General features: G+C 40.6%; 3 protein-coding genes across 5 annotated transcripts; all 3 read right to left on the bottom strand.

The window, feature by feature from the left end:
• Nucleotides 1–19,269: 19,269 nt before the first annotated feature.
• ak7b (adenylate kinase 7b) lies at nucleotides 19,270–44,917 on the bottom strand. 2 transcript variants are annotated; one of them, XM_084014034.1, is made up of 18 exons: nucleotides 44,783–44,917; nucleotides 44,431–44,574; nucleotides 35,897–36,002; nucleotides 35,044–35,138; nucleotides 31,443–31,544; nucleotides 31,274–31,357; nucleotides 30,055–30,143; nucleotides 29,803–29,893; nucleotides 29,556–29,633; nucleotides 28,811–28,960; nucleotides 28,509–28,637; nucleotides 27,794–27,899; nucleotides 23,790–23,918; nucleotides 23,622–23,687; nucleotides 23,253–23,450; nucleotides 22,557–22,777; nucleotides 19,459–19,617; nucleotides 19,270–19,374 (listed from the first exon to the last, which is right to left on the bottom strand). In XM_084014034.1, the coding sequence occupies exons 1-18, from the start codon at nucleotides 44,879–44,881 to the stop codon at nucleotides 19,336–19,338; spliced, it is 2,085 nt and encodes a 694-aa protein (XP_083870160.1). In that variant the 5' UTR covers nucleotides 44,882–44,917; the 3' UTR covers nucleotides 19,270–19,335. The 2 variants fall into 2 exon arrangements, with proteins under 2 accessions (XP_083870160.1, XP_083870159.1); XM_084014033.1 differs by lacking the exon at nucleotides 19,270–19,374 and having other exon boundaries at nucleotides 19,381–19,617.
• Nucleotides 44,918–45,781: 864 nt separating this feature from the next.
• galcb (galactosylceramidase b) lies at nucleotides 45,782–61,317 on the bottom strand. 2 transcript variants are annotated; one of them, XM_084014039.1, is made up of 17 exons: nucleotides 61,130–61,317; nucleotides 60,908–60,976; nucleotides 60,763–60,826; nucleotides 60,065–60,178; nucleotides 58,559–58,698; nucleotides 57,898–57,936; nucleotides 57,569–57,696; nucleotides 53,895–54,050; nucleotides 52,228–52,352; nucleotides 51,388–51,515; nucleotides 51,176–51,265; nucleotides 51,001–51,090; nucleotides 50,776–50,920; nucleotides 49,735–49,915; nucleotides 49,110–49,273; nucleotides 47,290–47,366; nucleotides 45,782–46,311 (listed from the first exon to the last, which is right to left on the bottom strand). In XM_084014039.1, exons 1-17 carry the CDS (start codon nucleotides 61,271–61,273, stop codon nucleotides 46,165–46,167), a joined length of 2,001 nt encoding a protein of 666 aa, XP_083870165.1. In that variant the 5' UTR covers nucleotides 61,274–61,317; the 3' UTR covers nucleotides 45,782–46,164. The 2 variants fall into 2 exon arrangements, with proteins under 2 accessions (XP_083870165.1, XP_083870164.1); XM_084014038.1 differs by lacking the exon at nucleotides 57,569–57,696 and adding an exon at nucleotides 56,452–56,582.
• Nucleotides 61,318–62,751: 1,434 nt separating this feature from the next.
• Nucleotides 62,752–65,426, bottom strand: LOC311015834 (GTPase IMAP family member 9-like; the record flags this gene model as incomplete). Its single annotated transcript, XM_084013275.1, has 1 exon — nucleotides 62,752–65,426. One exon carries the CDS (start codon nucleotides 65,424–65,426, stop codon nucleotides 64,650–64,652), a length of 777 nt encoding a protein of 258 aa, XP_083869401.1. The 3' UTR covers nucleotides 62,752–64,649.
• Nucleotides 65,427–69,452: the final 4,026 nt, after the last annotated feature.

Below are 69,452 nucleotides of genomic sequence, written 5' to 3'. Positions count from 1 at the left end.
CAGTAAACAGAGGCGTCCGTCTGTCAGGAGGCCTGCATGGTTGTACAAACTGCTGGAAATGTTGGAGGCCAGGTTGGCCATGCTGCGTTATGGGCTGTTTTCAGTTATTTTCAGTGGTTTGCTCCTTAAAGTGGTCCATCTAGTAAAATGTTATGCCTTTCTCAGTACAGACACAATTTTGGGAGTTCGAGCAGATATGAAGAAAGACACAGCATTCACACAGTCTCACTCCAATGCAGCATGGTCAGTGCTAAAAAGCTTCAAACTATGATGCTCTACGTTCCCCTCTAGCGTCACCTTTGCTCGTGTCAGTCATGTTGTCAATGTCAGGCGGCAACCTCTGGTTCTGAAAAGTGAAGCCAACCCTGAAGTGCCTTAAACTTGCATTTTCTCCACTGGCCCTCAAGGGGGCGACTATGTGTGCAAATGTCAGATTGCATGACAGTCTGGGAAAATTAGCACTTGATTTATTATCTCAGTAAACATAGTAAACACAAGTTTCTCATTTAAATTACTTGATTCAAGTCTTCTTCTGTACAACATGATATTCAGTTAGTAAATAATGCTCCCATTTAGAGTCAAATAGACCATAATGCGAGTATGCTTTAGGGCCTGGCTACCTTGACGACCGTGATTGACAGGACACTAGCGTGTCGCTACTGCAGCTACTGAGGGTGACCGATTTGATGCTCCTGGATGTCCCCAGAACTAGACACAAAAACAGAGGCGACGGACTCTTTGGGATGGCAGTCTCCACCATTCTCTGGAATAGCGAACAGATTCATATAAAAAGCCCAGAATATAGACTCATTTCATTCACATTCAATTTGGTGTTTTATTCTTTACTATTGTTTGCATTGTATTTGTCTTTTTATGCTTGTTCAGCAATTTGATCAAGTGTGGTTGTTTTGAAATGTGCTACACAAATAAAGTTTGACCTGACTTATGTGACTTTGGGGTGTGTCTTCTTATACTACAAAATGTGATTTGCTTGACTTGAAAAATCATATTTTAAATTGACAAAAATCACATGCGTAATTTATGGTACAATTCGGATGGGATCTAAACAATATTTGTGTCACGCAGTTGACTACCGTACATATTTTTTCCAACAAGGGAGACAAACAGGGTTTCGCCTATGAGCTGGTTGTACAGCTCCTATATATCTGTACTTCCTGCTTTGGCCTGGTGACTGTATCAAACTAAGTAGTGAGCTGATAAAAGAGGCCTATGTACTGTGACAATATCAGCTGCATCCCTCTCATGACTAACATATCCACAGTAGCCTCTCCAGCAACACCTCAACTTGTGAAAGATCCAGTGATTGACAGATGAGATCAGACGAGTGGATTTGGGAGGGGATTTCTGCCGTGCCTCTGTGGGATCTGAGACTCACATCCTCCAGTGCACCGTACACCACCCTACCCTCAGATCTGATTTCCTGTGTGCGTCTGGAAGCAGACTGACAACAGCATGTGGCCGCCAATGTGACTCAACCCCCTCACCCGCACCTTCACCTGATGTCTCAGCTCCTCGCCTTCATTCCCCTCCTCCTCGAACCTCCTCCATCATAACACATAAACGCATGGCGGCTTCCCAACCTCCCTCACCTCCAGCCAATGTGGCCCCAGGATGGGTTTCAGTCCCAAACATGAGCCCACTCATTGGATCGAACCCTCCCAGAAGCCTGGGCGATCTGAACTTGATCCAGTCCTGATGGCAGAGGCAGAGGAGGCAGATGCCTGGGCAGTGGGAGGAGAGCAGCATCCATGGCAGGACTGGGCCTACTTTATCATAGTTAGGAAGGAGTGAGGGCAAGGCATGAATATCAGCAAACACACACACACACATATGCAAAATGCAGAATAAAACAACCTGCCTCCTCTGATATTTTACTGTCCTGTGCCTACTTTCATTTTAACTTCCAAAGCAGTTTTCAGTGAGTGACAGTCATGATACATCCTCTGTGTAAGGAACAAATGTGGTATAATCCTGATTAAATGAATGCTGACATCACAGCCAATGATAACACTATTGGGTTGTCGTACAGTACGCAATATGGTAAAAGTATTGTGTGAGTTCTCACAAAATGTCATTTTACTGCACGTGAAATGTAGAAAGAATTAAGTCCAACAAATGTGTATTCTGTAACGTAGCACACCGGCAGGAATCTCAGGAACCTCTGAGGCCATATTGACAACAACTCACTCAAGTTTGACCACAGGATCATTTGAGACTAACCTTACCTTCATGTAGACACCAACAAGGTTTCATCAATCATAACTGAAATAACCACTATTGCTCCTTTGTTTGTGTTTCTCATGCGAATGAGGCAAATTCATGTATTCCAATTTTTCTTGAAACTGTTCCACCAGGGGAGCTGATAATTCACCTTTATCATCGTTTAGAAGGTTGCCGTTTGTTTTACTGTTGAACCGTACTGTTATACAGACAGTTGTTTCTGATATTTTATCCACCAAAATTACAGAAAAACCAGGGAACTAAACATTAGAGACACTTCTTACCTCTCCTAGAAAAAAGCATAATAAAAGAAAATGCAAGTTGGCTACAATGTTAAGAATTTGAATCACCTTTATTGTATGCGCACTACACACTTTAGAACTAAATAGAAGACTATATAGAGGACTATGTAGAGGACTGTATAGAGGACTGTATAGTGACTATGTAGAGTGTATAGAGGACTATGTAGAGGACTGTAGAGGACTATGTAGAGTGTATAGAGGACTATGTAGAGGACTGTATAGAGGACTGTATAGAGGACTATGTAGAGGACTATGTAGAGGACTTTATAGAGGACTATGTAGACGACTATGTAGAGGACTGTAGAGAGGACTATGTAGAGTGTATAGAGGACTATGTAGAGGACTGTATAGAGGACTATGTAGAGGACTGTATAGAGGACTGTATAGAGGACTATGTAGAGGACTGTATAGAGGACTATGTAGAGGACTGTATAGAGGACTATTTAGAGGACTATGTAGAGGACTGTATAGAGGACTATGTAGAGGACTGTATAGAGGACTATTTAGAGGACTTTATAGAGGACTGTATAGAGGACTATGTAGAGGACTGTATAGAGGGTTTTGGAGAGCACTATAGACAACTATATAGAGGATTACATGTTGAGCTCATCTGTAAAATGTAAAAACACTACTCAGGTCATTTTTTCTTCCGTTAATTACGATAGTATCGTGAGTCGTGAGTGATTTGGGACACAGCCACACTATGCTGTTGAAGTATGCACACAGTATGGTTTCCCTCTGGGGGATGATAAGGTGAATTTTTGCTCAGCACTGATGGAAGGAATAGGTCAGCTCTGGTTGTAATCATTCATCACAGTCTGACATGATGGCTGAGCAATTAGGCAGGACAGTTGTGTACTTTACTAATGAACAATGGTTGAACGAAGCCTCCCTCAACATTCCCATCCATCACCCAAAAACATCCTCAGCTTCACCAATCTCCCACACACACACACACACACACACACACCGCTGGCTCCCTAACATGAACATCCACCTCATGCACATACACATAGAGTCCTGCTGTTGTTGGGCTTTCCAACACTTTGATGAGTTTCTGGCCGGTGCTCTCAGCCTCCCTGCTGAATGTGTGGCTTCCTCTCCTCCTCCTCCTCCTCTTCGTCTTTCCCCCTTGTCAACACAATCCCTCCATCCATCCGTCCTGAGGCCCAGGCCCGGCGGGGGCCGAACCGCCCCTCACAGTGTCCTCTGGGTGCTTTCTGCTTCTCCTCTGGTCCCACTGCAAACACATATATTTGGTGTTGAACTCCTGTGAGGACCTTTGATTTATTACATTAGTTCTCTCCCTGTTCTACAGTACTGCTTTACTCTTATTAGTGTCACATCTTAGCATTATAATCAACTAAATTAACCCTTTTGTTTGTTATTTCCTCTTTGTTTGTTTTTTTAGAAATAGTCCCCCATCACTTTACTACAATATCCATTTGGAGTGCACAAAAAGCAACCACATTGCATTTTTCTCAAAGAACCAGATATTTACTAACATAGAAGCTAAGTCACTCTTACCTATGTAATCTTAATTCAGAAAAAATGGTGAGAGACAAATAATTTTGATCCTGTATGAATCGTGCCAAAAATGACAGGTGCAGTGATGGGAATAACGGCATTACTTTTTTCAGTAATGAGTAATCAAATTGATTACTCTTCCTATCATTATAACGCCGTTACCGATACTGCCAAAAATGCGTAGAGTTACGATAATTATTAGCTCATTGAAGCTATTTTCATCAGACCAACTAGATCTCTAAGCCGAGCGGCAAAGTTTTTTTTTTAAGTTTTTCCTTTATGAGAAAATGAGTCTGATTTCATGGAAGTCTAAAAGAAAATGACCCTACTTCTCACTTGATTTATTATCCCAGTAAAGATTGTAAACATGAGTTTATGGTCTCAATCAATAGTTTCATGTTTTCTTTAATACAACATAATGTTCATTTAGTAAATGATGGCCCCATTTAGAGTCAAATAGACAACAAAGCTCTAATTCTTCACAAGCTACCTTGTGATTGATAGGTCACTTCTGCCGCCTTGCTCCTGTTACTTTACCTTGAATGGTGGAAGCTACATTTGTTAACAGCATCAGAGAGTAGATGGAGCCAGATCAAGTAAGGTTGCTGCTCCGGGGATGCCGCTCCGCAGCTTCTGTTCATCAGATCCAACCGTCACAGTTCAAATATGGTCACTTCCATTCACTGGTTGCAAAAATGGCAACGGCCAAAATCCAAGATGGCGATGGGTGAATTGCTGAAGTCTGGGGTTCAAAATCAAGTCCATAAACTAGTGGGTCACATCATCATGGCTTCGTCCACTTCTTATTTACAGTCTATGTGTTTCCCCAATGTACAGGTCTCTGCGTTCCTTACTGCATTGGACTGCATAAACCACATTATCCAGATGGTGCCAGGGTGTTTTGTCCTTTGGGTGGACAAGCTTTTGCCTCAGGGTGTTTCTGCGCTTCAAGATCACAGCGATGTGGTGTTTGTGTTGTGTGTAACCACACTGATTGGGTATTTGGCTGTGAGCTGTAAAATGATGCTGAGTTCACGGCAGTACTGTGAATGGACTGTTGACACTGACATAGGACTGCAAATGCTGCTGTTGCCACGCTGGTGTGCTGTTTTCACTATGCAGCCAGGTTACACAAGGTCTTACAGCTTTAAAAGCAGGGTTAAAAACATGTTGATACAGGAAAGGGGTCGGGGGAAATCAAATTGTGTATAACATTCTGACCTGAGGGTGGCATGAGAGCAATCCTCAAAGTCACAAAAATAAAAAGAGTCACAGTCTTTAGGTCCTTTACCCTCATGGTTTAATATATAAAGTAATTAGCACGAAACACTAAGTAGAGCTGAGGTAAAATGTAACCTGATGATGGCACTAAATGAAACATCAGAGGATCACCAAAAGTTATTACAGCTGTGGCTTGGAGATGGAGAGAGTCGTCCTACAATCAGAAGATCGTCCTTTGATTGGCCCCAAAGGCTGTGTCATCAGTGTGTGTATGTGTGTGAATGTTAGATCCCGATGGACAGGTGGCACCTTGCATGGCGGCCTCTGCCTCTGCTGTGCATGGGCAAACCGAGGGAGTAAGATGATACATTAGTGAATTTCAGTTCTGGTTCCTGGTCACACTGACTTTTTCCAAATTAACCAAGGGGAGTAAACATGAAGTTATACAGACTGACAGTTTTTTTTGTTTTTTTTTGGCAAAAGTCAACATTCATAATCAGGACCCACTTGAAGAAATCAAATTCCAGAAGTTTATGCAGCACTTAAAAGCTTCTGATATATATTTATGGTCTTCAGTGTCACCGAACCTCATAAAGAAATAAATGATGGTAAGCATTATTAGTATTAGACTTCACGTCAACCTCATGATGTGCATAATGACTTATAGGTAGAGACAGGACTGTACAAAGGCCCCTTCAGAGATGACTGATGTGAAAGTATGACACACATGGGGCATCGTGTACAGTGATGATTAAGGGCTTGTTACTGTGGCTTTGCTGTCAAATACTTTTTAATGGACTTAATTAACTGATAAACTACAGAGGCTGATACAAGCACAGCAGTTTTCATCACTTTTGGCCTGTTAATCAGAGAAAATAACCGTGCCGAATTGAGGATTTGCATACATGGCCTGACACAGATCGATAACAAGATGACTTGCAGAACAGATTTCATGATCAGCAGATGGATTTATTAATAGTTTAGCCTTTTGACATTGTACTTAATTCACTTATCTACTATCATAAAATGCTTTGGTTGTTTTGTTTGCTTTGACACCACAAACTGCAAAACTTGGAGGCGGACCGAGACCCACCTTTTTAAGCGGTCTTGGTTTGCATGTTTGATCGGCACCAGGGTTTGATTGACAGCTTTCACACCAGAATAAAGTAACTGTAGTAACCGAGCAAAGGGAGTTTGTTTTAACTGATCCAAATGGGTAAGTTGTGATAGGGGCCCATGGATGCAGAAGATCCAGGTAATTTTATACTTGGACGTCAAACTGCTAAGAATAAACAGGGCTATAATAATGGTATTTGTCAGACAATCATATTTGCAATTCGCAAATATTTCTGGTGTTGAAGAAAAATTCAGAAATCTCACTTGGAGTAAGACAAAACAACTTTGACAGTGTGATCATTAGGATTTTAGCCCTAAAATGTAACTGTCATCTTCTAAACTGGCTCTGACACCACCACTGTTAATTGACAGAATATACTGTATTTCTTTAAAGCCGTATGTACCAACACCAACTCATCAATTACCAATGTCCGCATGTTCGCACAGGGCTTTCAACTAACTCCACTGCAACGTTATTAGCTGAAGGTCTGACTTTTTTTGCTTCATTCGCCACTGAGTAACAATCATTGGAATAAATGGGGCCAGGCTTACAACGCTGTATCCAGATCTCTTCATACCTCCAAAGCCGATTGCCTCTAGTTATTGGCTAGGTTGTATTTTGCACGCTTCCAGCATTCCGTGTATTTGCCACCGGCATCAAACCAGGAAAGACGTGGCTTAGTAGTTTTCGGATGCAAACCCTGGGCTGCTGCGGTGAGGACTCAGCCTCGATACGGGGCACCGACTCTACCACTGAGCCATCCTGGCACCCCATGGTGCTGCATTTCTAGAAGCGCATCTTGGTATCATCGACCCCTTACCGTGCAGATCAAAGGCAGTCCGAATCATTTGGAAACATCCTATGGGGAGCATAAGTATACACACATACATTTCCACAAGAATGACTAACTTTTATATGTCTGTATAAACATCATGTTGAATAGACAAAGATGAACATAACGCAGCTCTGCTCTGCAAATGGTTGCGGAAGACTCTTCTCCTTTGATAAAAGCCAAGAAGCTGCTGGTACTCATTACTGGAGAAAAGGAAGCAGACTGCTCCTCTTCCTCTCTCAAGTTGGCCTGCTTGTTGGGATGACACATGTCCATTCATTAGTTGGGAAATAGGGAGTGAAGAGGAGGAGGAAGGGATCGCTTCTGCAGGGCTCTTGTGGCTGTGCCAACTTTTGGGAAACAGATGAGAGGAGTGGAAGTGGGGAGCAGGCCAGTCGAGGCTCCATGTATACTCCCAATGAAATCCAAGTTTGGCTTGTTCACAAAGGCTGTTGGACTGCTGCTGAACGTGGAGATGTGAGGAAATGTCAGCGCCCTCAATGAGACTCCAGGGGCCAGATGTACGAATGATTTTCCCACACATAAACTGGTATTTATGCACCTCACACATAGTTCAGACCAGACGTACACTTTTGATGAGATAGCTGCAGGTGATATGATATGGAGGAAATTGAATATAATGCTGTGTTCACACCATCGGTTGTCACATGATTGACAACCGATGTGACAAAACTCCAATGTTTACTGCACAGGGACAAGAACAGCAGTCTCCTGGGCAAAAGTCCTGTGTTTGCTTGACCCGTCCACCATATTTCCTAACTAGACTCACAGGCACTTTATAATACTTACATGCTTTTCCCATCCACAAATAATGCAGGAGGGTTTACATTGGAGTTTGTTGAAAGCCCTGTGCGTCGCATCATAGGGACGTCAAAGGGGGCCTCTGTGTGCTGATTTCCGATGCCAAGGGGCCCTGAACAAACATCAGGAATCAATGAGTACATACAGCTTTATAAATGTGTGTGTGTGTGTGTGTGTGTGTGTGTGTATATATATATATATATATAAATCACTCTGATCTCATAGTCAAAGTAAATCAGCAGAAAACAACGTTCCACTGTGTTTTAACACCAACTATTTGTTGACAAACTGTAGTTTGTCAAAAATTCAACAGATGTTTCTCCAATGAGTGAGATTTGTGAAGTTTTTATCAGCACTATAGAAATGAGGACGTCACAGTGATGTATGAAGCAAAAAAGGTTTGACTTGCAAGTATAGAATTAGTCATCTCTCTGTTGACCATAGATCAAGTGCGCTAGCATTTCCTCGAACCCCGTCTCCCAGCTCTCAGCCAAGCCTTGGTCTCTTTCACATGAACAGAGGAAGGAGAATAACGGGATACCTGGATTTCAGTGCGTTATACAACTTTTAGGACGTAATGATTTAAAGTTAAGCTGAATGTGACATGTCCGTATGGTGACATATTTCTGAGTAAAACAGGATAGGAGGCGGGACATAACGTTGGGAGGAATGTGATATTGAAAAGATTAATTCACAACCTTCTCTAGTTCTCTGGCATATATAAACATTGCAGATTGATATAGGTGGCTGTCATGTTATTATTGGTTCAAATTGGGTGGTTCTAGCTGATGCAAGCACGTCATATTTTGTTTTTCAGGAAGACAAAAATATTGGATTATGATATAAAATACAGAGAAATGGATTGTTTTAATACATTGTTTTGGCATATATTGTAAAGTAGGTGCACAATATGGCCAGTACAACTGTACAAGGTGATTTACCTAAAAAAAAAAAAAAATGTTTTGCTGATTTACAAACGTGTCTTTCCCAATGCAAGTCAATGAGGAAAAGTCTTTTTGGGCCCAATGGCCATCACATGACAGACCTGGAAGTTGAAATTCCATGGTTTTGTCAAATTTGCTTTAAAGCATGCTAGACTACGTAGGCTACACAACCCACAAAGAACTATGGGACCAGGGCAAGTTTATCTGACCATGGTCAACAAAAGAATAATGTATGACTAGCTATGAATAGTTTTTTGATTATAGCAGCAGCTTTAAGGTGAGGGCTATCAAACAACCCTACCTTCATTTATCCTAATAACCATTCTTTACCTCCTCAGGCTTCTACCCAAATGCGTCCGATCCTAACCTTGACACCTGCCACGGCGCCATGCAGCCGTTTTGATAAATTTACATTAAAAGAGGTGAGACGTCTGGTGGTGGAATCTGCTTTCCACCGCCTTTAATCAATGAAAACGTTTTTGTGGGCCTCCGGAGAGTGAGTGGAGCCGAAGATAAATATTGGCAGAAAAGAAAAATGTGTCGTCCTCTCCAATCGAGGGGGACATAATGATATTCAAAAGGAGACCCCCTGCTGAGATGCAAGGCAAACTGTTCCTAAGCAACAAAACACATTTTCCGTCTCCGAGTGCTTGGAACGAGGCTGGTGGCAGGGTTTTTGGGAAGGAGGGTGTGTGTGTGTTGGTGTGTCTTTTGGGCCATTGACAACATAAACTGGCAGTTTAATGTGTTGGTCATTCTGTCTGTCTCTAAAAAGTATGTCTTTGTCTATTTGCGTATAAGTTTGTAGTTCTAAGTCTGTGTGATAGTCCATCAGCCAAGTTGTCAGTCAGTTCTGGGCAGTATGTGAGCATGCACGCGTGTGTGTGCGTGTGTGTGTTATCCCTCCATGGATTAAGGGGTGTTAGGGAACAGTGACCAGCATCAGTGACGGTGGATTCAGTCCAGATGCTGCCACACACTCACAGACATACATCGGCTTACTGCAGCTGATGGCTCGTATTAGTTATGATTTACATTTACATTTAGGTCATTTAGCAGACGCTTTTGTCCAAAGCGACTTACAATAAGTACATTTGTCAAAAGAAGGAAACAAAGAAACCACAACATATCATTGCAGATAAAGTAAGAGCTAAAAATAGAACAAGTGTTAGATCCTAGTCTGAGTAAAGTAGTAGCTGTTCAGCAAAACATACCTTAAGAGCAACAGCGCTATGATCAGATTCCTATAGGAAAGGGGGGGTGTTTTTTCGGAAGATGGCAAATGACTCTGCTGTCCTGACATTGGTCGGGAGTTCGTTCCACCATTGAGGCGCCAGAACAGAGAAGAGTCTGAACTTTGCTAAGCGACATTTGTTTGATTTCAGCGATGGTGGTACCAGCCGGCCAGCTGAAGTAGAGGAGCGAAGTGCTCGCTTCGGGGCGTGTGGTTTCACCAGTGTTTGAAGGTAGATGGGTGACGTTCCATTGATGGTCTTGAAGGCCAGTGTCATCATCTTGAATTGGATGCGTGCTGCAACAGGGAGCCAGTGGAGGTCACGGAGGAGGGGGGTCACATGGGAGAATTTGGGTAGATTGAAAACAAGGCGTGCTGCAGCGTTCTGGATACGCTGCAATGGTTTAGTCACAAAGGCCGGGAGTCCGGCCAGGAGAGAGTTGCAGTAGTCAAGGCAGGAGATGACCAGTGCTTGGACCAGGAGTTGTGTTGCATCCTTTGTGAGGAAGGTCCGAATCCTGTGGATATTGTAGAGATTGTAGAGAGGTCATCGAGGATTACACCCAGGTTCCTCACAGTTGAGGAAGGCCATACTGTGATGCCCTCGACAGTGACTGACAGGTCCATGCGAGGGCAGTCTTTCCCTGGGATGAAGAGGAGTTTGGTTTTATTCAGGTTAAGCTTGAGGTGATGTGCAGTTGTCCAGACAGAGATGTTAGCCAGACAGTCCGAGATGCGAGTTGCAATGTGAGTGTCAGAGGTTGGGGGAAAAGAGAGGAACAGCTGGGTGTCATCTGTGTAACAATGGTAGGAGAATCCATGCGATGTAATAACACTACCTAGTGATCTGGTGTAGAGTGAGAACAGAAGCGGTCCTAATACTGAGCCTTGAGGGACACAAGGCTCAGTCCAGAGAACAGGGTTTGGACATAGAGCCATTCCATGTGACCTGAAAGGTGCGATTTGTCAGGTATGATGTGAACCAGCAAAGTTATGATAAGGGGACCTATATGTTAAAAGGTTGTCTCTGTCCAACTTGTTCTCAATGCCAAGGCGTCACATGATGCAGGTTGTCCCTGTCCAACTTGTTCTCAATGCCAAGGCATCACATGATGCAGCTTGGTCAGCAACACCAACGGCCATTTAGCCTGCGAGCATGTCTTTGCATGCAGAGCAACGTTTGTAGTATGAAGGGAAAGATAGTCCACACTAGACTACAGACAGGACTTTAGTCCAGGAGACTGCTGTTAGTGTCCCGTGTGAAACTAAGGCAAGGCAAGGCATATTATTTGTAGAGCACCTTTCAACAACAGTGCAATTCAAAGTGTTTTACATAAAACATTAAAAGCATTGGAGAAAAATAAAATTTAAAAACAAAAATATCAAGGAATACAAATTATAAATTGTATTGTTTACTGAAAGGCAGCAGAACTGCAGTTTTCTAGAAGTTTGTTCCAGATATGTGGTGCGTAAAAATGAGACGCTCCATGTTTGGTTCTAACTTGGACACAGAGCAGACCTCTCCCAGACCATCTGAGAGGTCTGGATGGTTCAGAGCTAAGCAGAATATTAGAAATGTATTTTGGTCCTAAACCATTCAGTGCTTTGTAAACCAACAATAATGTTTTGAAATCAATTCTTTGACAGACATTAAGCCAGTGTAAAGATCTGACAACCGGAGTAACATGATTTACTTTTTTGGTCTTAGTGAGGACTCGAGCAGCAGCGTTCTGAATTAAATGCAGCCGTCTGATTGACTATTAGGGAGACCTGTAAAGACACCGTTAAACTAAAAGTAAATATTGTCACGTTAGTATCATTCAGGGGGGGAAGAGGGAACGCCTGCACAAGTTGTCCTTGAATGAATTTTGGCATGGAGAAGTGTGCAGGCATTTTTTTCTGAATGGTGCAGTACTGATAGCCTAGCGCCATCGTTAAGGTCAGTCAACATGAATCATTAGTGTCTATAGTCACGTGATTCATTAGTCATTGAAGTAAACATCAACCATGCTCTTTTCCTTAACCTAACTTCCTGTGAATGTATTTTGAAAATACAGCATGCATGTGTTTAGGGAGCAACCTCCAGTTCTGAAAAGATGATGCCTTAAACTTTCTTTCTCTCTTCTGGCCATCAGGGGGAAACTCTTCTGTTTGAGAAAGTCTTTCTGATTGCTTGGAAGTCTATGAAAAAAAAACAACCCTACTTCTCACTTGATTTATTATCACAGTAAACATTGTAAGGACGAGTTTATGGTCTCAATCACTAGTTTCCAGTCTTCTTCAATAGAGCATGATGTTCATTTAGTAAATGACGGTCCCATTTACTAAATGAAATGCCATTGAGTTGCATGGTGTAAAGCCCTCTGAAATGCACAACACATGAAAGTTTCACACAAAAAACTAAACGAGGGAGTTATTAGCGAGTTAACCGCCATATTTTAAATTAGACACGTTAGACAACGTTACATTAGCTTACCTCTTTGAAGAGCACGGACATTTCTTTTCTTTTTCTTCAGTTGACTAAATTCTTGGTGTGCAGCCGGAGAGTCTTACTCGTAGTTCAACAACACCTTCGCCTAAATGTTCATGTTGGTGTTTTGAGGATCCATGTGCTTATTATTCAAGCTGCAAATTGATGTCTTCTATGACGATGTGTGTGTTCACCCGCTGCTACTTTAACTGCTGGCTAAGTGCTGGCTAGCAAACAACAGCACAGCCTCCCACAAGTGTTATAACAGTATTGGCTTGATGGATGCATAGGGACTGTTAAGGAGGCAAGTCGGTCGCCTGACTATGCTCGTCCGTACATTGAGACACTGTCAATGATATGTGCAAAATTGACAGAAGAGGGGAATGTGTCTTTGTAGATCTGACCAAGCTATGTTGTTTAGTTGAAGCATTGGAGTGGGACCGTGTTGCCCTGCCGTGTGATTTGATGCTGTGTACTGGCAACAAGTCAGTTCATTAATGAATAACAAGTGCAGACAATCCAATGTTCCACTAAAGTTCTTCAGGTCACCAATATAATTGAGTACCTACAGTAAGTAGTAAAACTACTGACAGTGGAGGAAAGTAATTAAGTACATTTGTCAAGTACTCAAATCCTTTTCTAACAACTAAATGAAAACAACACCTCAAGTAGTACCCAATAGCGATGTGGGTTTATTACAAATTGTAGATGGAGGGGAGCCACTATGATGTAGGAGAGAGGGATTATGGGACCAGAAAGAGGTGGAGGAAGGGATGGGGATCGTGGGGTGAAGGGATGAAGAGGTGAGGGAGGAAGGGTTGTGGTTAGATAGGTGGAGGGAATGGGGATTGGATGACCGGTGGAGGGAACCAGGCTGTTAGAGAGTGGGGGGAAGATCTCCCTCACTCAGGCCTCAAAACCAGAGGTGACTAAAGGTGGTTAAGCTTCTGTTTCTGTTGCTGCTCCCAGACTCTGGACCAGCCTCCCATCCCACACTAGAGTCCAACACTGAAATGTTTCATGAAATGCTATAGCAACCACGTTCAACCAATAATATCATGACATGAATCGATCTGCAACTTTTAGTAGCTAGAGAAGGTTGTGAGCTAATCTTTCCAACCACCAAATGAAATTCCCCCAAACATCATGTCCCGCCTCCTATCCTGTTTCTCTGGGAAATATGTTCATAAAATAGATACTCTGCAAATGTCAAGTGTTGTTCACCATTGACCATTATAAATGCATTCGATTTCCGTTCAGTCTGAGGCGCACCCATAGCTTTTGTCAAATCTTGAATTATTCCTCACATCCTCTAACTGTTTTTTAATCTATTGTTGGTTTTACTTAATTTCATCAAATGTATTGTTTCATTGTTTACTTGTCTCTTATTGTTTTATTGTATTGCATTGCGTTGTACTGTCTTTTATACACCTTTAAATGTGTATAGCTGTATTGAGGCAGATCGCCATCAAGCCTCTTTGAGTCAACTCCTGTTGTTTTTAAATGGGCTGTATAAATAAACTGACTTGAATTGAGTGTTTTCATTTTCTGCTATTTTAAACTTCTACAGATTCATTAAAACACAATATTGCCAAACAAAAAAAAATGTTCTGCAAAAAAGATTTATCCATATCACTGCTGGACCAAAATCTGTAAAAAAACAAAACAAAACATTTAGTATTAAGTAAGCCAGTCTCCACACTTCAAGTCACTACTCTACATGATTCAATGTACAACTTCTGGAGGGAAGTCACTCCCTCACTTTGGACTGCAGGGTTCCACTCTCCCCATCCGTTTATATATACTCTGTATTAATGTAACTGCATGTACCAATACCCACAACACCAATAGACTATATATAAGAAGTGGACTTTGTGACATCACCAATGGCTTAGTGTACCAGAGTTTATGTCAACCTAACAAAGTGGTTGTGTTGCTATTTGGTTATAATCCCAAAAAGTACAAGAATCATGCAAGTCCATCAGCCTCATCAACTATACTCACGTTCTTTCTCGTTGCCTCTATTGATATTTGACTCATTTGTCCACCACACTGAACCTTTCCTTTCTCCTTAACTCTCCCTCCTTCGTCTCCCATTCTCCTCCTCTCACTCATCACTCCTCTGGGTCAGACGGGATGTGTCCTTGTACACGATGAAAGAATGACTGAACGAATGACGGGGTAATTATAACATTGATCGTGATTACGATGATTGTTGTCATTGTAGTTACATATTATTAGAGGTTCATAACAGGCAGACAGTCTGTAGCTAGTGATCCATAGGCTCAGGTAAAACAATAAACAATAAAACAATTGGGACCAGGTTCCAACCTGCTTAAGTCTAGTTCATAGTTTATGAGCTGCTGGTAGGAATTCTTGGTCAGAGGAGGAACCGGGATCAGGATGAGGCTGTGGTCCGTTATCGTTGGCGTTAGATATGGATGTGGGGTCCTGTTGGCTCGGCACTGTCAAGGCTGTCAAACATTTTTATGTATATGGTTGTTATTTCTATTCATCTGATCTAATATATTTTATTGTGCCCATGCTCAGGTCTTTTACTCTTATTCTAATTGTATCTGTTTGTTTGTTTTTTTTCTTTTGTGAAGCACTTTGTAACATTGTTAAGAAAAGTGCCATATAAATAAAGTGTATCATTATTGTTATTATTATTAGTAGTATTATTATTTTAATAATAATATTAATACAATTATTATGGAGCCCCTCGGGGGAAGCCTCCTGAGATACAAGTCACCACACAGAGTGCCCTCCACTGGACAAATATAAATAGGCAAGAAGACTAAAAGATATGTAAATAAATACAATTTAGATATCAAGTAAAATAATATGATTTTTTAAAAATTATTAATAAATTATTATTTAATAATAATAGAATATAATATTTAACATGTTAATAGAACTCAAAACTCAGAAAGGTGTGGTTAATAATATGTTATTAAAACATGCAAAGTGTTAAGGTTAGGGGTTGTGCATATGTATATGAATATAGTATACATTTATGTATGCATATACACATTTTCTGTTGTATTTTTCAAATGCGTCTATCATTCCATATCTTTTTATCAATAATTTGTTTTGGATTTTTGTTCCCTCACATACATTACGTTACCTGATGTGTTTAATCCAAGTAACGTTACATACCGAACACACATCACTTACCACACTTTTGGCTGTAAAGTCTTCTAAATTATATATTTCAACAGTTACATGACAAACTGATACGTTCTTGATGCCTTTTAAATTGACAAATATCATGTGTGTAATTCATGGTACAATTCAAACACGATCAAAAGAGGATGTGTCACTCACCGCTGACTATCGCACTTATGTTTTCCAGTATACGGTTCCATGGTGGCCCACAGGAAGGGGCGGGCTTTTCGGTTAGAAATGTATGTGCAGCCATACGCTGATAACAGTAACAGTGTTGTAGTCAGGTCATGAAAGCTTTTACACTTTTTGTTCAACACTTTCTGGTAAGATGTGAAGTCATTACCGCTCATGTTATGTTTCTACGGAGTAATTGATGGAAAAATCTTGATAGCCATCATGACTTCAGAGAGAGCAGAACCGACACAAACTTACAAACATTCACATTACCCAAAGTTTCATTTGTCTTCTGTACATTCACAGCTGGTCCAAATTTCAGTGTGGATGGTTGCTGTTGTATATCCTACATTGTAAATGTATTAAAATTCTATAAAAACATCTCATCACAGAGAACGAGAACAGAGAAGTCCCATAATCATCACATATTTCCAGCGAGTGACTTGCTCCTCACAGCTAATAGATGATTTAACACTGCCACCTAGTGGCACAACACTGGTGGTGAAACACCTGGGTGACAGGCTTGCCTCAGCTCTATAGATGAAATCAAACCAGACCCATACTAACATGCAACCCAGACACAGCGTTGTTGAAGCCTAAAGTTCAAAGGTCATCTTTGCCTTGAGGTATCATGCATTCAAAGTTTAATTCTCCTAAACCTTAAAAACAGAGATGGCTTCTGTGGCTCCAGCCCTGGACGTTTTTCCTAAAAGCCCCCAATCTTTAATGTTTTTTTAAATACCTTCAACTCTGTATCCTTCTCTCTGACTGAATGGGAATAATAGCTGGAGCACACGTTCTATTAGTGAGGAAATATTGCCATCTATGTCCACCCTAACATTGTCATGGTAGGTTGATTGATCCTGCTACTTTAACTATGCTATTCCCTAAAGAAATCAACTATAATTGAGTAAATGAGTTAAATGATAAAATGAGTATTGAAGGCTACATTTACTTGGCCTCGATTTACAATTAGACCAGCCTGGATTATTATGGCATGGATTCAAATGGAGCAGATTCGTCAGTTTAACATTAATTCGGTGAACTGTGAATGGATTATTACTGCTGTTTACACCACAGACTACCTACCTATGTATGTTATGCAACTTACAAATAGTAACATCATATGAATTTTGCCTCCTTTTAGGTGTAAGGAGAACGATTCATCCTCAACATTAGTTGTGTTTTGGCTTCAGACTGATGAAGACAGTTCCCCCCATGGCAACTATCATGTTTTTCCCAAATGATGTACACATTTGAATAATTTCATTAAATCTATTTTATTTTTATTTTGGCTTGGAAAGTAGTGTATATATACAATAGCTGCTGTAAATAGGGGAAAGAATCTGATGTCTTTAATTTCAGGGCCCATTTGATTTTGATTTCAGTAACCACCTTGAATTAAAATATTTTTTCTTATTCATCATGTTTCAGTCTTTATGTGTTAATCACGCATGTTTTTTATAACATACGATATGATTTATTGATCAGCACTATTGTGCAGGCCCATGAACAACATCAGGAGGAAAGAAAAATATTTCACTAAGGATTAGTGATAGTTTAAGAAATAAATGTATTTAAATATCGAAAATCATTGCAGTTAAATGGTTAATGTGTGTGTGTGTGTGTGTGAATGTGTGTGTGTCACTAATGGATGTCGTCACACGAACTATGAGTGGCTTGAGAAGGCTACAAAATGGGACAGCTTTGTTGCAGCCGCTGGATTGAGATGCAGCCGATGGTTTACCAGGTTGGATGTCTTGTCTAATCAAAAAGTTACAAGTTAGGATCTTTATTGTGCTTGATGTGGAAATTGACTTCACCATTGAGCTTCAAAATTGGGAGAGTTTGGCGTTCAATCGGCAACCTGGATGTTCCACAAACCTGGATGATTCTCATTTGATGCTATGTGTTAAGATGTTGGCTCGATGGGTCCTTGGCCTCTCGTTATTGATTCATTGGTGACGAATCAACATGGTATTTACAAGCAGATCAGCAGCAGGAGCTGCTGCAGAAATACACTCTCTCAACCTCACATTTATCATGATGCATGTCCTCCATTATAATATAAAATAAAAAGAATAAAATATGATCTCTGGCTCCATTTTAATCAGATAACGATAAGGAGGCAAACAGGAAATTCTCTGGCCTTCAAAGGACCCGGCCGACGTAGACTGTGAAGGCCGCGTCCTCTGAAGGATGCGGCTGCTCAACTGGGACGCAGCTTTAGAATCATCCCTGGTGTGGCCTGCACTTTAACAACCCCATGATTGTGACTATACATTAGTCATGGTGGCCTGAGCTACATGACATCTGCCATTAATCTGAACGCCATCTTCCGCTAATGTTTCCCTGAATGCCATTTTTGTAGCTCCAGTGTTTTGGTAGTAATCTACAGCTTCACGTTTTACAACCAGAGGTTGCCGCCAGTGTGTGACACGTCTGCTAGTGTAGAACTTCTTTGCAGGCGCTGCGTCACTAATTCTCTTGCAATCAAATCAGATCTGACAGTTCACTAAGATAGAAAATAAAATATTTGCTCCAGGCTTCAGATCACATGAGACTATGAGAATATTTTATTTGCGTATTTACTGCCAAAATCTGTGTCTCACTTTCAGAAAACTCTCCATGTTGTATTTGTACCTGGGACTCACAGACGAACAGTCAAATTGTCTTGCCGCGGCTTGAGTCACAATGTTTCCCAAACAAACTCAACTAATTTCCCCATGTGGTGATTAAGTATGTACAATGAAATAATTTGGTCTTCCGTCGCAACCAATTATGTACACTATGGAGTCGCGAATGGCAACATGAGAGAGACACAAATTAGCTGCCATTTGTAACATTTATCCTTCCTCGATATTGGAAGCCAAATCAAAGCAATTATGACCGGAGCACGTCTACTTTGGAGTTTACCAAGTTAATTACGCAAATTAACTTCCTAATTAGCTTTTGGCTTCATACACACTTTCATCTGCTTTTTTAGGGTGCTTTTAAGTAATGGCCAGCACACAAGAGCCCAAGCAAAGCTGTGTGTAAATACAACAGGGGCAGGAGAATTGGCCACTTACAAATCAGATCTAATCAAAATCCCAGCATGAACCAACGGACACTTGGCATGTGACGGCTGAAATACTGTGTCAAGACGCCAGGAGGTTTTCCTCCAACAAAAAAGCTGCATGTAATTGACTTCAGACTACTAAAGAGCTTGGTAAAATTAGGAGGAAAAAGTATTTTATTTCATGTTTTTGTGTGTTTTGTATTTGCGTAGGTGGACCTCCACTCAGTAGTTAAAGGGATTGTTCTTCATCAAAAACTCAGCCTGGAACGAGACAAACGTAAGAGGATGAAATCAAATGAAGGCATATGATAAGATTGAGGTCATTAACAGTGCTGAAGGTAATACCAGGAACTCCACAGGGTTCTGTGGGTTGAGTCTGCAGCATTCAATCAGGCCCTCGGTCAGAGTGGGCATGACATGCTCCATCAGGTACATCCTCATAGGGACTGACTGGGTCTCCAGCAGCTCCTCCTCCTGCTGCCTCACCTCCTCCAAACTCTTAGTCTGACACATATAGAAGGCCTCATTAATGGCACGTATATCAAACATGGTCACTGCTTTAGTACAGCTTGAGTCTTTTTGTCTGGTATTAACAATGTACTCACCAAAGTACCAGCTGAGATCTTAGGTACTTGTGATTTGTTCTAAGAACAGAATTTAAACACTCAAGAGACATTGTTTGTGCAAAACAAATGGCTACTGTGTTTTATTCAATTCTACAGTCGTAATAAAAATGTATGTAATATGTTTATGTATTATCATTATCATTTATCATTTTATAGCATTAAATCAACATGATCACGGTTACATGTTTATATGGATTAAAACGCTTGGGACATCCTATTAAATGCTGTTCAAAGGCTGAAAGTAATCAAAACAGTGTTCATTTTTCATCCATATCAAAATTATGATTTTATATTTTGTTTTAACATTAGGCAATGATCACCAAAGTTTATTTTCAGTCCTGTTAATATGTTAATAAATGCACTGAGACCACCACCAAGCTGTATCTACCACCACCAAGCTGTATCTATTATTATTATTATTATTATTATTATTATTATTATTATTATTATTTATGTTACTGTATCTGTAAACATCACAATACTGTTTTAGGCTGCAGCCTCATTGTAATCTGAACGACAGACATACATTTTATATACAGTGCTATACTGTATTAGAGTGTATTTTAATTATATAGACTACAGGCACTTGAAAAGCGCTTAAAACAGCCAATAAAATTCAATAAATAATGAAGCTGAACTATATATTGTTACAAAAACTATACAAAGGTCAGTTAGATGGTAGACTGCATGAGAAATTAAGAAAATGTAATAATTAGCATCCACTTATAAAAATGAGTTTGAGAAAAATGAGAGAAACGTGCTCGCTAAAAGAAGTTTCCACTGTATTTTACAACACTTGCTGTCCTATGCAACTTGTTTTGTTATTTTAGATCCACTACTGATGATACAAAATGTGTAGAATTGACTTCCTGCAGGAGTATCTCCACTTCAGAACTGATTTTTATTTTTACATTTCGAGTACTGGTCTCTGCCATCTTTTTACTGGGTGCTGGGTGTCACACGGCCTTGCAGTCTCATGGCCTTTTAAGGGGATTGGAAGAATGTTTACCTGCTAATTAGGATCGAATGGCACACACCTTCATTTTATGAGGAAAATGGGATTCATCATCATGATAAGAACACATGTATGAACAATTCTGGGATTTAAGCAAAACAAATTAACTTCTTGAGAAGAAATTGAAGAAAAAGCGTAGGGCGATATTGGTGAATGAGGCCTCATATCTCTCCTCATTGTAGTACCTGCTGTATGTGTGTGTATAGTATAGTATAGTATTGAACAGGTCAAGACAAGAGGTTGGACCATAGAAAAAGAATGATAGCAGTTGAACGCTTTGGTAAAAGTTGATTTAAAATGATTTTTATACAAAACGTGGACTGACCTGCAGCTAATGCTTGCATATGTTAGTTAGTTAGTTAGTTAGTTAGTTAGTTAGTTAGTTAGTTAGTTAGTTAGTTAGTTTCATTTATTGTCCACGGTGTGGAAATTTGTTTTTGGTCTCATAAAAACAACAAGCATGACAACAACAACAACAACAACACTTACACACAGACATCTTCAGGGCAAAAAGCAGGACAGCAGTGGCAGTTATACAACACATCAACGGGGCATGGTGTTCAGTGCCCCAATTGCATTAGGAATAAAGGAATTTTAAAAAATGTTACGATTTGCCCTTGGCACTTTGTAACGTCTACCAGAGGGAAGAAGTTCAAACTCCCTATTGAGGGGATGAGAGGGATCGTTTGCTATTTTGACAGCTTTTTTCCTAAGCACTTCCTCATACATACAACTTAATTGTTTCTGTCTTGTCCCTATGATTTTTGAGGCAAGGTTTACTATTCTCTGCAGCTTGCTTCTTCCTTTAATGTTTAGATTACCATACCACATTGCCATGTTAAAAGTTAGAATGCCCTCTATCAGGTTCTTATACACTGTTTCCATAATGTGCTTACTCACTCTAAAGGAGTTGAGCTTGCGCAATAGATGTAGACGTTGGTTACAGGTTTTAAAAATATAGTCTGTGTTTTCACTGAAATTTAGGTTACAATCAATATATGTACCTAGATATTTCAACTTGTCTACTACCTCTACAATTTGTCCCCTAATTATAAGGGGCTGCACAGGGTCCTTTTCATGAAAAACAAGTTCCTGTGTTTTTGTTACATTGATCTCTAAGGAACTTTCGTCGCACCACTTCTGGAGAGATGACACATGTGCTCTATATACTTCCTCTCCGACTATATCCCCCTTCTTTAATAAGGCAACCAGGGCCATATCGTCCGCATACTTAAACAAACGAAACTTTTCCAGATCTAATTGGAATTCGTTTGTGTATATGGAAAAAAGTAATGGGGATAAAATAGTCCCCTGCGGGGCGCCAGTATTAAGCACAATGATGTCGGACCAATATTATTAACCAGGACCTGTTGAGGACGGTCAGAGAGGAAGTCCCTAACAAGGTGGATAATACCACCGTTTACTCCTATATCGATAAGTATATGTGTTGTTGTAATGTTGTCATTCATGTGAGAAATAGGTAATTTTCTCATAGATCATAGTCCATGCAATCTGACTATTTTTTTTCTGATGGCCAGTGGCGAGAATGCAACTTTAAGACACTTAAGAACAGAGGTCCATGGTGCAGTAAAACAGCTTCTATGCTATCAAAGGTGATATGAAATGTCCAGTTCACACTTCAGTTGACTGTGAACGCTGTTCTAAGGGTAGACATACCAAAACATTACTGGAACACGGTCTCATCTTTAATAAAACCTCTATGAGGACAGTAGATGTGTTTGATATTCCTTACCCAAACAACATCCCATCAACCAAACCCCAGCTCTTCTCCTAGTACCTACCCACTCCTCCCAGCGTGCAGTCCTGTCTTTGGCCTCCTCTGCCTCCCCCCTCTCCTCCTCAGCTTTCTCCTGTGCCTCTCTCCTCTTCCCCTCCTCAGCCTTCCTCCTCTCCTCTTCCTCTACATCCGGGCTACTCAGCCTGTAGTTTCTGGGCTGGCCCACCGTGTCGAAGATCTTCTGCATCAGCACCAGGCAGTCAGATTCATCGCTAATGGTGATCTCTGGAGAGGACAACAAGGAACACAGTTAGGTTTGGCGATGTAATGAAATTGAGTGAATCTATGACAGATTCTCTTTTGGCTGACTTAATACATTTTTGGCTCTCAGCAGCTTTCATGGTACGGCTGGGAAATTTGGCTTATCATCCATTGTCTTCCGCTTGTCGGAGCCGGATCGTTGGGGCAGCAGGCTTAGAATACAGAAGTCCATCTCCCCTGCAAGCTTTCCAGCTTGGGCTCAGGCTACATGGGTATGATATTACAGCATGTAAAGTGTTTTCTTTCTCTTTACTACATCCCAGATAGAATGTACCACAATACATTCATTATATGCAGTATATTCAATATATGGCCTTTTTTTTTAACTCAAGGCGTCAAAAATGAACAAGAATAATAAAAAGCCCAATTTGTGGTTAATGCTGAAGACCCAGCTGAACCAATGAACCCTTCCCAACTTTGTATCACCCACATGGATTACCCAGGTGCAGAATGGCGATGTCCAGCTCATCAAAGTAGTTTCTAACAGTTTCATCTTCCACGTTGTTCCCTCTGTATCTGGCCAGCCGTTGCAGGAAGTGCTCTTGCCCGTAGTTGTGCTTCTGTACTAGCCGCTCAGGCAGGTTCATCACCCGATCCTTCAGGAAGGCATCTGACGCATCCAGACACAACACAATCTCTGTGGCACACATGAGGAAACCATTACAAACACTACAATGCTGGACACCTTTATCAGAATACACACCGATATTCTTGTGGTTGTTTAGCTTGTTGCTACTTGCTGAAAGGTCTACACGCATGCTAAAACCTCACTGCCGTGGGGCAATGTGAAAAATACCACAACAGAAACCTGGCATAATCTTCTTGCTGTATGAAGGGATCTGGGATGTGTCATTTTCTGATTCATGTTCTTCAGCTGAAAATGAAATCAAAAGAAAACATGCAGATGCTTATGTATGCACAGTATATCACTGTTAGACTGCGGTGGTGGAGTCAGAGCTATGTGTTGGTGACTCACCATCAAAGAGCTCTTTAGCTTGTTCATATGTCTTGGGAAAACCATCAAGAACAAACCCCTGGTTCCTGCATGGGTTGGACATCAGCTTTTTCTTCATCACCTTCACCAACAGCTGGTCATCCAAAAGACCTAATGGAAACAGAACTTTCATGAAGTTGGGGGGCTTGTGAAAGACAGACTAAAAAAGGGATTATCTTGACCTTTATGGGTCAAGCTCCATGGCTCCAGGCTTCTTTATTATTGTAAGTCAAAATAGATCCTGTTTTCGCCAGAAGAGGGCTGCTACATGTTTTAGTAATTCAGTCACTGTAAATGTATACACACAGGGATCGTAAATAATCGGCCTGTTCCCAACCGCAATTAACCTTTCCTCCATGTTTTGTTTACATCTGCTTTTTACATGTGCTTTCCCCGGTCTTACCAAAACGGCAATTTTATTGGCCAGAGTCAGAGTAGTTTATTTTTATTATTATTGAACTTTTTTCAACTTTTTTTTTTTCACGCAAGCGATGCAGCGGAGCGAACCCACAATTCATTTCGGCATAATGTGACGCAAGCCCATGCAAAGTCAATGAGATCCGTCAACGGAGGTGCACAGTGTGAATGCGACCTGAGTCTTTCAAACTCCATGCCCCCAGTAACACAGGCTACGGCTATCAGCAAATGATGAAAATATATTTTAAAATATCAAGCTCAAGAAGGCGTCAGGCTTGAAAAACCTCCTCCGGAGCCCCAGAAGACATTATTCAACTTTTCACAAGTTTTCACAGGCTGAACAAAAAAGACTAATATGAAATATGAAATATGAAATCAAATGAGTTCCCCCTCAACACAAAAGTCCACTTACCAGAGCTGTCAAACCAAATGTAAAATTCATCCAATGAATCCAGAGAGGGGTAACAATCCTATTCATCAGTCTGCTGTTTACTGCTGAGCAGTGTATGGTTAATTTTTAGAGCTTTTTCACTGAAAAGGTTGCAGCCAAACAGCTCATCAATGAGCTGGAAATTTCATGAGCTTAGGTTTATGTTGGTTATTTCCTTTTTTATTTTGAAGCTCTCTGCCTCTCATGTCCTGTGTTTTGCTTGACCTCCTGTCTTTGTGGTTTCCCTCCTTTTTGCTAATTCAAATTTGGGTAGGTGAAATGACACACCGGAAACAGTATGTCGACACAGTATGCTTTGACTCAGGAGAGGAGATTTTCTGTGCCTCTCACATAAATGTCTCACAGAAAGAAAAAAATGTAGCTCATAGAATTCTTACGTTATCCTACTGTGATGTTTTGAATCACGGTTCATTTTAAAACTTAATCCTGACTACCTAGGTTATACTGCCACTGTAGCTGTTTTTAAAGTTAGATATGGAGTTCTGGAACGCTGACATTTCCACCGTTTTCAGCTGACGAAGCAGGCAGCGCATGATGAACTATTATTAGTAGTTTGGAAAGAGAATAGTGACTGATACACCACCCGGCCCATCACCTGTTCCACCTGCTGCCCTCAGGTAGAAGGTACAGGGCCTTATCTGCCAGAACCACCAGAATGGCCCACAGCCTGTACCCTCAGGCAGTGAGGCTGCTGAACAGTGCCCCCCTCCTCTCTCTCCCCCCCTCACATGGACAGTAACCATACTCCATCTTACAATAACTGTGAACTGGTCTCTGCATTGCTGCAGCACACACTATACTACCTCTGACAATGTACTCTGGCGCCCCTTGTGTTTTTGTCCTTCTTTCGTGTACATGACATGCCCGTGGGATTCTGCACCATTGCACATTTTTGCACTTTTTGTACTATGCACTTTTCACTATGTAAGGTTGTATGCTCCAACGGAATTTCATTGTTATTTATGGCAATGACAAATAAATGATTGATTGATTGATTGATTGATTGATTGATTGATTGATTGATTGATTGATTGATTGATTGATTGATTGATTGATTGATTGATTGATTGATTGATTGATTGATAGTGAGGCCAGGGATGTAGGCTTACTACTAAATCTGCACCAGGAGCCATTTCTTCTTTTTACAGCATTTTGAGAAAGGAGTTGCGGAGGGGGAGGGAGGTGGTTTAAAGCAGTGAGCCAAACAGTCAAAACATGTGTCAAAGCAGTCAACATCATAGAAGGTTTTTTGCGTGTGTGTGATTTAATTGCAATAAACAGATAAAAAAGACACATAATGACAAATCTGCATTGTTGTCCTTCAGTACTGGACCTATTTCAATAACTGTTCTCCCCATTAGTCACTTAAAGACAAAAACATGAGAAAATAGGGTCCATGTTGAAAAATACTGCTTACCCTTAAAGGTAAATAATGTGCAAATCGTGATTATAATGCCCAAAATCACTGTCAAGGAAAGGAAAATACTACATTTCAAAGGTTGATTTGGGGATTTCCACTCAAATATAACTAATTAATATTCCAATATAAGTTCAGTTCAGTTTGCTCTGCACAGCTCTCTGCAAACTAACACTGAAGATTAAGGAAGGGGATTGAACACTGACGTGAACCACGGACTAATGAGTGGGAACGGCAGACAAAGGCCGTTTCTGTGGGTTTATGTAAAATGTGCGTCTTGCATGTTAAATTACAAACAATTTCAACTTTATATTGATACTTTGTTAAATAAAACAACCATGTAATATCTAATTTAGTTATGTCAGTAAATGTACCTTTATTTTATAGTTATAAGCAGAGATGGACAGAGTACTCGACCCCAATACTTGAGTAAGAGTACAAATACTACTGGTCAAAATTTACTCCGTTACAAGTAAAAGTAGCTCAGTCAACATGGTACTCGAGTAAGAGTAAAAAAGTATTGCTTTTAAAGGTACTTAAGTATCCAAAAGTACATGCTTTTAAATGTACTTTAAGTAAAAGTAAAAGTAAATTTCAAATCAAATGAATGGTTCTGGGCTTAACATAGTTAATAAATATTTGTGTAAAAAAGTATTTGGGGGTTCATGTCTTCCTGCACCACCAGTAAATACCAACCACTGCTATGCGCTATACAGTCACACAAGATAAGTAAAATATAATACAATGCATAACTAGTATGACTAGATTAACATAATGTATCTTACAGTGTAATATTGCCAAGGAAACTACTGTCGTAGCTAACATTTTCTGAAAGTTCCTCCGGATCATTATCACACTCAGTCTGAGACTCAGCCATTGTCGCGGTTTTGTGTTGACAAACACAGTCGAGAGCGTGGCTACTTTGGCGGTATCCTTATGGGGAGGGATTACGTATTTCCGCTTTCACGTAGATCCCAGTGGAGAGCGTGCACTGTGATAGGGTTCCTTCTTTGACAAACACAGCTTGTGTCCAAAGAAAAAAGAGCAGACCTGAAAGTAACGAGTACTTTTCAGCCTTTCTAGAAATTAACTTGAGTAAAAGTAAAAGTATTTGTCTTGGAAATGTATTCAAGTAAGAGTAATAAGTACCAAAGAAATCTAATACTCAAGTAAAGTACAAATCCTCTGGATATGTACTTAAGTAAATTTACTCCGTTACTGTCCACCACTGAATGAAAATCTGCAACTGAAGAGAGAAAGTAATAATAATGACATCGATAGTGACTATAGTAGTAATTAATGAAATCCATCCATCCATCCATCGTCTACCGCTTATCCTGTATTCAGGGTGGCGGGGGGGGGCTGGAGCCGATCCCAGCTGTCATTGGGCGAAGGCAGGGTACACCCTGGACAGGTCGCCAGTCCATCGCAGGGCCAATTAATGAAATATTTTTAGTTAGTTTCTTTTGATCCTTTTTTTTTAACTTTTATTTTATACTGAATAGTTTTACTGAGACTGGGCTCGTATCCTCCAGATCCCCAAGTGCCTATAAGCAATCAAATCATCTATGAATCGACATCTGACACAGCGCAGAGACTGTTAACAGGACAATTATGAACTGTAGGAGAAAGAGACGAAAGAAAGAGACAAAGGTTACATACATATGTGGTACTGTGCAGGTGAACTCTGTCACCACGTACCTCCGTACTGATCCATACTCTCCTTCAGGCTGTTCAGAAGCTCCTTGGCCTCTGTGGCAGAGTCCTCAATCTCTGCTTCTGGATCAGAATTCTTTACATGTTCTTCCTAGGAATGGGGATTGAAAGGGAAATGGTGTTACGACAGTGTTACAAAGACGAGACAATGACGAGAGTGCACCATGAACATTGCCAATATCAACATACAATACTGTTGACGAAGGGTAGTAACTAAAATGTAGTTTGTAGCGTCACCAAAATTTCTGTTTATTTCCACCACCTTCTCTCCCCCTTTCTGTCTAAAACACACACCACAATGCTCGGCCCGTTTCTGTCCTGACTATTGTGCTAATATAATACATAAAGTATTGTGGGATGGATCGGTTAATTAATGCATATCTCCATGTCTAAGGATCGGCTCTTATAACAGGCTGGGTCAGGAAGACTGCATTTATAATCACTTAACCTGTGTTTTTGATCAGATAATATGAACATAAAAACATGCGTGAAATGCTTCCTTTTTTTTTTGTTGCAAGAGTAGATTGACTAAAAGGTTAAATAATATCAGATGACTAAAAAAATCATTTGGCAAAGCATTCAGGCTAAATTATGAGAAAAACATTTGCACTAAAATTAATGACTAAAGTCAATTAAAATGATGGAAGGATAAAAATGTGTTCCATTGTGTTTGTGTTAGTGTCCTTGAGGAGAAGCTCACCAGTTGTGAGATGGTTTCAGAGATGGTCTCCTCCAGTGTGATGTGATGGAGTTTATAGTATTCACAGATCTGTTTCGACACTGTGCTCTTTCCTACTGCAGGAGGACCCAACACACACAGGCGGATGGGCTGGAAAGAAGACAGCTACATGGATTATCTCGTACAACTGTCATTGTATGATCTATAACTTTCAGACATCTAAGAAGTTTTGATAGAGTTCAACCATTTCATTTTGATTTAAATAGTGCATGCTTTTTTTAACACTAGTATATTCTTTGGACAGGGACATGTTTCTACTTTACCAGCAGTCCCCTGGTCTGCTTGTATTCCTGTACCACCAGCTCCATGTTGTCCACCAGACCAAATTCACACAGCCAGTTGAAAGAGAAAAGATTCTTGACATGGACACCATCCATGTGTAGGTTGACCAGCAAGGAACTAATTTCCATTACCTGTCAAGGGGAAATGACATGTCAACAGATAATGTATTATGTATTTGGGGGGAAATGTGCATTCACTATTAGTGAGATGACAAGATGGATATCAATCTCATGTCTGCGTGTTCAGAACGGAGCAGGCCGCAACCTCCGGTTCTGAAAAGTGAAGCCAATGCTGTTTTGTCTCCAGCTAACACTGTTACGTAATTGTGACTATATCATGATGAGGGTGTCTATGATATTACTTTAAAAAGTCAGAGTAGAGTCAGACAGCAACCTCAGCTCCTGAAAAGTGAAGCCAAGTCTATGAGTCAATGACACTACTTCTCACTTGATTTATTATCTCAGTTAACATTGTAAATATGAGTTTATGGTCTCAATTGCTAGTTTCAACTAATCTTCAATACATCATGATGTTCATTTAGTAAATGATGGTCCCATTTAGAATCAAATAGACCAAAAAGCTGGGTATGCTTTAGGGTGTGATTACATTGTCATTGATATGTCGTTACCACAGCAACACTACCAGGACTCAGTTGTAAAATTTACCTTAAAAATGATGGAAGCTAACTTAACTAAAGTTAGTGTCATTTAAATGGGTACGACATACACTCAAGTCCTGTGCGAGGAAGGCCTCCTCAAATGGTCTTTTCTGGATCTTTCCTGGTCCAATGAAAGAGGCAACTTCCTGGTGGAGAAATAACTCACGACAGATCAATAATTTAGACCAATATTGGAGATTATACGTTATCACTATGCCACAAATGTAGTAAAAACGGATACCTTGATTGGATTGTGTTATACAATAATGTTCTAAAATTATCAGTATTTTGGGAAAGAACTTTCATTCCACACACCTTCACAATGTCTGCCATGGTGTTGTTGGAATTGTCCACAGCCAGCAGGTAATATGGCGTGGGCTGATGTTCAATCACGTTCTGAATGACACTTTAACACAAAGAAATCACATTGTATAAATATTTAGATTATATCTAATCTCTATGTCACCAAATTAAGTCAGGGTTAATAAGCCTTTTGCCAAGCAATTATCTCTGCAAGTTATCATCTCATGATTGTTTAAGGAAGTTTTAAGAAAAAATGTGTCCAACCTCGCCAGGTCCCTGACATGAATCGTGGGGACAATGTTTGTGCCCTCTCCAAAGACAGGTATTTCCTGTTCTTGTCCCAGCCATGAGGTCTAATAACACACATTATTACAGATAATTTCAATTAGTTGAGTTTGTGAAGAAAATTACCACATTTCACATTGTTTTTAACTAGCTTATGGGTAGTGATGCTAGTTTGGATTCAGACTCAGCCTTCATGACAGTTTGGAAGAAAAGAGTGAGGTCACATTCAGCTCTCCATTTGATAAGAAAAAACAATTACAACATGTTAAAAGTTACTCTATGTCTGGAATTACAAGAGGTATGACCCATCTGCAATAAACACCAGTATCTGGTTTATATTTTCCTGGACCCACATTGATCCAACATTGCAATAGTAACGTTAGCTGAGAGAACAGGTAATAATGCATCTTTTTGTTTGTAACGTGTTTACGTTCGGTAAATGCTGTAGGAGGCTTGCACTGACAGCTTGCCCCGATATGCATTGTTTCGCCTGAGTCGCTTCGCCCAATTTAGCATGACCTATAGAGGTCACATTTATGGGAAACATGTTAAGTGGAAATACTGTAATTTTCCTATAATTTTCAAAAATGGTAAATATCATGATGAAGATGATGATACGTTATTGTCAGATCAAGTTGTGGAAATGTTTCTTTCATCGCAGTAGCTCCATTTGCACACACAAAGACAAACACATTTAAGACAACCGGTATGAAAGGGACCCGGACATAATTAGAGGGAAAATATCAGACTCAATCCAAAATAAACTTGAATAGATAGAGACAAAACCAACACTGGCAGCAACATGACAGAAAGATCAGCAATATGTGTTTTTCTGCACTACAAAGTCTGCCTCAAACAAATCTTTGTTCTATGATGATGACATGCTACGTGATCAGTCGCTCAGATCTATTCAGGTATTAGCTCCAATTTGTGTCTCTCAGCTATTATCATTATATTTGAGTCACACAGCTAGGCATCTGTTTTGATGTAAAATAAATAGCCAGCATTATCAAGCTTTTCTGAAAGTATTTCAAAGACTCTTCTAAACATCTGAGAAAAGACCATTCTGTCTGTTCAACCATAAAGAACATTTCTAATTTCTAATCAAAACAGTGATAAACAGAGACACACATCTATAAAATGACAACAACAAAAAATTGATCTTTCTAATAACTTAACCACCAATCCACAGTCTCACCTTGAACATATAGTGGAAGATCTGCTCTTCCATCCCATACTGAAGTCCTGATGCCACCACGTATGTCGAGAATAATTTCCTGTTCTAAAAGCAACAGTCATGTGACAGTCAGATCCATAAGTGTCAGTCACATGTGTCTGTACAAAATCAAATAGAATTTAAAACTCACGGTTTTGCCCATTTTGACCACCTTCTTCTCCAGGTGAATGTGTTGTTCAAAGTCGGGATGTGGTTTTCTTTTCAGGAAAATCTCATCAGTGAAAATGTTATCCTGTTACACAACACAGACAACATCCCACTTAAACATACATCTGATATGAGCAGCATAAATTACAGCCTGTTTTCATTCCCATCAAATCACCTAACGACGCACAACCATCAGTGTCTGTCTGAGACACACCAGGTTTTCAAGTTACTAGAATGTAAACTCAACCACGTCATTATTAGAAGCTCAGAGAAAATGCTGAGTGTAATGACATAGTATAAAGACCAAAACCCCACATAGGGAGGAAGGTCTGTCAGGTTAATGGGTCAAATAAACACAGGACTTTCCATCAGGAGACAGCTGTTTGTGTCCTATGTGAAACCAAAAATGAGTAGTTTATCTCTGTGTTAGCAACCTTACATTTCACTTTACAAGCAGCATTTGCAACAATGTGGGATGATTAATTTGTGGAATTAACGCATTCATTATTTTAGCGCATTACTGCTGTTAGCTCTATGGATGGACGTACGGGTAAAAAAAATACAAAGATGGAACCATCAATAAACTACTTAAATACAACCACACCGACACCACTGCAGCAGGGTGACATTCACCTCATCATTGAGCCTAATCAGCTGCCCAGGTGCAACAATAACCTGATGAACCAACATGTCTGTCTCCACCACATCAGTTCATTTAGCTGTGAGCTTGTCATCTGTGTGGGTTTCCACTGATACAACCAAATAAGAATTGTAAGGTAACACATTTTCTTCTACACAGCCATTACCGTAACTGTAACTTAACGCTAGCGAGTGCCCGGTCGAGAGAGAGAGCAAGTGTGACGTGTGTATGAAGTCATCAGTAACGTTACAGCGTGAATTTAGCAGTGTAGTGTGTGTCCCACTTATTTGTCGGTGACTAAATGCTACAACTAGATACGAGCTGAGTTCCCGTGTCATGTTGTCATGTGTCTTGTGACCCTAGCGGAGCTTCATAGTTTGAAACTATGGGCAACCCAGTGTGTTATAGTGACACAAAGGGTCCTGACAAGCCTCAGTTTGTGACAAGTTGATATGAGAACAGGTTGGAAGCTATTAAAGACTCATAAAAAAAAAACAATTATAATTCACATGAAATAAAGAATGTATTAAACTTATCAAACTATTTATCAACTACCAAACGCGAGGTGTTATCTATTATGAGGAATCAGATCTGCTGCTTTTCTCTGTTTCACATTGTGTCATTGTAAATTGAAGATGTTTGGGGGTTTTGACAGAAACAAAGCCATCGACTTGCTTCCAGTGAGGGACTGGACACCAAGTCACTCGACCAAATCACAACTGTTTGCTGCTGTCTCCCAAATGGTGGAATGAGTTACCCATTGACGTCCGGACAGCAAAAGTCTAAACATCATCCGCCGCAGGCTAAAAAACACATCTCTTCTGTCTGCAACTTGGCTAAGATGGTTTATATTTAAAAAAAACTAAAATAAAAATGACACGAATGTCCTGCACTTATATGTAGCACTCTGTAGTTTGGCTTATTTGAAGCTAATGTACTTACACAAATCGTTGCTGTTCTGGTTTTGGTTGAATGCACGTATCAGAATTAAGGGTATGTATATCGTGATCATATTTTAATTGTTGTTATCGAGTTTGTCTCTCATTTTGCAAAAAACAATCAAAACACGCCTCGAGAGTCCACAGACATTCACTGCATTTCAAGCCTAGTAGGTCAGGTCCTGTGCATTAAACACACGCATGCATGGCTGAAGTTGAAAATGAGTGAACAAAGAGCGCCAGGAGATAAAACACAATCAACGTCATTAGATTTAATAGCTGGACTTTGATCAACCTCACTTGCATGGAGCTGGTTTGGCTTTTAAAAAAAACATTGCTGTTCAAAAGAAGCCATCTGCAGACTATGTCGGAAAGTGGTTGCTGTTAAAGACAACGCACTTTTTGAGTGGAGTGCATATATCAAAAGCATTCTTATATCAGTAGTTGAGACTAATAAAACAATTTCACTGAAGTCGGGAACCAAGTGTTGCTCGGAGTACCAGTACCAAAACACACCGCCAGCTTCCACATGAGGAAAAAGATAGGTGTCAAACTTGGGATCAAGTGTGGACAAGATCTTATCACATACACGAAAAGGGCCAACTAAAATTGCAGCCAGTATTGGCAGCAACCACACCAGTAGCCAAACACGTGGAAACTCCTCCCACTCGCTACAAGATGGCTACAACCATGAGGTGGAACAGGTAAACCACAAAACACAAAGTTGCATTTCCTAGCACACAAAACAGTAAAACAGGTGACCAACCCAAAAGTTGAGTGCAACAGCCACAGAGCTAAAGGATCACAACAAGTAGCCCAGCTACCTGTTCCACCTCATGGTTGTAGCCATCTTGTAGCGAGTGGGAGGAGTTTCCACGTGTTTGGCTACTGGTGTGGTTGCTGCCAATACTGGCTGCAATTTTAGTTGGCCCTTTTCGTGTATGTGATAAGATCTTGTCCACACTTGATCCCAAGTTTGACACCTATCTTTTTCCTCATGTTGAAGCTGGCGGTGTGTTTTGGTACTGGTACTCCGAGCAACACTTGGTTCCCGACTTCAGTGAAATTGTTTTATTAGTCTCAACTACTGATATAAGAATGCTTTTGATATATGCACTCCACTCAAACATACAGCCTAAGTAGGTAACACTAAATGTAGTAGTCTAAAAGTACATTTAATTTCAATTAATAAATGTTATGGTGGTAATTTGTTGTTGTGACAAAATATTTATTCATTGTTTTAAGGGTGGGGGTGTTACGGCTGTATGTTTCCCTGTGTTCTTGTCACTCCTTCCCCACCAGTGGCTGCAGGTGAGCCTAATCCCACAACGAGGTGCACCTGTCCTGGGAGGAAGATCTTTAAAAGCGTCAGTGCCGGCAGCAGAAGGAAGGCCTCTTGTGCAGATGCTGCCGGTCTTGCTGCCTTTTTTTCGTGTGCAGTTTTTGTCATGTCTTGTGGAATACCGGCCATGTGTATGTTGCATTTGGCTGTTATTAAATCATGTGGCGTTTGATGGTTTTAAAAGGTGTCTTTTTGTTATTTATTGGGGTCAATGGTGGTTTGTTGTTCACCCCAAAGGGCTCCCCAAAGGGTGGGGTGTAACAATATGATTAAAAACATCTAACATACTATTAACAAGAGTGAGCTAATACAATACAAGCCTTTTACAAGCACATTTATTAGTTTTTTTATTTTTTATTTCAGGGATGCAAAATATTGTCAATTATCGTTATATTATTTTCAATATTGCACATCCCTAATTGGAAGTCTCTTTGGATAAAAGTGATAGTTAAATGTAATGTTATGTAATGAAAAGTAAAGTGCTATGTGATGGGACAAGAGAAAATTGCACAATTTGAATCAACAGAAATAAAATAAATAATAATAAATGCATGAATGCATGAATACCGTTAATACAAGATGTAATGAGGAATAAAAAGGGATTCTTGTTACACAAACATATAACATGTTAGGCAAGTCAGAAGTGCTGTATTTGTCAACTTACAGGATTGACTGCTTTGCTACACGCCCAGGTCATCACCGTGGAGACGAGGATGAACATCTTTGGTTCAGAAAAATGGCCCATTTCATTGTGGAGAGCTACAAATAACACACAAGAGGAATCATTACCTGATTCATTCATGACGGTATTATTCATTCTTTTTTTTACCAGATTCTGCTCAGGTGTAGACCACAGACTGAAAAAAAATGGTGAAGAGGTCAAGAAAAACATGAATGCACACACACTGTAGATGGAGAGCTACATAATATATTCAAACATACAGATAATAGATAATACAATGTGTCAGCTATGACACTGTAGTCATAAACAGCACTCATCTGGCTTCTGGTGTGAAGCTTAACAAAGTTAGCTTGCATAATAAAATAGGTAAACTTTTCAGCTAAGTGTTAAAGTAATATTTGTAGCTAAATGCATTGGTAGTGTGGTAGTGTATTGAAGAATACTTGAAACAGTGATGCCATAAACTCATGTTTACAATTTTTAATGAGATAATAAATCAAGTGAGAAGTAGGGTCATTTTCTCATACACTTCTAAGCAATAGGACTACTTTTTGCAACTTAGAGGAGTCACCCCCTGATGGTCAGTAGAGAGAATGCAAGTTAAAGGCACATTAACATTGGCTTCGCATTTCAGAACTGGAGGTTGCTGCCTGGATACAAGAGAGGTTTTTAATGACTAAAAACTACAAACTTAAAGTAAAAGCAATATTACATTTAGAAAGTGAAATAGCCTACATATTGTCTATGCAGTAGTTAATATTCAATAGAATACTTCAATCGAAAACTTGCAATGAACAGCCTGTAAACCGACCAACAAAGACTGAGAAGTGCGGACCTGAAACAACCCAGAGGGCTTCCTCCACCTGGTCAGCATGCTGGGTAATGTTGTAGATCACGATATCAGAATCCATCAGCTTTGACAGCAGCTCATCCTTGTTCAGCTATTGCAAACAAGACATTAAAGTCAAATACATTTTATTTGTAAAAACCACAATCACAATTCACACATTTGTCTCAGGGGAAAGTCAGAAGCTGTTGGAAGCCCAGGATGTAAAGTCAAGTTTTAGTCAAGTCAAGTTTTATTTATATAGCACCTTTAGCCAAGGCGCTTTACAATTTAAAAACAAATACAATTATAATTAATACATCAGATAAAAGCACAATAAAACACAATAAAACAATAAAATAAACAATAAAATAAAATATAAGAATTAATAGGAACAGTCATGATAAAACAATCAGTTAGGAGTGTTAAAAGCCAGGGAGAAGAGGTGGGTTTTGAGCAACGATTTAAAATTTTCTAACTTTGGAGCTGTTCTAATGCCGAATGGCAAGTTATTCCAAAGTTTTGGAGCAGCGACCGCAAAGGCTCGATCCCCTTTTGTTTTTAGCCTGGATTTAGGTACGTTGAGGAGGAATTGGTCGGCTGACCGTGATGTTCTACCTGGAGCATGGGCAACAAGCAGGTCGCCTAGGTAAGGGGGAGCCAAGCCATTCATGGCCTTGAAAGTCAGTAGTAAAATTTTAAAACTTATCCTCTGGCAAACAGGAAGCCAGTGGAGAGACCTCAACACTGGGGTTATGTGCTCAGTTTTTCTGGTGCCTTTTAATAGGCGAGCGGCTGCATTTTGGATCAGTTGGAGATGTTGGATGGAGGACTGGTCTAGGCCCACATACAGAGCGTTGCAGTAGTCCAGTCGGTTTGTAATAAAAGCATGTATCACTTTCTCTAAGTCACCCGGGGGAATGTAGGCTTTTATTTTACTTATTAATCTCAACTGGAAAAAGCTTGAGCTGACCACAGATGAGATTTGTTTTCTAAATTTAAAAGAGCTATCAAGGTGCACTCCCAGACTTTTCACGGAGTTGAGCGTATTTGACGAGATAGGCCCAATGATAGACTCACCCCCCAATGGTAGCGGGGAGCCGAAAACAATGACTTCTGTCTTGCTCTCATTTAATTTTAAAAAGTTTGAGGACAGCCACAACTTAACTTCGTCCAGACAGTCAAGTAGAGGTTGCAGTGCATCTTTGCTTTTGATTTTTAGGGGCATGTATATCTGAACATCATCAGCAAAACAATGGAACGAGATGTTATGTTTTTCAAATATAGAGCCTAGGGGCAACATATATAATGAAAATAGGGTGGGGCCCAGAACCGAACCCTGGGGGACACCACAGACGAGCGGAGCATGTCCAGATGAATAATCTCCAAGACGAATTGAAAAAGTCCTGTCCGTCAGGTAGGAGTTAAACCATTTCAGAGCAGTACCCCTGATCCCAACATAGCTCTCCAAGCGGGACAGGAGGATATTGTGGTCGACTGTGTCGAAAGCAGCCGTTAAGTCAAGGAGAACAAGGACTGCCGAGTGACCAGAGTCGACTGCTAAGATCAAATCATTAAAAAATTTTAAAAGAGCAGTCTCAGTGCTATGAAGCTGTTTAAAACCAGATTGAAATTTTTCATGGATACCATGTTGATCTAAAAAATCTTGAAGCTGCGACGAAACAACTTTCTCCATGACTTTGGACAGAAAGGGCAATTTGGAAATGGGCCTAAAGTTGGAGAGTACAGTGGGATCGAGATTTTTGTTTTTTAACAGGGGTTCTACAACAGCATGTTTAAAATGAGCAGGAACACAACCAGACACAAGACACGTATTTATCAGTGAAAGGATTGATGACCCCACAGTGTCAAAAACCTCCTTCAACAGGCGAGAGGGAATGTTATCAGAAGGGCAGTTAGTAGGGCGGAGATGATGGACAACTCCCTGTAGAGCTGCCAGTGAGATGGGCTCAAAATGATCCAACACTGTTGGGCACATAGATATCATACGAGGGTCAAGATCAGTGGAACTGGCCAACGAGGATCTGAGGACAGATATTTTCTCAGCAAAAAATCTTAAGAATCTATCACAAAGGATGGATGAAGGTGTGACTATGGCTGCGTCGCACGGATTGGCCAAAGAGTTAAAGGCACTGAACAATACCTGTGGTCTATGACAGTTTTTGGCGATTAATTGAGAAATAAATGCCGTTTTTTCACTTCTAACAGCTTCTTGGTAGTCAGACAGACAACTCTGCAAAATCTCATACGACACTTGAAGCTTTTCCTTTTTCCACCTCCTCTCCGCCTGCCGACAGGCACGTCTCAAAGAGCGGGTATGGTTATTTAGCCATGGTTCTGAAGGTGCTTTTGAGTGTTTCCTCCTTAGAGGGGCAACAAAATCTAAAATGTTAGTGCAGGTACAATTGAGAAGATCCAGAAGACTATCAGCAGACAAGGTTTCAGTGTGTGCATCTAAGCTAAAGAGCACAGTGTCTTTAAAGGCAGTGGAGAATTTCGATGGGGTGTTGCTGGTTATAGCACGGCGTTGAAGTGCAGGAGGAGAGGGTTTTACAGAGCAGGCGACAGTCGTAGTGAACAGAACAGGCAGATGGTCTGATATACATGTGTCACAAATTTCATTAATAACGACAGAGACACCAAGGGACAACACAAGGTCCAACGTGTGACCCTTCTCGTGGGTGGGACCTGTCACTGCCTGAGTGAGGTTAAAGGAGTTAATTAAATCAATGAAATCTTTAACCATAGGTTTCTCCTCACAGCATATGTGGATATTAAAATCACCACAGATTAAAAGATGGTCATAGTCTAATACAATGCTAGATAAAAATTCGGAGAATTCCTTTATAAAATCCTTGTTGAATTTTGGTGGTCGATACACCACTGCACAGAGGACAGGGGACGGGCCATGTAGTTCAAACAGTAGCAGCTCAAAGCTAGAGTAATTAACAGGTGTAGCCAACTGACACTGGAAGACAGATTTAAAAACAGCTGCCAGACCTCCACCTTTACCAGTGGTTCGAGGAGAGCTAAAGTAGGAGCAGTTGGGAGGGAGAAGTTCCGAAAAAGCTGAACACTCCCCAACTTGCAGCCATGTCTCAGTTAAGAACATGAAATCCAGAGTGTGGGATGTAAAGAAATTATTCAAAATAAAAGTTTTATTTGATATGGATCTTGCATTAATCAGGACAATATTAAGGTCCATGTTATTCTGAGTTGGTGCATGGAGTAGAGGGTGAAGATTGGCTCGGTTAACACCGCGCTGGTGATGCGAGAGGCACCCAGCTCTGGACATGGACAGATTTCTAAAATTTGTAGATTTAATAGCCCTTGATTTACACCGAGAGTGTCTGTATGAAATGGTCGTTATGTGATAAGTATCTCTCTTATAGCTAGCAGAGACACTAGCACCAGCAGCAGCACCAGCAGGGCCCACGTGGTCAGGGGTAGGGGGTCTGAAAGAGGCTGGGCCAGATCGCTGAGTGGGGGCCTGCTGGGAAAATTGTCAGTTCGAACAATAGGCAATAAAATCAATAAAATTCATGGTCAGCCTCCTTATTCCTTTCATGTTTGGATGCAGCCCATCAGATTTAAAGAGATCATGTCTGGACCAGAAAGAGTCAAAATGGTTAACAAAACCAAGACCAGTAGCAGAGGAAAAGTTTTGCATCCACAGGTGTAGGTTGAAGAGGCGGCTGAAACGTTCAGAGCTGCCGTACAGGGTGGGAGTTGGTCCAGACAGGACACAGCGCCTCCCCAGGCTCTCGATTGTGAAGGACAGGGACTCCAGCTCCGCGTGCAGCTTTGATGATTGCCTAGACATTACGTCATTTGTGCCAGTATGAGCTATGACTGTGTTGATGGAAGGATGAAGGTCGAGGAGTGTAGGAATAAGCTCAATAAAATCGGTTGTTTTACCACCTGAAAGACAGTAGGTGATAGCGCCCGGAAGTTGGACAAATCTGACAATTGAGTCACCAATTATTAAGAGTTCCGGTTTTTTAGTTCCCAGGTTATCATTGTAAACTGCCAGTTTCGGGTTGAGAAACTTGGAGGACCCTGATGAGATAGGACAGCACGGGGGGGCGAGGCAGGTGGCTACCTTGTCTAAAGTTTGTGTGGGAGGAGATGCAACAGGTGGTCTGGATGAAGTGGAAGGGTGCTCATCAGTGGCTAGCGACGGAGAGGGGGACACAAGCACCGCAGGAGGATGCCATGCAGACCGCAGGGGTGAAAGACGCCGTCTTTTGCGGCCCGGAGATGCCAGTGTAGAGGATACTGAACTTGAGGGTGAGGAGATACTGGGTGGCGCGGAGCGCTTTCGGGTTTGGGCTGCGCTGCGTGCTGGAGGGGGAGAGACTGGCTCAGGGGGAAGTTTCGCCAGCGGGGAGAAAAAGTTTGCCAGAGTGACATCATGTATGCCGGGACCGAATGGGTCATAGAGGGGCAGAGATCGCTTTTTCTGGCGTTTAACAACACAAGCCCAGGTTGGAGTAGAGGTTGAGCCAGGAACGTCGTCAGGAACCGCCGCCGCCGCCGGGGCCGGGGCCGAGGACCGCTGAGTATCCGCAGGCTCGAGCGTTGCCAGCCGGGAACCCAGCACGGACTGCCGCTGGAGGAGTTCATCAATGAGGCGTTCGATGGACTGGAGTTCATTCTTTAGGTCCACGAACTCTGCAGTGGGAGCCATCAGCGGAGCGCCAAGGGCCCGAGAAGGGCCCGACGAGGATGAGATCGCTCTGGTAAATTCCTTCAATCCAAGATGCGGTGGAGAAATTAGGACTCAGACCATGTAGGCACCATGGGCTAGCATAGCTGCTAGGCTAAAAACAAACCATGATAGGCATAGCACCAGTTGCTCACAGGAGCAAAAATATAAAAAATCCCGGTCCGATGCTTGACTTTTGTCGTCCGGGTGTAAAGTGCGTTTTCAAACAGGCAGAGTTTCTCACACGATTTCTTTAAAAGTGGCCTAAAACTAGTAAAAATAGAGTTTGTTGTTCAGAGTCGAGCCAAACCCGATCAGTAATCCTAAAGTCACAGTTCACCCCCAAATTGAAAAAAGACACAACAGAGATAGTAGGAAGTAGGATGACTGCTACATGTTGCAGTGTTTGCCTAAAGATTTTGCTGAAACCAGAAACCAGCCCATAACCGGCCAGCGTGGAGGGGCTGGTAAGAGTGGATTCCGGGTACTTTTTAAAGTAAAGGATGGAGGTGCAAGTTTTGGATCAGTAAGTCCACTCAAGTTATCAAGTGCCATAAAGTGAGTTATGAGATGTCTGACATGCTCAAACCTTAGCAAGCACATTTTAATGGTAGTATGTGAATCAGAGTGTGGAGGGCTATATACAAGGAGCCAGCAGTGTCAAAGGGGTCATCTAAAAATAAGTGCTGGGTTTAAAAAAAAAAAAAAGTCCAATTCATATCGATCTTCATTTAAAAGATCCTTTACCGATTCATTATATCCTGAGATTGATCTTTTAATATGAGCCATTTCCTGTATCCTCTGCATTAGCCTCAAGTGACCACAAAAGGACATCTGTCCACGGGAGTCGTTGGACCAGAACATGACAGAAGCCCCGCTAAAGCACCGTCAAGCCTGAAGGCAGATGTCTGGCAGCGTTTTGATTTTAAAAGTATGAGGACGGAGGAGAGGTGGACTAAAGCAAAACTAAAGCAAACCTCACCCAGAAAAGCTATCAGCAAAGACATCTGAGCCCAGTCAAACCTCACCTGAGAAGACATTAAATGTCAGTCAAGTTCCCATCAAATTCTCCATATGTCCAAAAATAACTGAGGCTGTAGCCTCATTCATATGAAGGATATACGGCCGCACAGCATTGTCGGAACTTGAACCACGCTACGAGTTACCTACTCGCTAACATATGAGTGAAGTGGCGATCCAACATGTATGACTCAGTGAAACATGGCGTTGATATTAGACTAAAGTTGGCAGAGAGAGTTTCCTTAAATAGCGACAGCTGGACAGCCAGAGCAACCGATTGGTAGCTGACTATCGCCTCATTATGTGATGCTTCATAGTGGACATCGAGTGGCGAAGTCCCGCCTTTCTATTTCCGGTACATCTGATCTCAATATGAATTTCTGATGCATGCATTCCTATGGCGAGATCGCAATTACTTTCTGGTCCCATTTGAATTGTGCCATGAATTATATCCATCATATATGTTGTTTGTGGTTTCTAAAGATCATTTTTCATGCAAAAAAAAATTGATTTATCGCGAAGAAGTTTGGTAATGGTAGGACAGCTCTTTGCTGCTCTCAACGCGAATGATATCCGTCAGACTGAGCCAGTGATTCCTCGTCTTCTCATCGGAAAGGAACCGAAAGCATTAACAGCCGTACCTGCTGGAATGGGAACATTCAGGAACAAAATACACCGGCATCTTCCTTTGATCGGCACTGAATCGCTGTGAGAAAGGGTGATGGCGACATGTAGTATTTCTCATTGTGTTTTCTCTAGAGCCTTAAACTGGACAATTGCACAATAAATGGTCAAACTCTTGAAGTGAAAAATAACAATTTAAATCCACAAACATGTAATGACTGGGACCAGCAAATAATTATATTATCTGCATTGAGACCCATACATATTGGGGGTTGCTCTCTCTCTCTCTCTCTCTCTCTCTCTCTCTCTCTCTGTCAGCAGATCTTCACATTTGATCCTTTCAGACATGTTGAATTATCACCTACAACTGTAGCCTACTGTAGAGTTGATGACTTATGTAATGTGTGGCTCTTATTAAACTGGGCTCACACTAGGAGAATCAGACTGATTTAACCCCGATTCACCCCTTCCGACCGTCAGAGAACAATTCTGGTCCGACACCTTGGTCAACCCAGATTAGCTGGTAATGTGAGGTTTTTATAGATTCCTCAGAACGTTACGCTAGATGTGACATTTCCTTCTCTATGTTGGACTGTGTTGACACTTTTTTCACAATAGCGCCAATGGTTTGTTATTTACATTTACATTTAGGTCATTTAGCAGACGCTTTTGTCCAAAGCGACTTACAATAAGTACATTTGTCAAAAGAAGGAAACAAGGAAACCACAACGTATCATTGCCGATAAAGTAAGAGCTAAAAATAGAACAAATTTTAGGTCCTCATCTAAGTAAACTAGTACTTCAAGAGCAACAGTGCTACGATCAGAGTGCTATAGGTAAGGTTTTTTTTTTTTTTTTTTTTGGGGTGTGGGGGGGGGGGGGGGGGGGGTGTTAGTGGGTCATGCTAGTCGAGGTGAAGTCTGAACAGGTGAGTCTTGAGCCTTTTTCGGAAAATGGCAAATGACTCAGCTGTCCTGACATTAGTCGGGAGTTCGTTCCACCACTGAGGCGCCAGAACAGAGAAGAGTCTGGACTTTGCTGAGCGACATTTGTTTGATTTCAGCGATGGTGGTACCAGCCGGCCAGCTTAAGAGGAGCGAAGTGCTCGCTTTGGGGCATGAGGTTTGACCAGTGTTTGAAGGTAGATGGGTGCTGTTCCATTGATGGCCCTGAAGGCCAGTGTCATCGTCTTGAATTGGATGCGTGCTGCAACAGGGAGTTATGTACTAAAACAATTTTACATAGCAACAGTGGGCAAAATCACAGGTTGAATTAATAGTCCCAGAGCAGTGTTTTAGCCCCTGAGGTTAACGTTACAGTTAAGTATTTAGCAGATGAATAAATCTATATTGAATCGGAAAAGCAAAACGAATTAGGACCTTGCGAATCGGAATCAAGAAAATAATAAAAATAAATTCAGAAAATCAGCAGCAATTCAGGAAATCAGAAGCAATACCCAGCCCTATCTGCAATGTGTCCTTTTGTTGTTCACTTATGGTTGACCGGTTTCTCTCCTGCTCTTTCTTGGGTTGGGCGGGGCTCAGTATATGGTCATTTCTGTCCCTATATACAGTATATATATGATTTTATAAAATATTTTACTCTGTCTTCTATTGAGAAATGTCTGACCACTATTATTCTCCTCAGGTTCAGTGAGACATTGGTCTCTGATGGACACATCATGATTGTCTGAAATATGTGCCTGCAAATGAAAATGAAAATTACATTTGCTTTAAATGCAAACAAATAGAATATATTAGGCTACATTTTCTTGAGGAAATGTTTGTGCTTGTAAGTTGAAATACAAATAAGTGATACGTGTGTGTGTGTGTGTGTGTGTGTGTGTGTGTGTACATGTGTTAGGTAACCATTCTGATCTACTTTCAATCATATTTATGGTAGTCCACTCTTATAACCACATTTATAGAGGTAGTAGTCAATTCTGATAGATATTCACTACCTGCCAGGATGAGGTACTCTGTTATAACACTTTTAATCCCAATAGGGGTTGTATGTCTGCTCCAAAACGACATTTTTGCTAGGGTACTACGTAATACGAGTGAGAACCCTAGTTCATCAGACTAGTCCGATAGGAGGAGTTACTGTCAGAACACCGGCCATGCTCAACGCCAGTCGCGTCCTGTGTGAATGAGGCATAACTGTAACTTACTGAACACTTCTCCAGGACACACGGTGAATCGCCAGAAACCGTTCCATCAACGTCAAAACGTCGTGCTCCGCTGCGGTTTGATATCACCCTCTCGTCCGCCTCTTCCTCACTCTCCGTCTCTCCGACCACACGCTCAGACAAAAACTGCAGAGAGGATAATGTTGCTGAACAAAGTTGTCGACAAACGTGTTATTAGTGCGTGCTACCTAAATTTCATATTTACGCTACGGCTACAACCCATGTAGCGTAAAACAACACCAAGTGCTGATTTACACGACGTTAACTTTAGCTAACTTTAACATTACCAGCTTGACTAACTCAATTCAGACATTTCACATTGAAATATATTTACCGCGGCAATATATTTAGACGCGTATGAGTCTATGTTGTTGATAAAAACTCGTCTAACGTTAGGTGACAGTTCAAGTTTCTCCATCGACGGCTCCGCCATAGTAGTCCGTCTACAGCCGTATCAAGTTATCGGTGTCCCGTTGCCATGGCGACAAGAGCGTCGCGCGACACTGCGGAAGTGCCTACAAATATCACAGACCGCACGGCAGATTTGGAGGAAATGGCCATTAAAGTAAGACGTTATGGTAGAATAATAAACTAAAAGACACCATATGAAATATTACGCTAAATCATGAGGTGTTCTAGTCCTGCTCTATGTCTAAAATGTCCTGAGACAACTTTTGTTGCGATATGACACTACATGAAATTGAATTGAATATTTCACATAAATCTGCCGCTGAAGAATTTTCAACCCCGCAAAAACTCTATAAGCATCAATCTATGCTTACAAGTCTAAAATGGCACTTAAACATACTGGTATCACTTTGCATTTTTGCCACAGATAGACCTTTTTATTGAAGAACCTTTAAACAATCAAATAACCAAAAAAACTTTAATGAATCAGGCTCTAAATTTCTTTTGTCTACCTTGATACAAACAGAGCTTTTTCCAGTCACAACAAACAACTTATTTTTGTGATCCCAATAAAATCCAATATCGTCCCATCCCTACCTTACACACAGGTCCCACATTGACTAATATCATCTTAACCACAGGCACTGTTTCATATGATACAGACTTTTGGACCAAACTGAACCCCCTTGAGTCTCCTGTGGCAATTTGTCCTGGGCCCCAATTTGGGAGCAGAATTCAGTTTCATCAACTTACATATTGCATCGAGTTAAGTGAAGCCAAATTAACCTGCTTCACATGCAGTTTTTTTTTTTAATCAAAGAGAACCAGATTAAACAATAGCCACTTTTTTTTTATTTAAAATTATTTTATTTCTGCCCTTTAACATTTAAGTAATTAGAAAGCAAAACTTTAAAACATTTAAAAGTATTTTTATTCCATAAGAAACAGCGAAACATTATTTACAATTATATGAGACAAAATTGTGTAGAAATGTATTACATTATGTGCCCATTTGTTCTCTTAATTCTTATGTAAAACATTTGAATCTAAAGAAGGAAATCACATTATAATTTGCACACTGGAGTAGGGCTGTATTTTTTTTACATTCAAAGCTTCTATTGAGGTCGTCGAATGAAGCTTCAAATGTATGTCGTCATATTTTATGGCAGCATCTTCATGTCAGTTATATAAATATAATTTATATATTCACCATTATGAAACATTTCACTACAGCCTTACACAGAAGTGTTAATAAATTAAATTGATCACAATATTCACATCATAATGTAAAACATTATCACAGTTAAATCAATTCTCTGCCACCACAGCAAAGTTATCAAACTGAGCCAGTTCAAATGAGTGCGTTCCTATGGCGGCCCACCCATTCTTTGGTGTCAGTACCACAGCATTCTTCCATAGTGGGTATCCATTCAGCAGCCCTGACGCATACTGACCCTACAGGAGAGAGGGATCACAGGACATGAGTCTAAAACATATACCTATCAACTTCACTAGATACAGCATGACTCTTTATAACCTATCTGCATGCTCATCCTGATGGTCAGTCACATGGATGTGACAAAAAAAAAAGCACAGCGGTGTGGCTGACAGTTCCAGTTACCATGTGATTACACTGTAACCAACATTAACAACCGTCACTGCAGGAACAGCAAACTCCTACAGAGCTGAGCAACCAGAAAAAATATGAGTCAATCTATGGAGTTTGAGCAGGATTGTTTGCTGAAATAAATGAAGGGAACATTTAAATCACACATCCGATTTACAGACCCTAAGACAGAAATATGCACACTTGCAGGTACTGCCTCATGCTACAAGTAGTAACAAGGACACTAGCAGAACACAGCACAAGAGGAGAACCAGGCAGGAAGGAGATGGAGAGCCAATTTCTGTGGCCACCACATTTAAACCATTCCCTTTTTGGGGGTTGTCTTGCTTTTGCCTGTGCACTCATTGTACCTTTCATTTGCACATAAGCAGGTGATATGGATTCAAAATCACTTCTGCTTCCTAAACAGCCAGATTGATATCCTTGAAGTTGAACTCACCTGGTGTTATACTGTGATGATTAACTGGTCCCTTAGTTTTTTGAGCTGTGTACAATGTTTAAATTAGATTTTATGATGTTATCTGCTCAATCATTCAAAGCTACCATCTCTCTATAGAGCCTTAAATACATTACAACACTGTCAAGAACACTGACAACTAAGCATTATTTTCATTGGTAATTCATTTGCTGACAGCAAAAGGGCTCCAATGTAATGATATAATCAAATCAAATCAAATCTAATCCCAAAATCCTCATGAGTACCAATTCTCTTTGGACTTCAAGACTATATTATGTCAAGTTACCAGAAGCCCAAACACACAGAGTTTAAACCTTTCCAATTATTTAGAACCTAAGTCTCCACTTACTTCCACTGTGAGGGATAAGGTGTGCCAACCGTACGCTCGGGTCCCTGACAGTCCCTCTGCAACTACTGTCTGTCCAGCTGTTGACAAAAGAACAAAACAGTCGCACTCTGAAAATAAGTGTAGCAATGAAACCTATAAGATTGTGTATTTAGGTTCGTCTGTACAACCTCATCAACAATATGTCTGTTAATAACTGTTTGGCGATTACTTCTTTTATTTCCATTTGCTTTAATAGGACAAGTTTGGTGATATTCTACTTGTGAAAAGACCAAAAATGAAAAAGTGAAGTGGAAATCTGCATCTCAAAGCAAGGAAGGTACTAAGCAACAATGCCATTAAAGATTAAGTCTTGTGACATTGTTTAGTTGAACTTAATGGTCCAAAAATAACAATTATTACCTGTTGTACGTCTGTACGGAAGCCCTTAACGGTCATGCATACATATATTTTATTTCCTCCGTTTTCCCGTGATAACAAGATAATTCCTCCGTTTTCTCGTGATAACGAGATAATTTTACTCCGTTTTCCCGTGATAACGAGATAATTTCCCTCCATTTTCTCGTGATAACAAGATCATTTTACTCCGTTTTCCCGTGATAACGAGATAATTTTTCACCCGTTTTCCCGTGATAACGAGATCATTTTGATGTTCGGTAAAGTTGGAAAGATATTCACAGAGTCGAACTTCCGGGATCAATAAATCAGAATTGTCTGCAAATTGCAAGACAATCAATAACTCCACTGTTATACAGTAGGCCTACAAAGACTCCAAAATCACTACACACATCAAGGGTCTCTTTATGGTCAGTTAGAATCTGTGAATATCTTTCCAACTTTACCGAATTTGAAATCTCGCCTATCACGTTTCATTTGTTATCTCGTTATCACGGGAAAACGGATGAAAATTATCTCGTTATCACGAGAAAACGGATGAAATAAAATGTATGTATTCATGGCCGTTTAGGGCTTCCGTACTTCTGTTATTTAGACTCATACACATTCTGTTGCCCCAAATACTCACAAGATCACCAAAGCCACTGAAACATACAATTTCCCCGTTGAGGAATGTTTGATAAAACTGCAGTGGTTAGTGAGGTTTACTGAGGCTTGGGTCTAGGAGCCACAGACAGGAATTGAGAAAGTATTGAGAGAAGGACGAACACATAAGCTGTCTCCCAATTCAGCGGCCGTGGCCTTCGCGGTCTCTGAAATGAGACGGTTGCCTAGCAACCAGCTACGGTTGACAAGAGCATAGAAGAGGTTACTAACATTATATGATTAAAATGGAGCCAGATATCATATTTCATTATTTTTTATTGTATATTATGATGGAGGATATGTTCCAACACCGGCTCCATCCACACATGATGGATGTCAGGAGAGAGTGTAATTCTGCCACTGCTGATCTACTCGCGGACGCCATGTTGATTAAAATCTGATTATTACCAGCAAGCAATGAATTTCAGGATCGGTTGGACCGGGAAGGATCCATCAGTTGGATCCTCTGAATCAGGGAAAGAAGGCCACATTTCTGCGCTGCATTTGAAGAGTGGGGACAGCCTCCTCTTCAAATGCAGCCTGTGAAGGATGGTTTGGTCTTTTTTGTTAAAGGTGCTATTGACAACATTGATAACATCTAGCCACTAGATGACAGAAATGTTATCAATATGACCTTTAACACTATAGGAATAATCAAATACTGTCTGCCTTATTCTTTAACATCTACCCAATAGTCTGAAAACATTTTTCCATTGAGATATTTCTTAATTTTATGTCTTCATGATGAAATGTGTAGGGAAGCAGAGGGTGATACTACTGACCGAGATCATTGGTAACTTTGTATGTGCCATCTGCAAACACCCAGAAGAAGACTCCTTTAGCGCTGCGGGTCGACTGGCCTCCTTTATCCACCCTGGCTGCTATGAACACACCACCGGTCTTAACGCTCTCCATGAAGACATCACATGTTACCGTCAGGTTCTGCCTGTAACATCAAGGTGCTGTTATGTTGGATAGAAATCTGACACATTCACAGATTTAGACAGTTAAAGCTACTACGGGGAACTTTGACTGATCTTCGACTCCAGGTCAAAAGTGGCAGCGAAGCCGGAACTGGGTCTGTCTAAGGTGGGCTGGTTGAGACCCTGCTGGAGTCTGAACTGAATAAGTTTCAAGTACACCTGCATAATCTGGTTTTGCATGGAATCCAATCCGGTGTCACCGAAGACAATCATTAAGAATAACTACATAGAAAGCCATTCTTCTTGCTGATGGTCTCGTTAACTTGTACTGTAAGGTCATAAGGAGGCAGTATTACACTGTAGACCGTTTCATAACCAGTTAAAAGTTCCTTGTAGTAACTTTAAGTTAGCGTATGTATTCTCACTGGGACATCAATGCTGAAAATTAATACTATGGAGGTACTATTAGGTACCATCACCTCACCACTCATAGTCTCCTATAACACTGATGGTCTGGTCAGCATCAGCCACCCATGTGATGGGCCTCTCAGTCACAACCTGTCGGAAGGTGAAGACGTGAGGTCCAGGGTCGGTCAAGTTGACGTAGTACTCGAACACCCCTGTCTGGTCAGCAAAGTCAGGAGCCTCTGAGAAGGGAGGGTTTCCTACAGGACACCGGATACAGAGATGGAGACTATTAAGAACATATTGGGACAGATTGCATGGAGAAATACAAGAACATCAAACAGTTCACAAAAAAATATTTTGAGAAAGCTCATAGTTTCCACAATGGCTCTGTCTTAAACATTACGGCATTTTTCACAGCTATAGTTAATTTCCTTTGGTTCAAATCAGGAATCAAGTTGTTACATGGTGCATATTGCCTCGACTTGACTGTGAATCTGCACTCTATTGGTCAGAATGTCTATGCAGGAAAACTCCAGGATGTAAATAAACAAGTAAAAGAATATTTAGCAGTGGACAACTACGTGGGCTGATCTTGATTCTTCACTATGTTGTATGCATTAATCAATTTTGTCAAACAGTCTAGTTTGAAAATGAGAATGTGTTGATCAGTGGAGTGGCCAAAAGCACATAACGAGGGGGAGGAGTTAATTAATCCTGCTGAACTGTGACATGCCGTTGTTTTGGTCTCCACCCGAGTGCGATTGCTGTGTTCACACCTGCTCAAACGAACTGCACCAAGCGGGTAAACACTCCAGGGTTCGATTCAACCAACGAAGCAGGTGTGAAAACACCATTAATGACTCTTCAAAAATAAATCCTCTTTCTAATTTAAACTTTGCATCATGAGTTTTATTCCTTCTTTGTTAAGACCAAGGATTTAATTATCTGGTTGCACTTTAGTAAGCCAAGAAAAAAATAATCTATTGCACTCAATGTGTAATATAACATATTTGTAGTTTGATCCTGTACAATCATCTCATTATATGGTAAACATATCAAAATTGTATATTTCAAGAATTCAATGACCAAATGTGGGTTCTGCATATGGCATACTTACGAACATTAAAGTCGTCCTTGTAGACTTTAGGGAAGCGAGCAGAGGGAGGTGGGTCAGGGTAGTTGCCTTTCTGCCCTGTTGTTATTGTGGTTAATGTGTAAACCTCATCTTCAGCCAGCTGTAAAGTGAACGATCCATCTAAAAGCTGAAATCGTCATAAACATGTTATAAATCTGGCTGCCAACATTTCAGGTGAGAAGAATCTTTCTGAACTACCTCTTTTACCTTCAGTGGAGTTAGTTTCTCAAAGAAAGAGGGCTTTTGAGTTTTGAAGTTAAACTGTGACCGCCATACTTGGAGCTCCTTAATGGAGGCCTGGGGGAAATAAAGCATTTAGAATAAGACAAAAGCATCACTGGCTAATATTAAACAGTGTGATGAAGACTACAGACGAACATACAAAGGATCCCTTCAGCTGGAAAGTTGCATTCTGGGATGTCACATTGAAAGGAGGGAGCGGAGGTCTTATGCACACTGAATGATCATGAGTCTGTAAAGGAAATGGGGAAGAAAACATTTATAAAATTATATATTACTGTGTTTTTAGCATATGTAGCAAAAAGTAATACAAGTGGATTAAAACACTGAAATAAACAGGAAAGCCTAACTTGCCATGGTTTCTATGACAACAGTGAGGTTTCTTTTCCCATCAGTCAGGGCTACATAGCTTCCACCTTGTGCCAGATGTCCAACAGTTTGCAGGTAGGTCCATCCTGGCTGGGTGAACTGTGTGGTGTGGGCTATGAGAGAAAGAATACAGTGCATTGTTTATTGTTTATTTAACGGTTTCATGTAAAAAGGAGTTTTAAAAACAACATCACATGCTTAACATTTTGTCGTTGAATAAATGCCACAACTCCTCAAGACCCTTGACTCAAGGTTCCTTCTCTTGTAAAATATTTTTTTGTAAAACTACTGCCAGGGTAAACATTTTCAGAAACGTTGACTATGGATTCTGAAAAGTGAAGCCAAAGCTGAAGTGCCTTAAACTTGCATTTTCTTTACTGGCCATAAGGGGGCAACTCCCTAGGTTAAAAAATAAATCTGATTACATGGAAGTCTCATTACACTTCACCGATTTTGTTGATTTTGTGTAGGTTACTTATATAAAATCCAAATTAACAACAAAATAAGAAAAATGTGAAGGAGGTTGAATACTTTTGAAAGACACTGTACCATTATTTTTAATAACAAATAACAAATAGTGTCTTCACTCTGGCTCCCAGTAGAACTGACAAACATATGGCAGAGCTTATTTGTTTTTTAATATTTTTTGTAATTTACTTCGCTACACAATACATTCTCCTTTTATTTTTGAAACAGGCTTCACAACTGACAGATATTTTATATATTTTATATTTTATTTGCTGCATTTGTATGTATGCACACAACCCTTCTCTAATTATTGCTTTGGGTGAACATGCAACATATAAATAAATTAATTCATCTCACCTGTCACCCAGATGGGGGACTCCACCACATAATTGCCGCTCCAGGGTTCCTCAGCCGTCATCAGCCCGTCTCTGCTGAACGGCAGGTCCTTATAGTAGCCAGCCACCAGGTTCCAGGAGATGGTGCTAGAAGAAGAATCACTGACTATTTTTACATGCACACTTGGTTTTGGATATGAACAAATATCACAACGCCAACCTCAAGAAGGTCCAACACCTCTCGAAAAATTTGAAAAGAAATTATTTTGGCACAAAGTATCTAAATGGCACAAGCAGCTCCTGCCATGCGACTCGTCTATAGTTTGAGGTGATAAATGTCATGTTGGGGCATCGACCCATCAAACACAGCAGAGAATGACATTGACGGGGTGGCGAAATCCCCAAATAGACCAGATGATGCTGGTAAGAATAGTGACATAGACAACTAACGTCAGGTTAATAATATGCATGTACATGTAAACATGTATATAAGTGAAATATTATTTTTTTTTATGTTAGCAATGTAAACAGCATTAGCTTCATAGAGATGTTGTCTTTCTCGCAAAAGGACAAAACCTGGAAAATTTAGTGCATACCAATGGAGTCAGCAGAGGTAGTGTTTTTTTTTTTTTAATGACGGAAAAATCTGTCCATCATTTTGACGGTTTGATCTCGACTGTGATCACCACAGAGTGGTGTGGCTGGTCCACTGTTACAGAAAGAACGCTTGTTGCAGGATTTCCTCCCGGTGAAGCTGGTGCTTTTAGGGACGGTAAATCCTGCGTTCAGAGTCTGGTTAATCCAGTCTCCAGTTTGGCAGCATTGAGTAGGTTCAGAATTGATAACAAAATGAAAACGGCAATGAAAAGACATCTGTCTGAGGACAACGCAAAATAAATGATCTGCTTCAGGGGTCACTGCACCAGCGTATGGTCTGACAATCGCTCTGAGGACTTCATCCCGGTACCTAACAGCAGTCAGGGTGCCATTTGCTATGACATGAAGGTCTGTTTGAGCCTCCAAGGATCAGCCTCCCAAGACTATCTCTGACCCACCACCAAACTGGTCATGCTGGATGATGCAACAGGCAGCATAAGGTTCACCACAGCATCTCCAGGTTTGTCCTGCTTTTGCCTCTCCATTGCACCTGTAATATCCTGGTTCAATCCATAATTGTTGGCGTTTAACCTTTACAAAAAAACACTTTTACTTAACTGTACTGCAACAATGGGAGGCTCTCAGCTGTATATATAGACATATGAATCTTCATATAGAAACATAATGAGAAGTGGCTTGGTTCAATTCACTTTGCTTGAAAATTGGATTTAAATAAGCTGAGGCTATGTTAAACAAAATAAATAAAAAAAATCACGGATAATAATAGATTTTTACAACCCTGTCTGTTAAAAAAACTGACAACTACAATTGTCAGTTTCATCAATCAGACAGCTGCAAACAGTGGGTTACCGCATCCCTGCATACAGTCCCTCCTAACCTCACAATGGGGTCCGATTCTTCTTAAAAATGAAATATTTTCTTTTTATGGATGGATGTCATTTTCAAAAAACATGAATTCCAGGTCATTGAAAAAGCATTTGATAAAACTGTACAATCCCAATGAAAAATGAACACATTTGTTTAGAAATGTTCATGACTTTACCACGATGTGCTGGTGGTGTGTTTACATACGCAGTCATGAGTCCATTGACATAGTTCTGGTTGAGGATGCGAGCCCAGCAGCCTCCTCCCACCTCATTGTTGAAGGTGCTGTAGTCCTCTGAAGACCACAGCTTCTTCCCGGTCTTCAGGGCCTCATTCACTGTGGTGGTGCCTGGATAGTGGGCTCTGAAGGCCACACAGACAATGCACAAAGTCAAGGTCATAATGGGAAGTTAGAGCCCTAGAGGCATGCGAGTGTCTTTGTAAACTTTGCCAACAGAAGATCTGGGCTCACAAGCACAAAGTCACACACAATAAATCGAAAAAATACAATTAATTCATAATTTAATACATTAAATGTGTGCCTTAATGGTAGTATTACACAAAGCAGACATTACAGTTACTATAGTTAGCTTCAGCAGGAATTACGTTGTCCACCATGATTACATTAGCCTCATTTAGTTTTATAGTTTTGGAGAACAGCAAACTAAAATACACAGATGTTAGTTCATCCGAAATGGATATTTTTTTATTTACACCTAGGACCATCACTAAATGAATTAACTTCAGCAAAGGGTAGCCAATGATTTAGATGTCTGTTCCTCTGTGACAGAGTGTAGAACTAGAATTAGACTTTAATAATTTAATGGTAAAAAAGAGACTAGGCTTGGATGGGTGGGATGCTGAGCTTTCTATGATGTTGTATTGATGTGGTGTGCTGTAGTGAGCAGCAGACGCCAGCAAAGGTCATCTCTATAGTGGTAAAGCTATGATCATAGCACTGTTGTTCTTAAGGTATACTTGCTGAACAGCTACTACTTTACTCAGACGAGGACCTAACACTTGTTCTATTTTTAGCTCTTACTTTATCGGCAATGATATGTTGTGGTTTCTTTCTTTCTTTCTTTTGACAAATGTACGTATTGTAAAGCCCTGATTATGCTTCCGCGTAGTGATAACGCAACGGCAACGCAACGGCCACGCAGTTGCTTGGAGACCGTGATGGTTCTGCGTTGGGTTTACGTGTCGAAATGCAATTCAATGCCACACCGGTAAAGGGCGCTATGTTTTTTGTAAAGACTGACCGACCGACCGAGACTCTAGACGTATATCGTCGTAGCTTCGTTATAGCCTATTTGTTTACTTTCCGGCTTTAAACATCCACAATTTTTCAGAACTTGGTGTTTTATTTCTTTGTGCAAAAGTGACAAGGTGCAAACAATAAAACGAGGTGCAAACAATAAAAGTAGCCTTTTAAAAGTTTAAATGGCGGTGTTTATGAGTGGAAACCGGATAGCGGTCTCCAGCGGATGTAGTTAGCGGACCAATCACAGCCAATGCCGCTGCGTTGGCGTTGCGTTGCCTCGACGCGCGTCTAGGATTTTTGGGAGGTACACGTCAGGCCCTTGCGTTGGACGTAAGGGGGGTCCGCAAGGACGTAAGGGGTCCGCAAGCCCCCTTGCGTTGTGTCGACGCGGAAGCATAACTCAGCCTTAAGTCGCTTTGGACAAAAGCGTCTGCTAAATGACCTAAATGTAAATGTAAAGGCAGTGGAGCTCAGAAAAATGGAAACTTTAGTAAAAAAAATGTAAACTGACGTGACATACAGAGTAACTTTCCTTTTACTCTGGCGCTCAACTGTCTCAATGAGCTTTGCCGGCACATTTCAAAAGTCTATATCCATCCAGTTTTAATGTTTTGTGCTGTAAATGTTTGATGTTTATTGAGGCATTTTGATTGGGTGACGGGTGCAGTCACCGATCACAGCTGATATTAATTCTAAATGGTTTGATCAGTGCTAGACTGGAATGTACTGAAGCTTTTACATACTGTCTGGCTAATACTTGAGGTGAATAGAAATTTAGAATATTTTGACCAACATGGGTTTGTGGCACAAACCCAAGTATAAAAAAGTTGGCACTACTTTTGATGATTTGATGATTGATGATTTTATGATGAAATGTAATAATCAAATTTTGATTATTACATTTCATCATAAAATAATCACCATTTTATCTAGCCAAGTGCTTATCGATAGGTATCCAAAAAAACACTGAAAACAGAGCACAGGAATACAGTTTGAATCATAGTTATGTTTGAAAATAAAATAATCTGATTATGTGTTTATAATTGTCACTAACACGAATAAGCATTTGTGATAAGGATCCCTTAATTTTGGCTACCACAGAATTCATCCAGATATGTAGTGAGCACTAGAAGAATAAACTGGTCAAGGTTGTCTGTTTGTACAACTATGTAATGGAGACACCGTCTCATAATGATCTCAATCATATCTTTGATATTTGACATAAACATGATCATAATCAACCACCGGGAATATGATTGGTGCTTCTCTTGTAGCTCAAAAACACAAACAAAGGGAGGAAAACAAGATGTTCATGCATACAAAACAGACATGTGACCACAGAGTAGTATTGTTAGTACTGGATAAATCATAGCATGCATCTCCTGTTATTAGCTCAAAATGTTCATCACGTTAGAGACAAATTGGCACAACAAGCTGATGTTACGCACACTGGCAACAGACGCTGTGCATGCAAAGGTCATGCACAGAGGGGGGTCCTACCCTATCACGTCTACAGCTCTGCTGAGCTCGGGATCTAGCAGCAAAGATAGGGTAATGGGCTCCCACAGGTTGTCAGTGGCTATGATCCTTACACTCTCCAGACCACTCTTATCCAGAGTGTACCGTAGCAGCTGGTAGAGCCAATCACACAGTGGAACAGAGAGCAGAGGAAGACACGGACGTTACAGTATTTGCTGTGACCATGTAAAACTGGAACTTTGGAAATAAAGAAAACTGACTTTAAAGCTGCTTTAATTGCTCAGGGGCAGATGTATCCGACACATTATCTTATTAAATTGATATGGCTAACATGTTGGCAAACAGTTGACTATTTATGAATGCTGACATAGACTGTATATAAAAGTGGACGTAGTCAACGTGACGTCTCCCATTGGTTTGTGGACTACAGTTTTGAAACCTTGAGTTCTGGATTTTGGCTGGCGCAGTCTTGGATTTCTTGTAACTAGTGAAGGAAGTGACCATATTTGGACTGCAGAGGAGCAAAGGGTGGATCTGTACAGCGGCACCCCGAGCAGCAACCGTACCGCATCTTCTGGTGTGAAACGGTTTATTAAGGTAGCTTTCATGCCTCAAGTTAAGCTTTACAGCTAAGTGTTACAATAATCTGAGAAGCTCATTGCATTGGTAGTGTGGTAGCTACAGCAACGCCGTGGTAGCGAACTGTCGATCACAAGGTATAGTGATTATTGGCTGCACTATGAGAGACACCTTTCACATGACGCATTACAATTTGATCCGCCATTAACATACAAATAAATCATTAATGCAGCTTTAAAACCACTTAACAAACAAGTGTGTTTGTTTTTTACATGACGCAGCAATATACTGAACAGTTTAATAAATCTAAATGTTTCCAACAGAAAAACAGCCACAAACATTCAGCTTTGATCCGGCACAGTGGTTTGATTTATAGAGAAGATGAAGAAATGGCTTAACAATGTTAAATTGAACAGTGTTTCACCATCTGTACATCACATGTTTAGTTAATCAGTCAGGGATTAAATTGTCCTTGCAGTTGGGTGAAATGACGGATCATGCAGTTAGAATTTGTATATGGTGTCATCTCTGAGTGTGACATGGAGCCAACTGTACTTACCCAATCGCCTCAACAGACTCATTAAGGTATGGGTCAACGAGCATAGAATTAGCGATGCTCCAATCGCCGTCTGCTGCGATAACACCAACAGCAGTTAGACCGACTTTATCCAGCATTTCCCGGAGCACCTTGGCAATAAAGACAAGCTCTCAGAGGAACTCAGCTGAAATCATCTCAACCACTGATAGTACATGTCTCACGTGGGACATGACTCAATGTTGGTGGCTGTTTTTCTCTTTTAAATTACAGTTCAGACTAACCTTTCCCATAACGCACAGTTGTCAGTCAAATCAATGAGAGGACATTGAAATAAAGGAGATTTGGATTACCTTGATGTACTTGCTGTCATAGCTTCGCTCATTCCAGATCTAAATGGATGGAAGTGAATTTTAGTTACACAGCAAACCGGCAAGTTCATCGGCTGAAACAAATCCATCAAGCAGTTTTACAAAAAGCAATTTTTTTTAGCACAGTGTGATTACATAATTGACTTTACAAAAGTCAATGTAAAGACGCGGATAAACTCAAATTCATGAATGAGCTGGCAAAATTTGCGTCTTTGGAGCCAGTTGAAATATTTCAACTGAAACTGTGTCTCTAAAGCCTGATGTTGCTGAATCAGAAAGGTAGGAAACACATTTTGAATCATGTGTCTGTGGTCACCCAGAGCTCTACGATTGTAGCTCATATTAGTGCAGAGACCAGCCCAAACTATGTGTAGCATTGCATGTATAGAAACCATATACTATGGTTACAAACAACAACGCTGCTGCCGTATTTATGCCCAGATGGCGTTATTTTGAGCGTTGATGTAGCAGCTACAATGTTATTGCAATCCATAATAAATTCATCAACTCACCGTGAATATGAACAGTATGTCCACTGTTGAAGGTTTGGGCAGATCGGATAGTAAAGGCAGTTCTACTACACGTAGCATAGTGTGTAGCAGAGTTCGATCAGGAATGAGATTCAAAGTAAATGAGTACACACCCCAACATACTGAATGTCCAGATCATGATACTGCTTCGCTCCAAGAATCCAGTTCACCACGTATGTTGCAGTGATGTCTGGGAAGTCATAGGGCCAGTTCTTACCATGCCCCACCCAACCAGGAAATGCCCAGGGCAAACCTAGATGACGACACGCAACAACAGAAACATGCAAGACTGAAGATGCATTGTGTACTGGCAATATTATATCGATGTCAAACTAGAAAGTCCATTTCTAAGGAAATGAATGCCGGATGGTGAAAAGCTGACGCAATGCTAAATTGATGGTTTAAATGTGTAAGAAAGTGAAATAGTAGAAATATTTGCTGTTTTTGGTGTCAGTTAACATGAGAGTCTATAAAGCAGTTGGTTGAAGATCATCTTGCTTTCAGGCTCTGATAGACAAACTTGTAAGTGTTTTTACTTCCACAGTGACATTGTATGAAAGAGCACTCATTTCCCAACATTCTGACCAGAAATTGTTTATGAAGTGGAAATTGTAGCAATGAGAACAGGCTCTGAACATTCCATCCAATGCACCCCAATGTAAAAGGCATTTACACTAGGGCTGCACGATATATCGTTTGAGCATCGTCATCGCAATGTACGTGTGAGCAATAGTCACATCACAGAGCCTGCGATGTAGGAGGCGAATGAACTCATCTAATTTCAACTGTAGCTGACTGACATACACTGCATGTAGACTCTGCGTGTGCTCGGCACCACACAGCTCAGTATGACGAACGCAAAGCCAGATCTGAATGTCGTCCAAAACAGAAAACATTTTTAAATCACTAAGGCAGCTGGCAATATGCTAATATTTTTTATAGAGTTTTGTTGAAATCGTGTTTACTTCTTTTCTACTAGATTCTCCTCTTATTTATTTATTTTTATCATTATTTATTAAAAAAGAACAATGTTATCAGTAATTCAGTTGTTGAATAAAAAGGTTGAAACATGTTTATCACTCATTGTTAGTTTCTTAATGTAATTATGAAGCTGGAATGTTCCATTTTAATATAATATAATAATAAATGACAGAACAAAACATGTACTCAATTCCCGGCACAATAAAAGCAAGCAAAAAATATCTCTAAAATAGACAGAAGCCATTCTACTAACATTCACAAAAAGAGGGAAGATCAGTGCAGGTTAATTGTCCACAAGATTTCAGCAGTGCAGCATAGCATAAAGTGCTATGAAAAATGAATGAAAAATGTAAACATTTTGATGTCACATGTGTTACAGTTATGAAAGAGAAAGGTAATTGCATATGTCCGAATTGAGCTGAATGTTTTGATGTTTAAGCAGTTTATACGTTGAAATATGTGGAAGGAGTTAGATGCCGAAAAAAAACAGGTGGAAGAATATTAATAAATGGCATATTCGTAGAAGAACATATGTTCTATGCCGCAAGTTTGCTAACAGCCAGCTGTTTGTTGACAGCAGAAAAAATTATACTGTGTCTATGTACCGTCTACTGTATCTGTATCTATGTACTACTTACTTATGAGTGTGATATTCGGGTTTCTCTTCTTGGCCTCTTTCATTAGCCACCACTCGTACCCTCGGAAGTAGTTCTCATCATTCTCATAGTGCATGTGTGACGGCTCCGTTCCATCTGGAAAAAAGATAATATAGCCCAATATAATGTCAAAATCACAAGATATCACAAAATGAACCTGTTACTTGTCATGTCATCTATGGATATCCAGGGTTTATCCATGGCCATGTTGAACAATACTTTCTCTGCTCTCTATAATATAGAGTATCAAAACAGTTGTGATATGCTTTACAACATCTGGTCGATGCTGATGTGTACGTACCTAGGATGAGTTGGAAAACAATCATCACTACCACCTAACTAGCTGTACAATTAAATTTAAGAACAAAAAGGAAATTGAAAAGGCACATTTAAAATGGATCCATTTAAATTGAAACTGCCGATAAAAAGTGACATTTAAAATCCAACAGCTTCAATGGAAAACTGAAAGTTTAAATTGTAAAGATGTAATTGAAAAATAAGAAATAGGGAAACATCAATGAAACTAAAAATGGGAAATGCAAAAGAAACACCAGAGGTTCAACACATTTCACAGAAATGAATCACCAGCTATTTTAATCGTCGATTCAGTGTGAAAATGCATTATCGTGCAAAAATGTCAAACTCATTTTTACATTTGTAGTGTTAATAATATCGCTCACCAGTAGTTTGAGCGTCACCTCCAATCTCCACCTTCAGTATGTGCAAAGAAGCTCCAAAGTTTGGCTGAACAGAGCGAAAAAAAGACAACCGTTAGTTCCAAAGACTTTAAATTGAACCGTATGAATGAGTCGCGTCAAGTTATACCTTAAAAAGGTAGTCTAATATCTGGCTGCGGTACGGCTCGGCATAATTGACCAGCAAACGAGACGTCGCCTAAAGGAACAAGCACATAAATGTTACACGAGGAAAAAATAATGACACTGTGACAGAAACATTCAGACAGCTAACTTTAATTTAACGTTACTCATTTGAATCTGACGTTGACGTTACGTTACCAGGAAGTAGCTAAAAGCTGACTGAACTCACCCCTCCGCCGCTCAAACCTCCTATTCCGTCTAAAATTCTTCCCAGTCCTTCTTTATCGTTCAGGATATAAGTCTGTGAAGAGCAGAAAGTCAAAGACAAACCGAGAAATAACGCTTTCACTGCCAACACCCCTCTGTCTTCCATCCTGGTAGAACTGCTGGACGCTGCGCGAGCCTATTGCTTGCTGCCTGTGCATTCTGTTCGTCACGTGACAGCTCTGCTGAGCAGTCACGTGGTCTCAAAAGCAATTCAGTTTCTCTTATGCGACTCCCTGTACTGGATGGACCTACATAGGCCAACTGCATTTAACTGTTTCATATTTTAGACTATAAGGAGCCCTCAATATTGAACCATAAATTGAAAAAGCAGCAGAAAATGTAATGGTTAAAATTACGTTTAACTGAAACCAGTGCATGGTCGGAATAGTAATAGGTTTTTACAGCAATGATTTTACACTGTACGAAATATGAAATAGGCCATGAAAGCATAGACGAATTACTGTAATCTATGAGATCTCACTTGGGAAGAATCTCTGATCACTTGGAGAGTTTACATTAGTGAACTGCAGTTGTATTTGGTCTTTTAATATATTTTCTTTATTTCTATTGGAGGACAATGCTAGCAGTTCACAACCATGACAACATCCTAGTTTATGTTTATTGTACATTGTACTTGTGTCACAATAATCTCTACACTAACTGTGAGCTAGCTAGATGTCTAAAAAATAATGTAAACTGCCGTCCTCGGGGGCTATACCTTCGACTCGGGGACCTAGGCAATTGCCTAGTTTGCCTACCCTGTTGTGACGCCCATGTTTCTTAGTGACTGCATTAATGCAGAAGTCTTGCTTGCCCAGCTCTAACCACCCCAGCTCCCTACTGCTTAAAAATGCAGCACCAGCAGAGCGATTTCTGGGCTGAATTGGGTTGATATGTCGCGTTGGTCTTGCAGGGTTGGGCCAACAACATTTGAGAAGTTGCAGAATTTTGTGCCAAGCGGGAGGCTGCGTTGCCCCAATTGCACACCTTGAAGCACAAGGCAGAAATCCTTCACTTTCTCAGTTTTCCTATTTATTATTATGTCCACGAAAGGTAAAAAATGACAAAAGAATAATTAAAAAAGGTACAGGATTATGAAATGTAGTAAATCATACTCATACTTTTAACAATTTCTTCATCATAACACCCTTTAAAATAATTACACTATAAACTGTCTATTAATATAATAACATATTTTTGAAGTGACATTTTTGAAATGTGTAATTGAGTACTTATGGCAACTTTGTTGTTAGATATATTTTTGGTATATTTTTAAAATACATACTTATAATTATTATTGTAACAATGCACAGGAAGCATATTTTAAAAATGAATTAATTTAAATGGAATAAGTACAATTAAGCTTACTATACTACAACAAGAATATATATTAAATTCAAGTTAACTAATCATTAACTCACTTGCAGTACACTACTGATTAGTGTGTCTGCAAGCACATTCAAGTTTACTCAAATTGAATGCAATAAATGCAGTACATTCATTGTTAGCCATGGAATTCATGCTGGAAAAGAAATAAAAAAAATACATTGCTTGATATTTTTTATAGAAAATCCAATGTTTATTCTTCCTGGAAAACAAAATATGAGGCATGCTTACATCAGCTAGTACCAACCAATTTCGACCAATAATGATCATGATATCCTTCCTTCAATAACTCTTTTCACTGCACAGAGCAAGAGAAGGTCATGAGCTAATCTTTTGAACCATCAAATCAAATTCCGCCCGTTAGTTCCCGCCTCCAATCCTGTTTCACCGTGAAATATGTCATCATTAGGAAGATAGACTCTTGAGTCATTTCAGTTAAACTTTAAATTAATTTTAAGAGCTCTATAAAACGATTTGTTCACCTTTTAAATTCACACCAAAACGGTCAATTACATTAACACGGCAAACAGCTTGTCCTCTGTGTTTTCAAGCCCACTAAAAATGTGACTGTTTCACCCTTAACTAAATGTAAATGAAAAAGACATAAAGTGATTCACATTCCAGCAAACAGGTTATACGATTGCAACCTTGGAACGTTTCCAGAAGGTTGTTTTTGAAACCTCTGTGGAACATTCCCTGAAAAAATATTTTGATAACGCTTTTAGAATGTTGTCTGAAGGTTAACAAAGGTTGTTGTATAGAACCTTTGGAGAAAATCTAGGAAGAAGACAGTTGTATTTGTAATGTACTCACATTCCTATTAGATGCAAAACAGAACTCAGTCACCAGGTGTCACTGTTGTGTTATAAACGTACATAAGGTTTGGCTGCAGTTGGAGCAGCAGAACAAATTTCTCATCAAACCAGATTATCCATCCATCGTCTACCGCTTGTCCTGTATTCAGGGTCATTGGGGGGCGGGGGGACAGGTCGCCAGTCTATCACAGGGCTGACATGTAGAGACAGACAACCATTCACGCTCATATTCACATCTACAGGCAATTTAGAGTCCTGCATGTCTTTGGACTGTGGGAGGAAACTGGAGAACCCGGAGAGAACCCACGCTTACACGGGGAGAACATGCAAACTCCACACAAAGGGAACCCAAACCGGACCCAGGAATCGAACCCGAGACCCTCTTGCTGTGAGGCCTCAGTGCTACACACTACACCACCGTGTAGCCCCTACATTGATGAAAAATTTAAATTATTTTTTTTAAATAAAAAAAAAAACAACAGAAAAACAGATTATGTTTAGGCTATTCATGCAGAACTCTGTTCAGTAGAATGTATGCATTGCTGCTCAGCGGGGATATATTTTTATAATAGGAAAAATGCATGCATTTTGTAATCTGGATGATCACCCAGCCTGTGTCTCCTAAAAATTATGTTCCCACACTCATTGTAAATTAGGTTGCTGCGGATCACGTTTGCTCTTGACATATCACATATTAGTTTCAAACGAGTCCACAGAAGTCAATGCTGGGACAAAAAACAGGTTTGTCGAAATGCTTTTGCCACATTCTTGTTTTGTTTTGATTTGGTCGTCATTTTGAGCCAAATTATACTAAACTATACTGCTCTACTAAACCTATAATATGTACTTTCGTAGAGTGTTTTGTTTGGTTCATTAACTGTTTCAAACTGCGATCTTCTAGTCCTGAAAAAAGTTTCCCTGAAAACGTAATTGAGAGTACAGTTTAGTCATTCGGCATTAAACATTTAAACTATTGCAGTAATATAAGCTCTGAGGGCTCAGCATGTATTTCAGTGGTTTGTACATAACAGAATTTGTGAGAACTTTGTGAGAAACAGACAACTCTTACGTCCTCCAGGCTAAACCCACTTTGAATACATCATACATGACTCCACATATAAATGTGTATTACACTAGATAGACTACAAAGATCTCCTGCACAGACATGGTTAGACCAAAGCTTCTCTGCTGCTTACAGGTTTGGGTAAAATGACCTTTTTTTATCAGTGGATATAAAAAAAGTTTTAAACTGCTTGTAAATAACCAGAATATCTTTGTTTCCTACTGCAGAAGACATTTGCGTTTCTTGCGTTTCCCTCCTGTAAATTCTTTCTCAACTTCCTCCTGCAGGATGTTCCTCCACTGCTGTTCTGCTGCCTCCGTATTCCTTGCAAATCTTTGTTCCTCTTTGTCTGACTCCATTTTTGCATTTTTCAACATCTCCGCGGTGTAGTGCCCTCCGCCGTTCTCCAGCGTCATTCTCACAATTTTCTCCAGGAGCTGATGGGACTGCACCTCCTCTTCCGCTTGGTTGTTGAAGACGTGATATCTCCCGTAGCATAACTGAATGAGCTCTTTGAGCTCTCTGCTCTTTGAAATAAAGCTTTCAATAGTTTGTTTCTTCAGATAGTCTCCATGTGTGAACAACACGAGTGAGTATTTAGCTGCCTCCTCACCAAAGATACTTTGAATCAGCCTGATGGTTTCCTTCTCCTCCTGGGTGAACCTGCCCAGCTGAAGTACCAGCAGGAAGACGTGAGGACCGGGAGCGGACAGAGGGACGCACATCTCGATCCTTTTGAACACTTCTTCTTGGGTTAACTGAGTGTCAAACAGCCCCGGGGTGTCGATGACGGTGACCTTTCGACCTCCGACCTCTCCATCAGCTCTCTCGCATCTAAATGTCCAGGAGGAAGAAGACCGTTCAGACTTGAACACTTTCCTCCCCAAGATGGTGTTTCCTGTCGCGCTCTTCCCTGCTCCTGTCTTCCCCAACAAAATGATTCGGAGGTCATCATTTTTCTTCTGATGTGGAGATCCTGTAGAGATAAAGCACATCTTGTTTGTAGGTTTTGATATAACTTTTGACTTTGATGCAGATTTGTAAGTCAACTTAAATTTACTTGTATAATTAAGTTGACTTTACTTGTAAGTTGCAACATGTATTTAAGCAAAATATGAAGTAGTTCAAACAAAGACCCTTGAACTACATAGTAATCTGATGTAAATCCCTTCATTTTTTAAAGTAGATCAAGCACACTATTTTTCACTGAAATATAATGACAATCAAGTCAAAGCTGACAAAGCACAACATGGCACACAATTTCATTTTAAATGGTGATTCACATTGAGCAGCTTCGGCTACATTAGTGTGGAGAAACCAGACTAACTACTACCTTTACTGAAGTAAATGGGACGATACCGAAATCAGCAGCTCCTCAACAACAATCAACACTGCTGCCAGCCAAACACTGATCATTCACACATGGAATATCAATGTTTCAACTGTTCAATATCAATAGTCCTTATCTGCAATAATGTGAATTTAACGGTTCAGTTCAGTTGTTAATTATGTATTATTGTTTTTTTTAACTGATGCTTCTTGTTATTGAACAAACTATTTACTGCTGGAACACTGAGCTTATGTTAAATGTTGTCAGCCAGGTCACAAATATTATTTCATATCTTGCTTGGCTTCCAGTCACAAGAACTTATATGATAAATTAAGTTATGGAAAAGGGGTTGGATCTATTTCACTGCTTTGAAGATGTAGGGCCCTAGTTTCGTAGACCAGGCGCAGTCAGCTTTCAGCGCACCTGCGCCGCGCCGACGGGGTGTGTCCGCCTGGACTTTGCAAGTTTCGTGCACCGCGCAGGCTCGCGCAGGCACACCTCCCGTCTCGCCCACCGGCGCAAGTGGGAAAGAGGGAGGAGAAGAAGGCGTGAAGGTGCGTGTCCACAGGGGCGATTTTAAACGCGTGTGGACGCGCCGCTTCCCAGTAGTGCACGCTTGGTGGGCTGCCACTAGAGGATGATTGACAGGCGCTCTCCTTCAAACAACACATTTTTGCGAGCGTTCCCGAGGCGGCGAGTCGAGCCCGGCGCCTCTGATTAGCATAAAGTAGATTCGACTTCAACTTTAGGCAAATGAGGAGCGGCCAACTCGCGCGCCGTCTCTCGACAATCGCCGCGATGCTACCAGAATGCATTGCACGGCGTTTCACATGAGCGGGAAACACCGCTGCCTGTGGACACGCACCATGAGTGGAAGACGAGGAGGAGACGAGGCGTGGACTGGGATTAATACAGCCGATTCAGATCTTCACCAATCAAATGAGCTCCTCTCCTCACCTTTAATGCGTTAGGGGAGGTTCAGTGCAAGTTCCGTCACTTGACAACCCGATGACAGAAGCAGCGCCGCCGCTCCCACCACGCTCATCACGCGCTGTGCGCGCGTATCATAATAATAACAATGCCCATTTTATAAAAAACAGGAGAGAGAGAGGGAGATGTTTTGGTCCGAGAGGCTGAGTTTCCGTTACGCGTGCCATCCGCCTTTGATCTGACGTCAGATGTGACGGGACAATCTATATAGATATACATTCACGTGTTGATTCAATTAGTTGCATTAAATGGTGTTTGTTGTGATTATTTATTGCATTTAAATGTGCCTGGAACTGTGGAAACCTGCCTGTGAGGTCTCGGTGACGTGTGCGCACTGCGCGCCGTCAGCCAAACTTCCACTCTGCCAGCTGTGATTCGCATTGAATGAATGGACTTTATTTACGCCTTGCGCCTTGCGCCGAAAGTAGACCAGGTTGGAGCTGGCGAGCTTTCAGCGCAGTCTCGGCGAGGCTTTTTGCCACGAAACTTCCGCTACGCCAAGCTGAATATGTGACGCCTCCCCCTGCTGCGCCGCCACACCCATCTTCGCGCAGGCGATCCACCAAACTGCCAAACTGACGGTGCGCAAGGCTGCGCGTCTCGAAACTTGCATTGCGCCGGCTCCGCCACCCTGCGCCGCCCTGCGCTGCGCCACGAAACTAGGGCCCGTAATCTTTATTTATGAATGTTGTTTATAAGATTTTTTTTCACAGTTTGCTGAATTTACATTTCATGCCATAATGAAATGTATGAAAGTGCCAGGGGCCCATCGGCCCTTGGCACTATTGTCGTTGTAGAGATTATTATTATTAGTCCCGTACGGGATTGCATTTTTGAGGGACTAATGCTCGAACCCTCACAAACATTGACAAAAACACCTCAGACCTGGTGAAAATAACACAGTTTCATAGTGAGTGGGTTCGGGTGTGGCCAGCAGGCTCCATAGGTAAAGGTTATTGCACTCATTTTTAAGTACATTGTAAATATTCCAACAGGAAGTCAACCATTTCAGGATTGGGCCTTGGTGGTTTGGGGATTTCCTGACAAAAAAAATAACAGAACTCCCATGTGAGCCTGGCAACCTAAGCATGTGGTCTAGCTGACTGGATGCCAAAGAGCACACTCCGATGTCGGAGCATAGTTAATGGCACCTGGCATGATCGGAGGACAAATGTCGTATTGAAAAGACAAGTGTAACCACGACCAGAGATATATAAAAAGCGATATTGAAAGTAGCCAAACATCAGGCAAACCTGTAATATTGGTTGCTGGAACACATGTTGTGAATTTTAGGGTTATTGTGGTCATATTCAGGGTAAAAGTGCAGTTTAGCGTTGTGATAATTACAGTGATTTCCTGTCTGCAAAGACACAGATGGCGTCATATACTATATCTATACATCAATTCAAGGAATGCACAAGCGCCACATATACAGTTTAACACTATTTATTAGTACTTCAGTCTCAATCGTTCATGGTAAATACATGATGAATACAATTATTTTATTTATATTACACAAATATATACAGTCAATTTCAAGGTGCAGCATAATCAGAATGGTGTCTTAAAATTACATTTCCATGTAACGAAACTGCATTGTGAACTACGCTTATTTTGTTGCGGATTACATTTGCTGTCGACATATCACATATTAGTTTAGAAGGAGGTCTGGGTGGTGTGTGGGTCCAAAAATACAGGACTTTCAGCCAGGAGACTGCCCTTTGTTGCATTTTTGTTTCAGTTTTGTAGTCATTTTAAAAATGTCACCAAGTAGTGTTGCTGCCTAAACATAACTATATAGTTATGCGCTGTTTTGTTCTTTAAGTTTAAAACTATGACCATTCGGTGGTCTCTGGAAACGTAAAGAGTGATGTTTCGTTGTATGGGAAGGTAATTTTGTCGGAGACAGGGTTGCCATAGTCTAGATAACAGGAAGTGAAGGCTCAGGATCAACACCCGGAGGAAGGAAGTCAGACTTTACTCCTCCCCTCCACTTTCTGTGTTTCAGTGACATTGACTTGACCAACGTACCGATCCGTTCCACTTCAAACAAGCTTTGCTGATATTGGTTTAGTAATTTTTTGCAAGAGCTACAAACAGCTAGCAAATAGTCTGTGTTTTTAATTAGTCCAGTGAGCTTAAGTATAGACAGGCTTCACCGCTGCGTCACCGACGATCAAATTGTGATTTTCTTTTGGTTTTAATAAAAGTCTTGTCACACAGTCAACACACGTTTTTAAGGTTTTATGTGGATTTTTCTTTTTCGGGGAAAAATGACAGGGCTTTTAATGACAGGGCTTGACGTTTCAGCAAAACAAGTTTCCTCCCGACACTATTTTGCTGCCGCACCACAGCAGCTTCCGAAGCTTAGCCCGCCCAAGACCATTGTGATTTGTTGAAAGAAATACAAAAGAGGGAGAAATGGGAGATGTGACATACTGTAGCCAGACCCTTCTACTGTGGAGAAGGGGCTGGCAAAGCGAGACTAGGGTTGTCCATTCAGGCAATCAACAAAAAGTGAGTCATCTTGAACATTTTGGTTATAATCTAAATAATAATAGTAATAATTTCCACAAGATATCATTTAATTATAGCAAGTAAAAATGATATGTGTAAATAATTTACAAAGAAGCAACTGCATGTTGAAAAATAATCAAATATGGACATCATTATTTACATAACGCTCGACATCCTTATTGCA

The sequence above is a fragment of the Eutrigla gurnardus genome (assembly GCF_963514095.1).
Source record: "Eutrigla gurnardus genome assembly, chromosome: 7".
In the NCBI taxonomy this organism is placed as follows: domain Eukaryota; kingdom Metazoa; phylum Chordata; class Actinopteri; order Perciformes; family Triglidae; genus Eutrigla; species Eutrigla gurnardus.
Note: the sequence above shows the minus strand (reverse complement) of the source record. Positions and strands in the feature narration are given on the sequence as shown.

Bases quoted from the DNA above. Each gene is read 5' to 3' on its own strand.
- ak7b (XM_084014033.1), bottom strand. From the start codon at position 44,881: ATGGCGGAGCCGTCGATGGAGAAACTTGAACTGTCACCTAACGTTAGA. The intron at 35,139-35,896 runs GTCCGCACTTCT...TGTTATTTGTAG, and splicing joins AGCCCTCTGGGTTGTTTCAG to CTCTCCACAATGAAATGGGC. The intron at 31,545-35,043 runs GTAAGTTGACAA...GTTGTGTAACAG, and splicing joins GTAGCAAAGCAGTCAATCCT to GATAACATTTTCACTGATGA.
- galcb (XM_084014038.1), bottom strand. From the start codon at position 61,273: ATGGAAGACAGAGGGGTGTTGGCAGTGAAAGCGTTATTTCTCGGTTTG. The intron at 56,583-57,897 runs GTAATCCAAATC...TGGCTCTACCAG, and splicing joins ATGACAGCAAGTACATCAAG to CTGCTACGGTACACTCTGGA. The intron at 50,921-51,000 runs GTAAAAGAGGTA...TGACGATTTCAG, and splicing joins AGAAACTAACTCCACTGAAG to CTTTTAGATGGATCGTTCAC.